At 45.8% G+C, this 70,104-nt stretch overlaps 20 non-coding genes across 20 annotated transcripts; 13 read left to right on the top strand and 7 right to left on the bottom strand.

Moving 5' to 3' along the window:
- The first annotated feature begins 19,862 nt into the window (after positions 1–19,862).
- Positions 19,863–19,936, top strand: trnat-agu (transfer RNA threonine (anticodon AGU)). The gene has a single exon. It is a non-coding gene; the product is annotated as a tRNA-Thr (tRNA).
- Positions 19,937–20,941: 1,005 nt separating this feature from the next.
- On the bottom strand, positions 20,942–21,023 carry trnal-aag (transfer RNA leucine (anticodon AAG)). Its single transcript has one exon. It is a non-coding gene; the product is annotated as a tRNA-Leu (tRNA).
- Positions 21,024–22,701: 1,678 nt separating this feature from the next.
- On the top strand, positions 22,702–22,775 carry trnat-agu (transfer RNA threonine (anticodon AGU)). Its single transcript has one exon. It is a non-coding gene; the product is annotated as a tRNA-Thr (tRNA).
- A 2,773-nt stretch (positions 22,776–25,548) lies between these two features.
- On the top strand, positions 25,549–25,622 carry trnat-agu (transfer RNA threonine (anticodon AGU)). The gene has a single exon. It is a non-coding gene; the product is annotated as a tRNA-Thr (tRNA).
- Positions 25,623–28,395: 2,773 nt separating this feature from the next.
- On the top strand, positions 28,396–28,469 carry trnat-ugu (transfer RNA threonine (anticodon UGU)). Its single transcript has one exon. It is a non-coding gene; the product is annotated as a tRNA-Thr (tRNA).
- A 2,773-nt stretch (positions 28,470–31,242) lies between these two features.
- trnat-agu (transfer RNA threonine (anticodon AGU)) lies at positions 31,243–31,316 on the top strand. The gene has a single exon. It is a non-coding gene; the product is annotated as a tRNA-Thr (tRNA).
- Positions 31,317–34,089: 2,773 nt separating this feature from the next.
- trnat-agu (transfer RNA threonine (anticodon AGU)) lies at positions 34,090–34,163 on the top strand. Its single transcript has one exon. It is a non-coding gene; the product is annotated as a tRNA-Thr (tRNA).
- A 2,773-nt stretch (positions 34,164–36,936) lies between these two features.
- trnat-ugu (transfer RNA threonine (anticodon UGU)) lies at positions 36,937–37,010 on the top strand. Its single transcript has one exon. It is a non-coding gene; the product is annotated as a tRNA-Thr (tRNA).
- A 2,773-nt stretch (positions 37,011–39,783) lies between these two features.
- trnat-agu (transfer RNA threonine (anticodon AGU)) lies at positions 39,784–39,857 on the top strand. Its single transcript has one exon. It is a non-coding gene; the product is annotated as a tRNA-Thr (tRNA).
- Positions 39,858–40,870: 1,013 nt separating this feature from the next.
- trnal-aag (transfer RNA leucine (anticodon AAG)) lies at positions 40,871–40,952 on the bottom strand. The gene has a single exon. It is a non-coding gene; the product is annotated as a tRNA-Leu (tRNA).
- Positions 40,953–42,630: 1,678 nt separating this feature from the next.
- On the top strand, positions 42,631–42,704 carry trnat-agu (transfer RNA threonine (anticodon AGU)). Its single transcript has one exon. It is a non-coding gene; the product is annotated as a tRNA-Thr (tRNA).
- Positions 42,705–43,717: 1,013 nt separating this feature from the next.
- On the bottom strand, positions 43,718–43,799 carry trnal-aag (transfer RNA leucine (anticodon AAG)). The gene has a single exon. It is a non-coding gene; the product is annotated as a tRNA-Leu (tRNA).
- Positions 43,800–45,477: 1,678 nt separating this feature from the next.
- trnat-agu (transfer RNA threonine (anticodon AGU)) lies at positions 45,478–45,551 on the top strand. Its single transcript has one exon. It is a non-coding gene; the product is annotated as a tRNA-Thr (tRNA).
- A 1,013-nt stretch (positions 45,552–46,564) lies between these two features.
- trnal-aag (transfer RNA leucine (anticodon AAG)) lies at positions 46,565–46,646 on the bottom strand. Its single transcript has one exon. It is a non-coding gene; the product is annotated as a tRNA-Leu (tRNA).
- A 2,765-nt stretch (positions 46,647–49,411) lies between these two features.
- On the bottom strand, positions 49,412–49,493 carry trnal-aag (transfer RNA leucine (anticodon AAG)). The gene has a single exon. It is a non-coding gene; the product is annotated as a tRNA-Leu (tRNA).
- Positions 49,494–51,171: 1,678 nt separating this feature from the next.
- On the top strand, positions 51,172–51,245 carry trnat-agu (transfer RNA threonine (anticodon AGU)). Its single transcript has one exon. It is a non-coding gene; the product is annotated as a tRNA-Thr (tRNA).
- A 1,013-nt stretch (positions 51,246–52,258) lies between these two features.
- trnal-aag (transfer RNA leucine (anticodon AAG)) lies at positions 52,259–52,340 on the bottom strand. The gene has a single exon. It is a non-coding gene; the product is annotated as a tRNA-Leu (tRNA).
- A 2,765-nt stretch (positions 52,341–55,105) lies between these two features.
- Positions 55,106–55,187, bottom strand: trnal-aag (transfer RNA leucine (anticodon AAG)). The gene has a single exon. It is a non-coding gene; the product is annotated as a tRNA-Leu (tRNA).
- Positions 55,188–59,712: 4,525 nt separating this feature from the next.
- Positions 59,713–59,786, top strand: trnat-agu (transfer RNA threonine (anticodon AGU)). Its single transcript has one exon. It is a non-coding gene; the product is annotated as a tRNA-Thr (tRNA).
- A 2,773-nt stretch (positions 59,787–62,559) lies between these two features.
- trnat-agu (transfer RNA threonine (anticodon AGU)) lies at positions 62,560–62,633 on the top strand. The gene has a single exon. It is a non-coding gene; the product is annotated as a tRNA-Thr (tRNA).
- Positions 62,634–70,104: the final 7,471 nt, after the last annotated feature.

Here is a 70,104-nt window from a genome sequence, read left to right as displayed (position 1 = left end):
AAAGCGGGAGAAGAGAGCCAGGGCGGATCCACCTTCGGAAGGACAGAAAAAAAAGAGTGGTAAGGGAGAACCGTTTCCTCGTCCTAGAGGAAACGGAACTTTCTTCCCTCGAGGCCCAGGAACAACCGGAGGAGGCGGCCCAGGAAATGGAAACCCTCCCCCCCGAGGCCCAAGGACGACAGGAAGTAACAACCCAGGAAACGGAACCCCCCTCCCCCGAGTCCCACGGACAACAGGAGGAGGCAGCCCAGGAAGAGGTAACCCCCTCCCCCGAGGCCCAGGGGCAACAGGAAGAGGCAGCACAGGAAGTCGGAACCCCCTCCCCCGAGGCCCAGGAACAACAGGAAGAGGCAGCCCAGGAATTGGAGCCCCCCTCCCCCGAGGCCCAGGAGCAACTGGAGGTCCCCGAAACTCCCGGAGAAAGGGAAGAAAGGAGTCTTCCCGAAGCGGTGGCGGAGAGTATCCTCGAGGAAGACGAGGATTACTTCAAAGCCGCCCTGGAGCCCGGACTGATGGTAGGGCTGGACCTGTCCAGCATGTTTACTTTTCAGTCCCCAGCGAGGGAGGGAGCCCAGCATATTCCCCCCAGGACCCGAACGAGAGGAGTTACATCTAGGCTAAACAGTGCCCAGATGTAGACTCCCAAGTTCCAACTGTAAGCACAGAGAGGAGGTTTAACTTTCACTAGTTTAATCATGACTGTGAAACTAACCTTCCTAACAACTAACGTGAGAGGGCTGAGAGACCCGGTGAAAAGACGGGGAGTCTTTCATGATCTGGCCTCAAAGTCTTTCTCAGTTTGTTTCTTACAGGAGGTCCACCTGAAGGATGAAAGCGACAAGCTGACATTCACCAGGGAATGGACGAAGGGAGAATCATGCTGGAGCGTAGGAGGGGTCCACTCTTCCGGAGTGGGAATCCTCCTCGGAAACCCAGAGATGACGCTGGTTTCCTCCTTCTCGGTGGTGCAGGGCCGGGTCCTGGTCGCAGACATCGACTGGAGGGGGCAGAAGTTGAGAGCAATTAACGTCTATGCTCCTACCGAACCCTCTATCCGGAAGGAAGTGTTTGCTGACCTGGCCAGCTGCTGCACCACCAAGAGACAGATGGTGCTCGGCGGGGACTTCAACGTCGACCGGGAGAAGGGGAGCGACGCTAGCTCGGCAGAGCTGGAGTCGCTACTCAAGCAGTTCTCCCTGGTAGATGGCTTCAGACGGTGCCACCCTAACGACGCCGGAACGACTTGGAAAAACTCCCGGGGAGTGTGCAGCCGCCTGGACTACATCTTCCTGCACACGACCTGCTCCCTGGAGTCGGCGACGGTGTCCCCGGCGTGGTATTCCGACCACGAGCGTTTGACGGTGGTGGCTAACACCAGCCTGCCGGCATTTGGTCGTGGGTACTGGAAGCTGAACCGAGAGATACTGGAGGAAGACGACTTCAGGGCACTGTTCCGGAAAGACTACGTGAGCTGGGTCGATCTGAGAGACGGCTACAGCTCCGTGGTGGAATGGTGGGAGTCGGTGAAGGACAGGACCCAAACCCTGGCGCAGACGTACTGCAGACGGAAGGCGGCCAGGGAGAGGAAGGAAGCTGCACGACTCCAGAGGCAACTCGAGGAGGAGTACAGCTCGGCTAACGGGGGAGGAGCCTTCAATTCAGCCCGGGCACGGGACCTGAAGGAGAGGCTCCGCAAACTGCACACCGAGAAAGCCAAGGCTTTCCTGGTCAATGCACAAAGGGAGCATTATGAAAATAATGAAACCTGTTCCTCCTATTTCTTCAATCAGGTCCGAGGAGCCCAGAAAAAGAGGGTGATCCACAGAGACGGGGAGACGGAGAGGAAGTGCTGGACGAGAACGACAAAGTAGAAGCGGCCGACGCTTTCTACACGGAGCTCTTTTCAGAAAAGCAGACGGAGGTGGAGGCAGGCGATGCTTTTCTGGAGGGGCTGAAGGCACGAGTACCGGAGGAGGTGAGGGAGGACTTGGAGGGTCCAATCACGGCCGAGGAGCTGAAGGCGGTGCTCTTGTCCATGGAGAATGGCAAGGTGCCGGGGCCGGACGGACTCCCCAAGGAATTCTACACCTGCTTCTGGGACACCCTGGCGCCAGATCTGGTGGAAGTGGCGCAGGAGATCTTCCGCCGGGGGAAACTCGGAGACACCATGAGGGAGGGCGTCATCTCCCTGCTCTTCAAGGGAGGAGACGCCGCCGACCTCAAAAACTGGAGGCCGATCACGATGCTCTGCGTGGACGTAAAGATCCTGTCCAAGCTCCTGACCGGCAGACTGAGAACCGCCCTCCCCAACATCATCCACAGCGACCAGACGTGCGGGGTGGAGGGGCGATCCGTCAGTTGGAACCTCCAGCTGACCAGAGACGCCATCGCCTGGGCCGAGGACCGGAACATGCCCATGATGGTGGTCAGCCTGGACCAGGAGAAAGCCTTCGACAGAGTGAACCACAGCTATCTGTTCAGGGTGCTGGAATGCTTCGGTTTCGGAGAGAGTTTCAGCCGCTGGATTCAGATTCTGTACTCTGACGTGGGCAGCAGAGTGAACGTGAACGGAAACCTGGGGGATTTCATTCCCCAGGAATCCGGAGTACGACAGGGCTGCCCCCTTTCACCCCTTCACTATGTTCTCTTCACAGAGCCCTTAGCAGAGGCGGTGAGACGGGAAACTGTCATCGACGGCCTGGAGATACCGGGAGGCGCGGGGGAAACCCTGAAGATCTCCCAGTATGCCGACGACACGACGCTGTTCCTGAGGTCGGACAGGGGGTTGAGGAGGGCCCTGCAGGTCATGGAGCAATACTCCAGAGCCTCGGGGTCAAAGCTCAACCGCCGAAAGAGCAAACTGAAGTTCTTCGGGCCCTGGAAGCACAGGACGACGGCGCCGGAGGGTCTCGAGCTCTGCACGGAGCCCCTCAGAATACTGGGGGTTTCCTTCCAGAGCCAGGACAACGAGACCAACAACTGGACCGAGAGGATCGCCAAGGTGAACGCGAAGCTGGGTCTGTGGAAAACGCGGTCGCTGTCCTACACAGGGAAAGTGATGGTGTTGAAAGCAGACGTCCTGCCAGCTTTGGTTTACCTGGCGGTGGTGTACCCGCTGCCGGCCAGACTCAGACGAGCGCTGCAAGGGATGATCTTCGGCTTCGTCTGGGGCGGCAAGTACGAGTACATCACGAGAAACCGGATGTGTCAGCCGGTCGAGGAAGGGGGTCGAGATGTCCCACATTTCCCCCTGAAACTCGACTGCATCTTTTTCTGCAACCTCTGTCGGGTGCTGCGGGAGCCCATCGGCCACAAGTACCAGTACTTTGTCAGGCTGTGGCTCTCCGTCCCGATGAGGCACTTGGTCCAGTGGTCAAACACTGGGCCCAAGGCAGAGAGGCGACCGAAGTTCTACACCCACGCTGTCAAGTGGAGCAGGAGGTACGAGGCCACGAGACAGCCAGAGCTCTGCACCAACCACAGAGCCCTGTACAAAGAGGTGAGGGGGCATCTGGTCGCCGACGAAAGGCTGCAAGTTCCCAGACAAGTCTGGGAAAGGACGCAGCCTAAAGAACTGGACAATCAACTGAAGGACCTCAACTGGATGGCCGTACACAAGAGACTGGCCACCAGAGAGGTCCTCTACAGACACTCGATCTCCAGGAACCCGCACTGCCCCCGGGACATGTGTTTCGTCGAGGAGACTCAGGAGCACGTGTTCTGGAGCTGCCCCTTCACCAAGGCGGTGTGGGGCAGAATGGACAACACCATGCAACTCCTGGGGACGGGTGCGGTGCTCAGTTACCAGTACATTCTGCTGGGGCTGGCACCTACCGGATTGGACAAGGGGACGCAGTTCCTGATGTGGCTGCTGCTGTCCCTCACAAAAAAAGGCCTGTGGGACGCGAGGAACAATCTCATCCGGCACAACATCGAGTGGGGAGCAAGAGAGCTGGAGGAGAGGATCCTGGCGGACCTCAGGAGGAGGATGAAGCGCGGCGTAGCCAAATGGGGTTTCCCCACGGTGAGGGAGCACTGGAAAGGACTATGGACCCTGTACAGGGATTAATGGTTAACAGCAAGTGATAGGGTTTGGAGGGACTCTCATAATAGCGCAAATCCGCCCACACTTGCAATGATTGATAACGGACAATCACCGCCGTTCCGCCGTTGTTTTTATTACATGGAGTGTTAATGTGTGAGATGTTTTCTTTTGAGGTGTTTTTTTCTGATTAAAGTATATTTTATAAGAAAAAAAAATTATGTATTTATTTAGTGGTTTCGTTAGTGACAAAGGCTAAACTTTCTTGGAAAAATGTATTTTATGTAAACCATGTTTGCTATTAATTCATTTAGGGCTAGAATATGTTCATTGTCTTCCAATGAAAGAAGGGTTCCTTTCGCCGTAGTCGGGAGACATTAGAAGCTTGCTGTTACACCAAGCATTAGCATGTTAAAGCGATTTCATTGAGGAGCCTAGCTTTCTTAACTAGTAAGTACTGTACTTACTGGGTTTTGGAGGGGGGAGGTGTCTTTCACTGGAAATCTTGCCCCCTTCTACTTTGAAAATACCTGTGAAACCGGTTTAATTCGTCATAGCCAGCACTCCCGCAGAGAGGGGGGGTTGTATTTGCAGTGCATCGGTATAGATGGGAAAGCCAGAGCCGACCGCTACGCTGCCCCCGTGTTATGCTCTTTGTTAATGTCTAAGCCGGAACACATCATTATATCTCATTTTGTATTTCTTTAAAAAAAAAATCGTTTGCCCAGCCTAACAGTATTGTTGTTATTGTTTTTATCCTGTAAAGCACTTTGAGGAGCCACCTTTAAAGGCGCCATATACAATAAAGTTCATTATTATTACTATTGTTAATTTGCTGGACAGAGAGGTGAACATTATTACGCAGAAGACAAAGATAGCGATTTATGTTGCATTGTGCATTGTGCTGCTGTAATACAGTTTTAAATACTTAAAAGTCTAAACAGTATCAGCTTTATTTATGTGTTTTAAATAAAGGCGATTTAAACGCGATTTAAATCAATATAAATGTTTATATTGTAATGCATAGGTGACTATTCATTGTTATTAAAATGACTTAAATTCGATCATGTTGTGATATTTAGAAATATAAATTTGTTTGGTGCGAGTGAAGTTTTATTTAATCTCTGACCCAGGGAAACTTTTTATTTTTTCAAAGAAATGTTTGTTAAAAAAAAAGTCATGGCTCCAGCTAGATTCAAACACCCAACGTGTGAGGTGGGAGTCAGGAGCCTAACCCACAGTGCCATGTAAGGAGTGTTGCAAAAGCCCTACAAACAATATCAACAGACATCATGCAGCGTGTACAATTCTTGTGTTGCGGTACATGAATATAATTATAGTGTTATTAATTTCTTTAGATACGCGATTCCATACTATATTCCCTTTTAATCAAATTCTAAAAGTATGCTTGTTGACTCCAGTATCACGTTAGTTAAAGACTTCAATGCTTAAAATGTTTAGGGAGAAATGGAATACTGGTGTGTGTTTTCTTTAAAGTACCGAGACCAGCCATATACTGTATGTTTATGTTCCAAAATGAATATCGTTTATGGCCTTCACACGCGTTAAAGTATGCTTCCATTCTTTATATGCTAAGCTACTAAGATTTCCCTTCAGTGGTAAAATTCCATATAAATATTCAATACTAAAACGTGCACAGTAAAGACATTTAAATCTTTCTATGACCGACCAACACACCACGAGTGCCCCTGTCGGTCAACCAATCACGTACCGCGGTATTTTGCGTCATCGCGCGTCACAAAGCGCGAGGCCGTAGCCAATTACCTCCGGTACGTCTCTGTGCCGCGCACTTTGAATGGCTGCATCTGTAAGACTGCTAAATAGCCAACCTGCAGCTCCTTCAGCAAATCACCTGTAATGGCTACATGGACACACAGTTTTCACTGTATTCAGCATAACTGCAATACATGTATATATTGCATACACCATGGACACATAACAGCTCTACTCATATTGAGTTTTATTCAATTTCAAAAATGTAACCTCAATTTTGTGATTTTTGTGTTTTTGTGTTTTTGTGATTCTTGTGATTCTTGTGATTTTTGTGAGCTCGCAGAAAAAGACATTTCATTGCCAGAAACTACTGCTACACGCTGTATTGTTGTGCATTTGATTAATAAACTTTGATTTGATTTGAACATAAACACAGAATCTAATGCGAGAACTTTTTCACGTCTTCGGTACCCCAGGTACCCCATCGTGCTCCCTTAGTCCCAGTAGACCTCTCGTATAAGAAGATATCTCTCATCTATCTGTGAACAGATCAGCAGGGGGTCCACAGCTGATGGGAAATTAAGTAGTGACCTGCGTCAGCATGCATGAGCTGCAAAGGAAAAAGTACAGGAAGTACAGAAAAGTTTATTCCATGCTGAAAAGAGAAAGAAACATGACGTGGACCCTTCTTCAAGTGTGACATGGAATAAACCCTTTACTTGTTCCTTTGATGTTAATTTAGACCAGATCTCCAGCAAATACCTAACAGACTACAATCCCACTGCATAAGGTGTTAAGGACAACCTATACATAGCAGCATCTAAACTGGTTGCTTTCAGAAGCTAAAGACCAGCGCAGGCTGACGTTGCACAAACACAGGGTGAAACAGGGTTTCGGCATGTTTTCTGTCTCCCCCTGGGAGGGAAGGGACAGTAAAATAGCAAGGAAAACCCAAGGGAAGAAAATGAAAAAACAGTGCTCACTGCAAAACAAAAAGTAAAAGAACATTAAAAGCATATCTGGGGAACAACAAAAACACAGAATCTAACTGCGAGAGCCTTTTCACGTTTTCGGTACTCCATCGTGCTCCTCCCGTCTAAGAAGATATCTCTCATCTATCTGTGTACAGGCCAGCTGGGGGTCCACAGCTGATGGTAATTTAAGTAAGTAGCTGTGTCAGCATGCATGGGCTGCAAAGGAACGAGTAAAGGTTTATTCCATGCTGAACAACGTTTTGGCAGTGGAGTCTTCTTTGGGTGTGGTACAGAGTAAACCTTTACTTGTTTCATTCATGTTAATTTAGACCTGATCTCCAGCAAATACCTAAGAGCACCTAAACTAAAAAGTTGCTTTCAGTAGCTAAAGAAACAGGCTACACTGCTCCAGGTAAAACTCAAACTCACAACATCAGCATGACTCCACTGTGCGCTGCTGTATAAATACCACACGCTGACTGATTGCGCCACTGAAGCTGCACGATTGACTTTGCCTGCACAAACTGACGTTGCACAAACACAGGGTGAAACAGGGTTTCGGCATGTTTTCCGTCTCTGCGTGGGAGAAAGGGACAGTAAAAGAGCAAGGAAAATACAAGGGAAGAAAATGAAAAAAATAGTGCTCACTGCAAAGGAGGGAGGAGATCTCGGGTTTTGGCATTTTGTTTCATCGCGCCCTTTGTTCCTCTCTCCAGCGTCCCCTGCCTAAAGTGACGCTTCCCTTTCTCAGCCCAAAACACAAGCGAGACACCAGCAGCAGACCTTGCAGGTTTCCGTAGTGTAGCGGTTATCACGTTTGCCTCATCTTGCACGCTTCTGTACTTCACAGAGGTCTTGAGCCACCGGTCAATGTATTTCCGGTGCCTTCATGCACTCTTGTACCAAACGCGCGTTCCTTCTGTACGCGGAGCCGATCATTTGCAATTGGGCTGTGCCGACAGACCAAGACAAGCTCTGTCGGCTCAAAAGCAGCGCAGCACCTGCGAGAACAACAGAAAGATTAGCATCCAGCGGGGGCCTCTTAGTGAGCCGAAAATCTCATCAAGAATTGGCTCCAGCAACAGGGCTGGGCGCATTGTTCCATTCTCCGACCACTCTCGGTGTAAACAAGTCCCTCCTGGTCTCTGCTTGAAATGCACTTTCCTGCGTTTGCTTTGGTGTAACTGGCTTCCCCTGCATGGGCGAATGTGAAGAAGATCCTTAGTAAGTCATTGAAGAAAACCGAGAAGAGGTCGGAGTGGCCTCTGTCGTTCATCAACGATCCAGTCAGGCAGTACTCCTCTGTAAAGCGCCGTTCGTTCACATCGATTAGCTTTTTTTTGCCTTCATTTGTGCAAGTAGTAAAAGCAGACGCCCCTATTCTGCCGTGACCCGGTTGCGGCCACAACGCAAAGTACTGACCACTATACGATCACGGCGAGTTACCGAGACACACGTGGCAGGGCGGAAAAGGCTCTGCTCTCTTCGTGTGACATAATTCGGAAAAGTCCTGACGTTGCATTTCAACTGAGCCCCAGTATACATCGACCCTTCGACACTCTGAGTGACAACTCTCTTGCGTGTTTTCTCATATTTATGTAGTTTGCTTGCATGATGCCCTGAAGAGCAGGATTCCTGGTTTTCACCCCGGCGGCCCTGGTTCGACTCCCGGTATGGGAGCGTGTCAGTTTTGCCTTCTGCTTTCCAAAAGATCAGCACGTGTACGAAGGAGCCGCATTAAAACCACTCGAACGTGCAAAACGTGCGAGAAGAGGGGGCGCTTGTTTCCAACCGAAGACTTCTCGCGTGTGAGACGAACTGATCATTGCTGCAGCTCGGAAAGCTGCAGGAGGTGGGAGGGTGACTCTGGTAGACAGGGCTGACCTTCGGCAATAGGATTTATACTCTCCAAGATGATATTTGCACTTTCTGGAGAGGCGATTTTCTCCACTTCAGTAGCCCGATTTCGTCGATTGTCTGGAGAGGGCTGTAGAATGTGGCGCCGCCTTTCCTGCTCCGTCCATGACAGGCGTGCTGGTCTCTGGATAGAGATCATGGTCCATCAGCGCACTCCAATAAAGGCACTGGAAGCAGCTGAATCGCATTGGCGAAGCTCAGCACTGGGCCGCTGGGCATGATTTCCCACCGTTTCCATAGTGTAGTGATTATCACGTTCGCCTCACACACGAAAGGTCCCCGGTTCAAAACCGGGAGAAAACAGACCGGCGCCTTTTGTCTCCACGCACACTGTTTGGGGATTCGCCTAGCGCTGTGATCGAACAGACCCACTCACCTCTTAGTGTGGCGGGATCTGCACAATGCATGTCGCAGCGCTTCCTGCTTTCACCTCAATGCGCGTCCTGATGTACCCCGGTCTCCCGCGTGACAGGTGGGGATACTCACCACTATACTAACGAGGAAGACATCGCTCTCTCCGACCCCCTGCATCGTGTCCCGACCCACCGTGCTGGAAGCCAACACGTGCTGTGATTCCTTTACAGAGCAGAAATGACAACCGAGGAGCCGAGAGAGGCGGGGAATCAAACCCCAGTCTCCCGCTTGACAGGCAGGGATACTTGCCACTATACTAATGTAGAATTTGGGCATTTAAGGGGACAATTATTAATTGTAGCCGTAAATCACGAAATTGATTCTTTTGGCAGAATCCAACCATGCGATATAACTCAAACAACGCACACACACAGGTACTAATACACGAGGATACATTTATTAATACATAAAATATGCATGTAAACCTAACAGATCTTATCGTGATGGTTTTCAGAATACAAAAGATATATATTCATTCAGTTACAAAGAGTTACATATATCAAGAGGACATACGTTCAGTATATCATTCATTTAGACCGTTTCGTAATTGAACTTGGTAACAACTTCTACATTAGATACTCAAAACAAGTACATAACTCTTAGGAATTAAATTGATATCAACTGGTTGGGATAACAATTGAATTCTTGAGCTGTAATGCATTGAAGTTGAATACTCATCCAATCTCTGGGGATTCAGATCTCCTGCGGGCTCTCTGGCTCCGTGCCAGGCTGTGCTTTGCTGCTTGCAACGGTGCGCTGCTAATGCTCACTGACCGGCTAGTTAGTGTTGGCCTTAACTAGCAAAGTTTGTGCACAGGAGAAGAGATGACTGTGGGTCCCAGCAAGTCATGAAGCGCTAGTTCTGAATAGTGATTCAGCTGTCCACAGTTCCGACCTGTTTACGAGGCTTGCTGCTGATGCTAACCTCGGGTGGATCCTTTGGTTATTCTCTGTCAACCTCCGCTCTCGACTCTTAGAACAGAGGAAAGTTCTGGCACTTGGACACACTGGCCGTTCCGTGGTTGTCCAGGCTGAGTCTCAGGATGGTCAGGAGGCGCGCTGCGAGAATGTCCTGCCCTTGGGAGCCTTCTGCTCCTGGGCTGTCCTGCCCTGGAATTCTCCTTAGAAAAGTCTTTAGAATAGTCTTGGAGCTCTGTGTTGCCTGTTTTTACCTGGAGGAACTTCAGCTCATTCATTGGCTGAAAGTTCCATGGGCATCAGAATCCCACGTGGGTTACTCGGCCCTACCAGTCCCTGATTGGTTGATCAAGGTGAGATATGAGTCACTTACTCCTGACACTTAGGAATGTAGTCCAGATGTCCATCTGGCACTCCCTAGACAGATAGGCGCCAATGGATGACCATTGATCATGATAGCCAGGCTTAGCTAAGTGCATCCCCATTTGGGAGCTGTCCCTTATCAAAAGAAAACATCTTTAAATCAGCCTGCATGAATAGCTTCTCTGTGGCTGCACCACAGAGATGAAGAGAGAGATGGGGCCTCATTTGGGAAAGCACAGCAACACTTAATTCTGTCTTATTAATAAGCATTGCCGCTACATATCCCCCTTTTTGAAGGTCACGAGGTCCTGAGGGTTGTTGCCTTCAAAACAAAACAGAGTTAAGTGATGTCCCTTGTCATTAGAACATTAACCTTAAATGTCCACATTACTCCTCGAGAATTCATACCGGAACCAGCATTGGGAACAAACAGGAAGAATAACATCTGGAGTATGTATAAACACGGTAGGAGACATCATCTCAGTCTAGGCATTACACATCAGGAAGTTCACTGTCAATATCTGATACCTCTGTAGGCAGATATTTGGGAAGAAGTAACTTCCTTTCTTTTGACATGCTACCTTTGACTCATTCATGCTACCCGGCGTACATCTTGATGTAAGAGTACAGCATTCAAAGTACACTGTCAGTCATGACCCAGCTACCCCGCAGTAGTGTTACAATAACAACAGTTCCTGCTCCCAGCCCCCCTGATAAACCACGACACCTGTGTTGGGCACCTGCCAGGGTGGGTTGGAGGTTTGTTCCATTAAAGCAAACTAACTACCTGTACCTCTTCAGGGCGTAGTGTTTCTTGGATTTCTATCCAATTCAATAGTGTGGCACCTGAAGGCATCCACGACCTCCAGTTTGGTCTTATGTTGTCTGGTTCCAGACCGTACAGTGTTAAGTTACCATGCTGTACTATGGCCTCCTCGGGAACTTGCAGGAAACTGTTGGTTAGGTAGCTGAATTGTGGTAGCTGTATCATGCCTGTCACAAGTCATAGTGACAGTTAAATGTGGTGTGCTGACCAGCCATTTACTTCCCACCTGCTCTTCATGGGGTTCATTAACCTCCCTCTGCTCGTTAGTAGCTTTACACCCTTCATTGGTGAATCATTTAGACAGAGCCAATGGATAGCTTTGGTAGCCATACCCATCTCAAGATTTGGAACCGAATTCAATCTTGGATTGCCTTCTGGGTGAGCTATGAGCGATGGGGTGGTTAATGTCACATACTCCTCTACTGAGAAGAGTGGAATCAAGTGGGTTGGGAATTGTGCCATGGCTAGACTGGCTACAGTGGCACTGAACTCCCTTAACAGGTCTTGTGTCAACATTCTGGCCTGTTGCACACAAGCATAAACCCACTGTATAACACCGGCAATCATGTCCACTGGTTGGGGGATAAGGTTTAACCCTGTTGCATAGGAAATTGCCTGTAGGGTTTTCCCTATGCTTTCCAGCTTTTGCTGCTGTTGATACAGTCTGTCACTACCCTCTGGCATCTCTGACACCTGCCTTCTTGGGGCAGTCAGGGTGAGAGTGCCAGTAGCAAACAAACCTACCAGAAATAGCAAATGCACAACAGTGGCGGCAGCAATCACTCCTCCCAAAAGTCTTTTAGGGTGGCTGATCCCTGTCATCTCCTTCTGAGTGACTGTTGCCTTTCTAAGCTGGCGCAGCATGTACATGGTGTCTTTCTCAGTATGCCATGTGGCATCTTGGGCACCAACATCCTGGAAATCTGGGGAGATCTGACGCAGCTGCTGATGCTGCTCCTCCATTTCCAGGGCATCTGCTTTTTCGATTTGTTCATGCCTGTGCTCTAGGAACCCTGCAGGGGGTGGTGCAGGGGTGGAGCATGCCTGACCCCCGGCTGAGTGGTCATCTGGAGCACCTGAGTGATCTGGGATTGTTACCCCGAGTCTCACTGTTCAGGTCCACCCTGCACACTTCCTGATTGAGGAATCCCTCTATCGGCATGTTTACAATCGTTCTCTGGGCGTGGGTGTAGGACACGTGCTCGCTCCCCCCTTCCCTCGCTAGGGGTTCAGGGAGCTGCCCCAGCACTGGGATAGCCAGTTCACAGTCTTCGAACTCGTTATCACCCACCAGGCCCATGTCAGTGCAGGCGGGGATTCTGACACCCCTCTTTGCCGTGTTCTGCACTAACAGGCGGGTGGCTTGACCATCCAGCTCCAGTCTGGCTGAACCACTGTTGGTCAGACTCAGACTGACAGACTGAGCTGGTGGCTGTAAGAAAACCGGCTCGGCTTTCATTCCCTGTCCCTTCTGGGGGACTGGGTGTGTTGGCAACCCTGCCGTTGAGGCAGGAACAATCAGGTCAGTCTCACTCACTAGCTGGTAGTTGTGAGAAATAATGTTACCTGACTGCAGGTTCCATGGGTCACAGCAGAGGGAATCGGCAGCTGGGATCAGGTGTGTCCACAGCGCAGTAATCCCAGTGTCCAGCTGGGCTCTCTGTCTAACCTGTGAATGTTGCACCGGGGGCACCTGGTGGTGGCCCTGTGACAGCTGCTCAAGCAGATCCTCACTAATAGAGGACCTCTCAGGGCTAAGGGTGAGGGCTACATCACCAACCTGCTCTCCTGCCATCTGGATCCCTTCCACCACTGCGGGGTGGTGGTCCTGACCCCTCTTGGGTGCCAGGGTGCACAGGGAAAGCTCCTTTTTATCACCAGGTGGGGAGATCTGCTCCTCTTTAGGGATGTAAAAGGGGTGTGCTTTACCTGGTGGATCAGGCGGCTGCTGGGAGCACCGCTCCTGTGACATGGAGGCTGTTGGGACCTTGGCCAGGGCACGACTTCCCTGTATATCCGGGGAACAAGAAAATATTTTTATTTCTTGTCCAGAGGGAACAGAAGGAATCTCCGCCTGGGCTTCTGTGTTCGGTGGGCACTGTGTGAGCACAGTCTGCCTCTTGGACCCCCTTTCCTTCTGTACAGAAGGCTTAGGAGCCTTAACCTGTTTCCACACTTTGCCTTTCTGGTGATCCACCAAAGGTTCCACTCTGAGTCGCATGCCCTTTTCTTTTTCAACCCGTTTGAGCTTGCCGTGTGACATCAAACACCTTTCAACCTCAGTGTCAATCAGTGTCTCACTGGGTAAGACATCTCCCATGGCAGCCTTGAGGTAAAAGCTTCCTGCTTTTCCTCTCTGTTTTGCTGCCTGCTCTGTGACTTCAGGGGTGGAGTCAGCACTCGCTTGGGAGTGGCTGACTTCATCCAGGCAGGAACCCTTCCGCTCAATCAGATAGACTGAGGGAGGGAGAGGGGGCGGGTCTCCGCCTCCTCCAGTGGAGAGTATCAGCTCATTCACGCTTCCGGCAGCCTTGAGGAGCAGTTGTCCCTGTCCTGATAAAGCTTGTTCAAGCCTGGCCAGGTGGGCGGCTACTGAATCCTTTCGTTCAGCCTTTTCTAGCTCTTTCCCTCATGTTCTCATGGCACTTAGGACGCTGGGTGCGGTCCTGTGTGCCTGCTTTGGAACGGGGCTTAGCCAGCTCAGGAGCCTGTGCTCCATCGAGCAGGAGGGAGTTAACCCTGCTGGCTCTGACGGCGAATACAGTCGCTTTAACAGCTTTTTGCTCAGAGCGACTTTGGACATCATACTCCCAGGCTTTCTGCGCGAATCTCCTAATATCAGTCATTTTCATGGTCTGTGCATCTGTATGCATTAAGATCATCTTTCTGACTGACGGGTGGAGATTCGCAATGAATAAACCCTTGAAATGTGTGTTTTAGCAACCATCGTTAAACTAGTACGAAATCACAGTTTTACCACAGAAAACCACAAGATCAAGTATGCAATCAACCCGGTAGATCGCAAAAGATCACAAAACATTCAACCACTGCTTAAAGAGCAAGGGGAACTTTTTGTCTTTCGGCTTTCAGCACACTGTATTGTCGTGTATGAAACCCGCAGCGTTTTATATGAATTATTCCGCTTGGTTGACTCATTTCAGTCTTGCCACGCCCACCCAGGGACGCCAAATTAAATGTAGTGTGCTCTCTGAAGGCACCAGTTCTGTAGGGTTTTGGCATTTACTGGTACAATTATTAATTGTAGCAGTAAATCACAAAATGATTCTTTTAATGGCTTTAGAATCCAACCATGCGATATAACTCAAACAACGCACACACACAGGTACTAATACACGAGGATACATTTATTAATACATAGAATATGCATGTAAACCTAACAGATCTTATCGAGAGGGTTAACAGAATATAAAAGGTATATATTCAATCAGTTACGAAGAGTTACATATATCAAGAGGACATACGTTCAGTATATCATTCAATTAGACCGTTTCGTAAATGAACTTGGTTATAACTTCTACATTGGATACTCAAAACAAGTACATAACTCTTAGGAATTAAATTGATATCAATTGGTTGGGATAACAATTGATTTCTCGAGCTGTAATGCATTGAAGTTGAATACTCATCCAATCTCTGGGGATTCAGATCTCCTGCGGGCTCTCTGGCTCCGTACCAGGCTGTGCTGTGCGGCTTGCGACGGTGCGCTGCTGACGCTCACTGACCGGCTAATTAGTGTTGGCTTTAACTAGCAAAGTTTGTGCACAGGAGAAAAGATGACTGTGGGTCCCAGCAAGTCAGGAAGAGGACCGGTTCGTTCCTGATGAAGCGCTAGTTTACGGGGCGGAGTGGTGGCTCTGTGGCTAAGGATTTGCGCCTGTGGCTATAAAGTTGCCCGTTCAAATCCTGCAGCCGGCAGAGGAATCCTACTCCGTTGGGCTCCTGAGCAAGGCCCTTAACCCGAACTGCTACAGGGGCGCCGTACAATGGCAGACCCTGCGCTCTGACCCCAGGCTCTCTCCCTATCTGTGTGTCTGTGTGTCTCATGGAGAACAAGCTGGGGTATGCGAAAAGATAATTCCTAATGCAAGAAATTGTAAGGGTTAATAAAGTGATGTTAGTTATGAATAATGATTCAGCTGTCCACAGTTCCGACCTGTTCACGAGGCTTACTGCTGATGCTAACCTCTGGTTACTCTCTGGCAACCTCTGCTCTAGACTCTTAGAACAAAGGGAAGTTCTGGCACTCGGACACACTGGCCGTTCCGTGGGTGTCCGGGCTGAGTCTCAGGATGGTCAGGAGGCGCGCTGCAAGAATGTCCTTCCCTTGGGAGCCTTCTGCTCCTGGGCCGTCCTGCCCTGGAATTCTCCTTTGAATTGTCCGAAAAAGTTCACAGAATTCTCGCAGGCCCTCTGTGTTGCCTGTTGTTACCTGGAGGAACTTAAGCTCGTTCATTGGCTGAAAGTTCCATGGGCATCAGAGTCCCACGTGGGTTACTCGGCCCTACCAGTCTCTGATAGGTTGATCAAGGTGAGATATGAGTCACTTACTCCTTACACTTAGGAATGCAGTCCAGATGTTTTCTGGCACTCCCTAGACAGATAGGCGCCAATGGTTGACCATTGATCATGATAGCCAGGCTTAGCTAAGTGCATCCCCCTTTGGGAGCTGTCCCTTATCAAAAGAAAATATCTTTAAATCAGCCTGCATGAATAGTTTCTCTGTGGCTGCACCACAGAGATGAACAGAGAGATGACGCCTCATTTGGGAAAGCACCGCAACACTTAATTCTGTCTTATTAACAAGCATTGCCGCTACACGGGTTTGCTTGAACCTAAAAAAATAAAAAAAGTGATCTGATCTGAAACTACCCAGCTTACAATCTCTGAGGTAGTTGTCACTAAACTCGGACGTGATGTGGCACACATGTGCCGTGTGCCTTTACTTTTGTAAAAAACTGGTATCGGGAAAAGTTTCTTAATATTTCTTTTGATTAGCATGCAAGAAAATGTGATCATTACCTATGGAATTTCCCGCCAGCGTGGAGCTTGAATTCACAACCTTGAGATTCAGTGTTCAAGAGTCACAGAAGAGGTCGGCCTGGTCTTCAGTTTGCCAACGATAAGCTCCGGCAGTGCTCCTCTGTAAAGCAGATTGTTCGGATCGGTTATGTGGGCCGGCACTTCGATACTAAGATCGTTTGCAGCACACGCATGGTTTCCCCCCTTCACGCAAAAAACATAGACGAAGGAAGCTCTCTTGTCTTGGGCTGCTGACTCCCGGATTTAAAGCGCTCTGGGTGCCAGCTAAGTCTCTAACAAGCACACTATAGAGACAGGAATTACACTTTGCTCACGTCACGCAATGGAATGGCGAGGCTACTTGTTCCAATATTATCTAGTCACACCTCATATGGTGCCGATTCCTGGTTTTCATTTAAGAAAGAGCACTGCAAACACCGTAAACAGTGCAAAACGTGTGATGAAAGAAGTCTTTTCCCCCCTTTGTCTAAAGCAGAACACAGCGGAGTCATACCGAGGGTTGTGAGATCAAGATTTCAGTGGAGCACTGTCGTCTACGTCTTTACCTACATGAGTTGGACATCCTCTTGTACACGGAAAGCAGATTGAGATCCTCTGACATGAAAAGTGCCAGATAAAAGCCATTTCTCATCCTTTCTCTTAGTGGTGGAGCTATCGCATGTAAATGAAGCAACTTGCAAGGCGAGCAGGCTCGGTGCACACCGAACGCAGATGTCTCAGAGCAGTTGAGACGTGTCCAAGTGGCCGTCAAAGGAGGGCCCTTTGCCGGCGCCGTGGCTTAGTTGGCTGAAGCGCCTGTCTAGTAAACAGGAGATCCTGGGTCCGATTCCCAGCGGTGCCTTTCTTCCTGTCTTACTGTACAGAATTTATCCTTACAGGCAAATCCCATGCCTTTTAATTCAGGTGAATGCAAGTGTTCGTTTCCTTTCTGGAACAACTTGTTTTGAAAGAAATCTATACAGCTTGCGAAAGATGAAACATAAATCTTGCTTATCAGTGAAGAAGAGGTACTCCCAGCAGGCCAGCTAATACCAGCAGTGTTTTTTTTTCACCCTAACCCAGAGAATGGAAAAAAAAGAGGCGCCTGTGGCTCTGCAGTGTAATCAGTTCGCGAGTTCGGCGTTTAGCTGAAAGAGTGGTAAATGCAGCTCGCCCCAGCCCGTCCTTATTCTTTTAAAGAGGATAAAAATTAATTTGGCCGCCATTACTACCAGCTTTAAAAGACTGCCATGGGCACGGAAAAAAACACACTACAGATGACTTTTCTGGAACCGAAGCAGAGATTCCTTTTCGAACCAACTGATAAAGCTCAGCCAGTGAATACTGTTAACAGAATGTGAAAGCATGATCAACTTTCTAACTGCAACCACAGGAAAAACAGCAAGAAGCAGGCTCCATTCCCCATTTAAATCTGTCGTGCGAGGCATGCTTCTTGAACGCATGAAGTAAATGCCACGATCGCTTTTGAACTAAGACAAAGTACTTCCAAAGGAGCGCTATGCGCAAAGATTTAACAAGCTCAACCCCCGCCAACGATTCGGTGTGAAGAAGCAGAACATTCAATTTTCACAGACAGAAGCGGCACACCAGCACAGCCAACATTAAAACGGAGGGCACACTACGATTTGCATTGACACAAAAGTGATCTGGGCAGACGTCGTTCCCTGCATAACGCAAAAAGTGGCAAAGCACTTTTGGGGTGAGAGGACGCAAGAGGGTTTTTGTTTTGTGCCTTGATGTCAAGCTGAGAAAGTATCTTTAAACACTTTGCTTAGTTTCTCGAGAGACTGCCAAAAGGCAGTTCCCTCCCTTTCGTCTGAAGTCAGCTGAAAAGGGGTCGCAACAGAAGCACCTGGCAGCAGTGGGATTCGAACCCACGCCCCCAAAGAGACTGCAGCCTTAATCCAGCACCTTAGACCGCTCGACCACACAACCCGCTGTGTGCTGTCTCTTTGTCTCATTACTTGCTCGGAGGAGGTCGGGTGGGTTTTGCTCTTGTCACCCGACTTAGTGGCGTTATGACCGTGGAACCGACTGCACCTGCTTTTTCTGAGATGCTTCCCCTCTCATGGTGAGATCTCGACTTCTTTAACACCTCTGGATAAAGATCTTCTGTGGAGCAGGTTTCAGACCTCTGCGTACAGCACCCTTGATGTCATTTTATTTTTACAGCAGCCGCATCCGGAAAGTTGTGTCTTTTACGTTTTATTTGAACAACAAAACTACATACAATACAAACAAGAGCACATATAACGTATGAAGAAAATCATCAGGGGCACATGCTATAATACAATTACACTTTATGAAAAACGATTACACAAGGTAAATAAAGATAAGGTCCGCACAGCTTGTTCTTACATTTCGAAAGAGTCCGTAAATACCCCTTTACGTCTATTTTGAACTGTTCAAACGTAGGACTCTTCCCAGACCATTTCACTTTATACCACATTCCTAAACGAGGATGCATCTCCTGTTTTAGAACTATTTTGGCCATGTGGCTTATACAACACACCCACAGTATTCAAATGGTGGACTGCAGATCTGTGCTATAGTTCAGTCGAATTCGAAGGATCCAGCAATCGTACTGGATTTGACTGGGATTCTGAAATGTCTCTTGCAAAAGTATTCGGGTTTGCTTGAACCTTTGATAAAAGAAGTGATCTGATCTGAAACTACCCAGCTTACAATCTCTGAGGTAGTTGTCACTAAACTCGGACGTGATGTGGCACACATGTGCCATGTGCCTTTACTTTTGTAAAAAACTGGTATCGGGAAAAGTTTCTTAATATTTCTTTTGATTAGCATGCAAGAAAATGTGATCATTACCTATGGAATTTCCCGCCAGCGAGGAGCTTGAATTCACAACCTTGAGATTCAGTGTTCAAGAGTCACAGAAGAGGTCGGCCTGGTCTTCAGTTTGCCAACGATAAGCTCCGGCAGTGCTCCTCTGTAAAGCAGATTGTTCGGATCGGTTATGTGGGCCGGCACTTCGATACTAAGATCGTTTGGAGCACACGCATGGTTTCCCCCCTTCACGCAAAAAACATAGACGAAGGAAGCTCTCTTGTCTTGGGCTGCTGACTCCCGGATTTAAAGCGCTCTGGGTGCCAGCTAAGTCTCTAACAAGCACACTATAAAGACAGGAATTACACTTTGCTCACGTCACGCATGGAATGGCGAGGCTACTTGTTCCAATATTATCTAGTCACACCTCATATGGTGCCGATTCCTGGATTTCATTTAAGAAAGAGCACTGCAAACACCGTAAACAGTGCAAAACGTGTGATGAAAGAAGTCTTTTCCCCCCTTTGTCTAAAGCAGAACACAGCGGAGTCATGCCGAGGGTTGTGAGATCAAGATTTCAGTGGAGCACTGTCGTCTACGTCTTTAGCTACATGAGTTGGACATCCTCTTGTACACGGAAAGCAGATTGAGATCCTCTGACATGAAAAGTGCCAGATAAAAGCCATTTCTCATCCTTTCTCTTAGTGGTGGAGCTATCGCATGTAAATGAAGCAACTTGCAAGGCGAGCAGGCTCGGTGCACACCGAACGCAGATGTCTCAGAGCAGTTGAGACGTGTCCAAGTGGCCGTCAAAGGACGGCACTTTGCCGGCGCCGTGGCTTAGTTGGCTAAAGCGCCTGTCTAGTAAACAGGAGATCCTGGGTCCGATTCCCAGCGGTGCCTGTCTTACTGTACAGAATTTATCCTTACGGGCAAATCCCATGCCTTTTAATTCAGGCGAATGCAAGTGTTCGTTTCCTTTCTGGAACAACTTGTTTTGAAAGAAATCTATACAGCTTGCGAAAGATGAAACACAAATCTTGCTTATCAGTGAAGAAGAGGTACTCCCAGCAGGCCAGCTAATACCAGCAGTGTTTTTTTTTCACCCTAACCCAGAGAATGGAGAAAAGCGAGGCGCCTGTGGCTCTGCAGTGTAATCAGTTCGCGAGTTCGGCGTTTAGCTGAAAGAGTGGTAAATGCAGCTCGCCCCAGCCCGTCCTTATTCTTTTAAAGAGGATAAAAAATTAACTTCGCCGCCATTACTACCAGCTTTAAAAGACTGCCATGGGCACGGAAAAAAACACACTACAGATGACTTTTCTGGAACCGAAGCAGAGATTCCTTTTCGAACCAACTGATAAAGCTCAGCCAGTGAATACTGTTAACAGAATGTGAAAGCACGATCAACTTTCTAACTGCAACCACAGGAAAAACAGCAAGAAGCAGGCTCCATTCCCCATTTAAATCTGTCGTGCGAGGCATGCTTCTTGAACGCATGAAGTAAATGCCACGATCGCTTTTGAACTTGGACAAAGTACTTCCAAAGGAGCGCTATGCGCAAAGATTTAACAAGCTCAACCCCCGCCAACGATTCGGTGTGAAGAAGCAGAACATTCAATTTTCACAGACAGAAGCGGCACACCAGCACAGCCAACATTAAAACGGAGGGCACACTACGATTTGCATTGACACAAAAGTGATCTGGGCAGACGTCGTTCCCTGCATAACGCAAAAAGTGGCAAAGCGCTTTTGGGGTGAGAGGACGCAAGAGGGTTTTTGTTTTGTGCCTTGATGTCAAGCTGAGAAAGTATCTTTAAACACTTTGCTTAGTTTCTCGAGAGACTGCCAAAAGGCAGTTCCCTCCCTTTCGTCTGAAGTCAGCTGAAAAGGGGTCGCAACAGAAGCGCCTGGTAGCAGTGGGATTCGAACCCACGCCCCCAAAGAGACTGGAGCCTTAATCCAGCGCCTTAGACCGCTCGGCCACGCTCCCCGCTGTGTGCTGTCTCTTTGTCTCATTACTTGCACGGAGGAGGTCAGGTGGGTTTTGCTCTTGTCACCCGACTTAGTGGCGTTATGACCGTGGAACCGACTGCACCTGCTTTTTCTGAGATGCTTCCCCTCTCATGGTGAGATCTCGACTTCTTTAACACCTCTGGATAAAGATCTTCTGTGGAGCAGGTTTCAGACCTCTGCGTACAGCACCCTTGATGTCATTTTATTTTTACAGCAGCCGCATCCGGAAAGTTGTGTCTTTTACGTTTTATTTGAACAACAAAACTACATACAATACAAACAAGAGCACATATAACGTATGAAGAAAATCATCAGGGGCACATGCTATAATACAATTACACTTTATGAAAAACGATTACACAAGGTAAATAAAGATAAGGTCCGCACAGCTTGTTCTTACATTTCGAAAGAGTCCGTAAATACTCCTTTACGTCTATTTTGAACTGTTCAAACGTAGGACTCTTCCCAGACCATTTCACTTTATACCACATTCCTAAACGAGGATGCATCTCCTGTTTTAGAACTATTTTGGCCATGTGGCTTATACAACACACCCACAGTATTCAAATGGTGGACTGCAGATCTGTGCTATAGTTCAGTCGAATTCGAAGGATCCAGCAATCGTACTGGATTTGACTGGGATTCTGAAATGTCTCTTGCAAAAGTATTCGGGTTTGCTTGAACCTTTGATAAAAAAAGTGATCTGATCTGAAACTACCCAGCTTACAATCTCTGAGGTAGTTGTCACTAAACTCGGACGTGATGTGGCACACATGTGCCGTGTGCCTTTACTTTTGTAAAAAACTGGTATCGGGAAAAGTTTCTTAATATTTCTTTTGATTAGCATGCAAGAAAATGGGATCATTACCTATGGAATTTCCCGCCAGCGTGGAGCTTGAATTCACAACCTTGAGATTCAGTGTTCAAGAGTCACAGAAGAGGTCGGCCTGGTCTTCAGTTTGCCAACGATAAGCTCCGGCAGTGCTCCTCTGTAAAGCAGATTGTTCGGATCGGTTATGTGGGACGGCACTTCGATACTAAGATCGTTTGCAGCACACGCATTGTTTCCCCCCTTCACGCAAAAAACATAGACGAAGGAAGCTCTCTTGTCTTGGGCTGCTGACTCCCGGATTTAAAGCGCTCTGGGTGCCAGCTAAGTCTCTAACAAGCACACTATAAAGACAGGAATTACACTTTGCTCACGTCACGCATGGAATGGCGAGGCTACTTGTTCCAATATTATCTAGTCACACCTCATATGGTGCCGATTCCTGGATTTCATTTAAGAAAGAGCACTGCAAACACCGTAAACAGTGCAAAACGTGTGATGAAAGAAGTCTTTTCCCCCCTTTGTCTAAAGCAGAACACAGCGGAGTCATGCCGAGAGTTGTGAGATCAAGATTTCAGTGGAGCACTGTCGTCTACGTCTTTAGCTACATGAGTTGGACATCCTCTTGTACACGGAAAGCAGATTGAGATCCTCTGACATGAAAAGTGCCAGATAAAAGCCATTTCTCATCCTTTCTCTTAGTGGTGGAGCTATCGCATGTAAATGAAGCAACTTGCAAGGCGAGCAGGCTCGGTGCACACCGAACGCAGATGTCTCAGAGCAGTTGAGACGTGTCCAAGTGGCCGTCAAAGGACAGCACTTTGCCGGCGCCGTGGCTTAGTTGGCTAAAGCGCCTGTCTAGTAAACAGGAGATCCTGGGTCCGATTCCCAGCGGTGCCTTTCTTCCTGTCTTACTGTACAGAATTTATCCTTACGGGCAAATCCCATGCCTTTTAATTCAGGCGAATGCAAGTGTTCGTTTCCTTTCTGGAACAACTTGTTTTGAAAGAAATCTATACAGCTTGCGAAAGATGAAACACAAATCTTGCTTATCAGTGAAGAAGAGGTACTCCCAGCAGGCCAGCTAATACCAGCAGTGTTTTTTTTTCACCCTAACCCAGAGAATGGAGAAAAGCGAGGCGCCTGTGGCTCTGCAGTGTAATCAGTTCGCGAGTTCGGCGTTTAGCTGAAAGAGTGGTAAATGCAGCTCGCCCCAGCCCGTCCTTATTCTTTTAAAGAGGATAAAAAATTAACTTCGCCGCCATTACTACCAGCTTTAAAAGACTGCCATGGGCACGGAAAAAAACACACTACAGATGACTTTTCTGGAACCGAAGCAGAGATTCCTTTTCGAACCAACTGATAAAGCTCAGCCAGTGAATACTGTTAACAGAATGTGAAAGCACGATCAACTTTCTAACTGCAACCACAGGAAAAACAGCAAGAAGCAGGCTCCATTCCCCATTTAAATCTGTCGTGCGAGGCATGCTTCTTGAACGCATGAAGTAAATGCCACGATCGCTTTTGAACTTGGACAAAGTACTTCCAAAGGAGCGCTATGCGCAAAGATTTAACAAGCTCAACCCCCGCCAACGATTCGGTGTGAAGAAGCAGAACATTCAATTTTCACAGACAGAAGCGGCACACCAGCACAGCCAACATTAAAACGGAGGGCACACTACGATTTGCATTGACACAAAAGTGATCTGGGCAGACGTCGTTCCCTGCATAACGCAAAAAGTGGCAAAGCGCTTTTGGGGTGAGAGGACGCAAGAGGGTTTTTGTTTTGTGCCTTGATGTCAAGCTGAGAAAGTATCTTTAAACACTTTGCTTAGTTTCTCGAGAGACTGCCAAAAGGCAGTTCCCTCCCTTTCGTCTGAAGTCAGCTGAAAAGGGGTCGCAACAGAAGCGCCTGGCAGCAGTGGGATTCAAACCCACGCCCCCAAGGAGATTGGAGCCTTAATCCAGCACCTTAGACCGCTCGGCCACGCTACCCGCTGTGTGCTGTCTCTTTGTCTCATTACTTGCTCGGAGGAGGTCGGGTGGGTTTTGCTCTTGTCACCCGACTTAGTGGCGTTATGACCGTGGAACCGACTGCACCTGCTTTTTCTGAGATGCTTCCCCTCTCATGGTGAGATCTCGACTTCTTTAACACCTCTGGATAAAGATCTTCTGTGGAGCAGGTTTCAGACCTCTGCGTACAGCACCCTTGATGTCATTTTATTTTTACAGCAGCCGCATCCGGAAAGTTGTGTCTTTTACGTTTTATTTGAACAACAAAACTACATACAATACAAACAAGAGCACATATAACGTATGAAGAAAATCATCAGGGGCACATGCTATAATACAATTACACTTTATGAAAAACGATTACACAAGGTAAATAAAGATAAGGTCCGCACAGCTTGTTCTTACATTTCGAAAGAGTCCGTAAATACTCCTTTACGTCTATTTTGAACTGTTCAAACGTAGGACTCTTCCCAGACCATTTCACTTTATACCACATTCCTAAACGAGGATGCATCTCCTGTTTTAGAACTATTTTGGCCATGTGGCTTATACAACACACCCACAGTATTCAAATGGTGGACTGCAGATCTGTGCTATAGTTCAGTCGAATTCGAAGGATCCAGCAATCGTACTGGATTTCACTGGGATTCTGAAATGTCTCTTGCAAAAGTATTCGGGTTTGCTTGAACCTTTGATAAAAAAAGTGATCTGATCTGAAACTACCCAGCTTACAATCTCTGAGGTAGTTGTCACTAAACTCGGACGTGATGTGGCACACATGTGCCGTGTGCCTTTACTTTTGTAAAAAACTGGTATCGGGAAAAGTTTCTTAATATTTCTTTTGATTAGCATGCAAGAAAATGGGATCATTACCTATGGAATTTCCCGCCAGCGTGGAGCTTGAATTCACAACCTTGAGATTCAGTGTTCAAGAGTCACAGAAGAGGTCGGCCTGGTCTTCAGTTTGCCAACGATAAGCTCCGGCAGTGCTCCTCTGTAAAGCAGATTGTTCGGATCGGTTATGTGGGACGGCACTTCGATACTAAGATCGTTTGCAGCACACGCATTGTTTCCCCCCTTCACGCAAAAAACATAGACGAAGGAAGCTCTCTTGTCTTGGGCTGCTGACTCCCGGATTTAAAGCGCTCTGGGTGCCAGCTAAGTCTCTAACAAGCACACTATAAAGACAGGAATTACACTTTGCTCACGTCACGCATGGAATGGCGAGGCTACTTGTTCCAATATTATCTAGTCACACCTCATATGGTGCCGATTCCTGGATTTCATTTAAGAAAGAGCACTGCAAACACCGTAAACAGTGCAAAACGTGTGATGAAAGAAGTCTTTTCCCCCCTTTGTCTAAAGCAGAACACAGCGGAGTCATGCCGAGGGTTGTGAGATCAAGATTTCAGTGGAGCACTGTCGTCTACGTCTTTAGCTACATGAGTTGGACATCCTCTTGTACACGGAAAGCAGATTGAGATCCTCTGACATGAAAAGTGCCAGATAAAAGCCATTTCTCATCCTTTCTCTTAGTGGTGGAGCTATCGCATGTAAATGAAGCAACTTGCAAGGCGAGCAGGCTCGGTGCACACCGAACGCAGATGTCTCAGAGCAGTTGAGACGTGTCCAAGTGGCCGTCAAAGGACAGCACTTTGCCGGCGCCGTGGCTTAGTTGGCTAAAGCGCCTGTCTAGTAAACAGGAGATCCTGGGTCCGATTCCCAGCGGTGCCTTTCTTCCTGTCTTACTGTACAGAATTTATCCTTACGGGCAAATCCCATGCCTTTTAATTCAGGCGAATGCAAGTGTTCGTTTCCTTTCTGGAACAACTTGTTTTGAAAGAAATCTATACAGCTTGCGAAAGATGAAACACAAATCTTGCTTATCAGTGAAGAAGAGGTACTCCCAGCAGGCCAGCTAATACCAGCAGTGTTTTTTTTTCACCCTAACCCAGAGAATGGAGAAAAGCGAGGCGCCTGTGGCTCTGCAGTGTAATCAGTTCGCGAGTTCGGCGTTTAGCTGAAAGAGTGGTAAATGCAGTTCGCCCCAGCCCGTCCTTATTCTTTTAAAGAGGATAAAAAATTAACTTCGCCGCCATTACTACCAGCTTTAAAAGACTGCCATGGGCACGGAAAAAAACACACTACAGATGACTTTTCTGGAACCGAAGCAGAGATTCCTTTTCGAACCAACTGATAAAGCTCAGCCAGTGAATACTGTTAACAGAATGTGAAAGCACGATCAACTTTCTAACTGCAACCACAGGAAAAACAGCAAGAAGCAGGCTCCATTCCCCATTTAAATCTGTCGTGCGAGGCATGCTTCTTGAACGCATGAAGTAAATGCCACGATCGCTTTTGAACTTGGACAAAGTACTTCCAAAGGAGCGCTATGCGCAAAGATTTAACAAGCTCAACCCCCGCCAACGATTCGGTGTGAAGAAGCAGAACATTCAATTTTCACAGACAGAAGCGGCACACCAGCACAGCCAACATTAAAACGGAGGGCACACTACGATTTGCATTGACACAAAAGTGATCTGGGCAGACGTCGTTCCCTGCATAACGCAAAAAGTGGCAAAGCGCTTTTGGGGTGAGAGGACGCAAGAGGGTTTTTGTTTTGTGCCTTGATGTCAAGCTGAGAAAGTATCTTTAAACACTTTGCTTAGTTTCTCGAGAGACTGCCAAAAGGCAGTTCCCTCCCTTTCGTCTGAAGTCAGCTGAAAAGGGGTCGCAACAGAAGCACCTGGCAGCAGTGGGATTCAAACCCACGCCCCCAAGGAGATTGGAGCCTTAATCCAGCACCTTAGACCGCTCGGCCACGCTACCCGCTGTGTGCTGTCTCTTTGTCTCATTACTTGCTCGGAGGAGGTCGGGTGGGTTTTGCTCTTGTCACCCGACTTAGTGGCGTTATGACCGTGGAACCGACTGCACCTGCTTTTTCTGAGATGCTTCCCCTCTCATGGTGAGATCTCGACTTCTTTAACACCTCTGGATAAAGATCTTCTGTGGAGCAGGTTTCAGACCTCTGCGTACAGCACCCTTGATGTCATTTTATTTTTACAGCAGCCGCATCCGGAAAGTTGTGTCTTTTACGTTTTATTTGAACAACAAAACTACATACAATACAAACAAGAGCACATATAACGTATGAAGAAAATCATCAGGGGCACATGCTATAATACAATTACACTTTATGAAAAACGATTACACAAGGTAAATAAAGATAAGGTCCGCACAGCTTGTTCTTACATTTCGAAAGAGTCCGTAAATACTCCTTTACGTCTATTTTGAACTGTTCAAACGTAGGACTCTTCCCAGACCATTTCACTTTATACCACATTCCTAAACGAGGATGCATCTCCTGTTTTAGAACTATTTTGGCCATGTGGCTTATACAACACACCCACAGTATTCAAATGGTGGACTGCAGATCTGTGCTATAGTTCAGTCGAATTCGAAGGATCCAGCAATCGTACTGGATTTCACTGGGATTCTGAAATGTCTCTTGCAAAAGTATTCGGGTTTGCTTGAACCTTTGATAAAAAAAGTGATCTGATCTGAAACTACCCAGCTTACAATCTCTGAGGTAGTTGTCACTAAACTCGGACGTGATGTGGCACACATGTGCCGTGTGCCTTTACTTTTGTAAAAAACTGGTATCGGGAAAAGTTTCTTAATATTTCTTTTGATTAGCATGCAAGAAAATGGGATCATTACCTATGGAATTTCCCGCCAGCGTGGAGCTTGAATTCACAACCTTGAGATTCAGTGTTCAAGAGTCACAGAAGAGGTCGGCCTGGTCTTCAGTTTGCCAACGATAAGCTCCGGCAGTGCTCCTCTGTAAAGCAGATTGTTCGGATCGGTTATGTGGGACGGCACTTCGATACTAAGATCGTTTGCAGCACACGCATTGTTTCCCCCCTTCACGCAAAAAACATAGACGAAGGAAGCTCTCTTGTCTTGGGCTGCTGACTCCCGGATTTAAAGCGCTCTGGGTGCCAGCTAAGTCTCTAACAAGCACACTATAAAGACAGGAATTACACTTTGCTCACGTCACGCATGGAATGGCGAGGCTACTTGTTCCAATATTATCTAGTCACACCTCATATGGTGCCGATTCCTGGATTTCATTTAAGAAAGAGCACTGCAAACACCGTAAACAGTGCAAAACGTGTGATGAAAGAAGTCTTTTCCCCCCTTTGTCTAAAGCAGAACACAGCGGAGTCATGCCGAGAGTTGTGAGATCAAGATTTCAGTGGAGCACTGTCGTCTACGTCTTTAGCTACATGAGTTGGACATCCTCTTGTACACGGAAAGCAGATTGAGATCCTCTGACATGAAAAGTGCCAGATAAAAGCCATTTCTCATTCTTTCTCTTAGTGGTGGAGCTATCGCATGTAAATGAAGCAACTTGCAAGGCGAGCAGGCTCGGTGCACACCGAACGCAGATGTCTCAGAGCAGTTGAGACGTGTCCAAGTGGCCGTCAAAGGACGGCACTTTGCCGGCGCCGTGGCTTAGTTGGCTAAAGCGCCTGTCTTGTAAACAGGAGATCCTGGGTCTGATTCCCAGCGGTGCCTTTCTTCCTGTCTTACTGTACAGAATTTATCCTTACGGGCAAATCCCATGCCTTTTAATTCAGGCGAATGCAAGTGTTCGTTTCCTTTCTGGAACAACTTGTTTTGAAAGAAATCTATACAGCTTGCGAAAGATGAAACACAAATCTTGCTTATCAGTGAAGAAGAGGTACTCCCAGCAGGCCAGCTAATACCAGCAGTGTTTTTTTTTCACCCTAACCCAGAGAATGGAGAAAAGCGAGGCGCCTGTGGCTCTGCAGTGTAATCAGTTCGCGAGTTCGGCGTTTAGCTGAAAGAGTGGTAAATGCAGCTCGCCCCAGCCCGTCCTTATTCTTTTAAAGAGGATAAAAAATTAACTTCGCCGCCATTACTACCAGCTTTAAAAGACTGCCATGGGCACGGAAAAAAACACACTACAGATGACTTTTCTGGAACCGAAGCAGAGATTCCTTTTCGAACCAACTGATAAAGCTCAGCCAGTGAATACTGTTAACAGAATGTGAAAGCACGATCAACTTTCTAACTGCAACCACAGGAAAAACAGCAAGAAGCAGGCTCCATTCCCCATTTAAATCTGTCGTGCGAGGCATGCTTCTTTAACGCATGAAGTAAATGCCACGATCGCTTTTGAACTTGGACAAAGTACTTCCAAAGGAGCGCTATGCGCAAAGATTTAACAAGCTCAACCCCCGCCAACGATTCGGTGTGAAGAAGCAGAACATTCAATTTTCACAGACAGAAGCGGCACACCAGCACAGCCAACATTAAAACGGAGGGCACACTACGATTTGCATTGACACAAAAGTGATCTGGGCAGACGTCGTTCCCTGCATAACGCAAAAAGTGGCAAAGCGCTTTTGGGGTGAGAGGACGCAAGAGGGTTTTTGTTTTGTGCCTTGATGTCAAGCTGAGAAAGTATCTTTAAACACTTTGCTTAGTTTCTCGAGAGACTGCCAAAAGGCAGTTCCCTCCCTTTCGTCTGAAGTCAGCTGAAAAGGGGTCACAACAGAAGCACCTGACAGCAGTGGGATTCGAACCCACGCCCCCAAGGAGATTGGAGCCTTAATCCAGCACCTTAGACCGCTCGGCCACGCTACCCGCTGTGTGCTGTCTCTTTGTCTCATTACTTGCTCGGAGGAGGTCGGGTGGGTTTTGCTCTTGTCACCCGACTTAGTGGCGTTATGACCGTGGAACCGACTGCACCTGCTTTTTCTGAGATGCTTCCCCTCTCATGGTGAGATCTCGACTTCTTTAACACCTCTGGATAAAGATCTTCTGTGGAGCAGGTTTCAGACCTCTGCGTACAGCACCCTTGATGTCATTTTATTTTTACAGCAGCCGCATCCGGAAAGTTGTGTCTTTTACGTTTTATTTGAACAACAAAACTACATACAATACAAACAAGAGCACATATAACGTATGAAGAAAATCATCAGGGGCACATGCTATAATACAATTACACTTTATGAAAAACGATTACACAAGGTAAATAAAGATAAGGTCCGCACAGCTTGTTCTTACATTTCGAAAGAGTCCGTAAATACTCCTTTACGTCTATTTTGAACTGTTCAAACGTAGGACTCTTCCCAGACCATTTCACTTTATACCACATTCCTAAACGAGGATGCATCTCCTGTTTTAGAACTATTTTGGCCATGTGGCTTATACAACACACCCACAGTATTCAAATGGTGGACTGCAGATCTGTGCTATAGTTCAGTCGAATTCGAAGGATCCAGCAATCGTACTGGATTTGACTGGGATTCTGAAATGTCTCTTGCAAAAGTATTCGGGTTTGCTTGAACCTTTGATAAAAAAAGTGATCTGATCTGAAACTACCCAGCTTACAATCTCTGAGGTAGTTGTCACTAAACTCGGACGTGATGTGGCACACATGTGCCGTGTGCCTTTACTTTTGTAAAAAACTGGTATCGGGAAAAGTTTCTTAATATTTCTTTTGATTAGCATGCAAGAAAATGGGATCATTACCTATGGAATTTCCCGCCAGCGTGGAGCTTGAATTCACAACCTTGAGATTCAGTGTTCAAGAGTCACAGAAGAGGTCGGCCTGGTCTTCAGTTTGCCAACGATAAGCTCCGGCAGTGCTCCTCTGTAAAGCAGATTGTTCGGATCGGTTATGTGGGACGGCACTTCGATACTAAGATCGTTTGCAGCACACGCATTGTTTCCCCCCTTCACGCAAAAAACATAGACGAAGGAAGCTCTCTTGTCTTGGGCTGCTGACTCCCGGATTTAAAGCGCTCTGGGTGCCAGCTAAGTCTCTAACAAGCACACTATAAAGACAGGAATTACACTTTGCTCACGTCACGCATGGAATGGCGAGGCTACTTGTTCCAATATTATCTAGTCACACCTCATATGGTGCCGATTCCTGGATTTCATTTAAGAAAGAGCACTGCAAACACCGTAAACAGTGCAAAACGTGTGATGAAAGAAGTCTTTTCCCCCCTTTGTCTAAAGCAGAACACAGCGGAGTCATGCCGAGAGTTGTGAGATCAAGATTTCAGTGGAGCACTGTCGTCTACGTCTTTAGCTACATGAGTTGGACATCCTCTTGTACACGGAAAGCAGATTGAGATCCTCTGACATGAAAAGTGCCAGATAAAAGCCATTTCTCATCCTTTCTCTTAGTGGTGGAGCTATCGCATGTAAATGAAGCAACTTGCAAGGCGAGCAGGCTCGGTGCACACCGAACGCAGATGTCTCAGAGCAGTTGAGACGTGTCCAAGTGGCCGTCAAAGGACAGCACTTTGCCGGCGCCGTGGCTTAGTTGGCTAAAGCGCCTGTCTAGTAAACAGGAGATCCTGGGTCCGATTCCCAGCGGTGCCTTTCTTCCTGTCTTACTGTACAGAATTTATCCTTACGGGCAAATCCCATGCCTTTTAATTCAGGCGAATGCAAGTGTTCGTTTCCTTTCTGGAACAACTTGTTTTGAAAGAAATCTATACAGCTTGCGAAAGATGAAACACAAATCTTGCTTATCAGTGAAGAAGAGGTACTCCCAGCAGGCCAGCTAATACCAGCAGTGTTTTTTTTTCACCCTAACCCAGAGAATGGAGAAAAGCGAGGCGCCTGTGGCTCTGCAGTGTAATCAGTTCGCGAGTTCGGCGTTTAGCTGAAAGAGTGGTAAATGCAGCTCGCCCCAGCCCGTCCTTATTCTTTTAAAGAGGATAAAAAATTAACTTCGCCGCCATTACTACCAGCTTTAAAAGACTGCCATGGGCACGGAAAAAAACACACTACAGATGACTTTTCTGGAACCGAAGCAGAGATTCCTTTTCGAACCAACTGATAAAGCTCAGCCAGTGAATACTGTTAACAGAATGTGAAAGCACGATCAACTTTCTAACTGCAACCACAGGAAAAACAGCAAGAAGCAGGCTCCATTCCCCATTTAAATCTGTCGTGCGAGGCATGCTTCTTGAACGCATGAAGTAAATGCCACGATCGCTTTTGAACTTGGACAAAGTACTTCCAAAGGAGCGCTATGCGCAAAGATTTAACAAGCTCAACCCCCGCCAACGATTCGGTGTGAAGAAGCAGAACATTCAATTTTCACAGACAGAAGCGGCACACCAGCACAGCCAACATTAAAACGGAGGGCACACTACGATTTGCATTGACACAAAAGTGATCTGGGCAGACGTCGTTCCCTGCATAACGCAAAAAGTGGCAAAGCGCTTTTGGGGTGAGAGGACGCAAGAGGGTTTTTGTTTTGTGCCTTGATGTCAAGCTGAGAAAGTATCTTTAAACACTTTGCTTAGTTTCTCGAGAGACTGCCAAAAGGCAGTTCCCTCCCTTTCGTCTGAAGTCAGCTGAAAAGGGGTCGCAACAGAAGCGCCTGGCAGCAGTGGGATTCAAACCCACGCCCCCAAGGAGATTGGAGCCTTAATCCAGCACCTTAGACCGCTCGGCCACGCTACCCGCTGTGTGCTGTCTCTTTGTCTCATTACTTGCTCGGAGGAGGTCGGGTGGGTTTTGCTCTTGTCACCCGACTTAGTGGCGTTATGACCGTGGAACCGACTGCACCTGCTTTTTCTGAGATGCTTCCCCTCTCATGGTGAGATCTCGACTTCTTTAACACCTCTGGATAAAGATCTTCTGTGGAGCAGGTTTCAGACCTCTGCGTACAGCACCCTTGATGTCATTTTATTTTTACAGCAGCCGCATCCGGAAAGTTGTGTCTTTTACGTTTTATTTGAACAACAAAACTACATACAATACAAACAAGAGCACATATAACGTATGAAGAAAATCATCAGGGGCACATGCTATAATACAATTACACTTTATGAAAAACGATTACACAAGGTAAATAAAGATAAGGTCCGCACAGCTTGTTCTTACATTTCGAAAGAGTCCGTAAATACTCCTTTACGTCTATTTTGAACTGTTCAAACGTAGGACTCTTCCCAGACCATTTCACTTTATACCACATTCCTAAACGAGGATGCATCTCCTGTTTTAGAACTATTTTGGCCATGTGGCTTATACAACACACCCACAGTATTCAAATGGTGGACTGCAGATCTGTGCTATAGTTCAGTCGAATTCGAAGGATCCAGCAATCGTACTGGATTTCACTGGGATTCTGAAATGTCTCTTGCAAAAGTATTCGGGTTTGCTTGAACCTTTGATAAAAAAAGTGATCTGATCTGAAACTACCCAGCTTACAATCTCTGAGGTAGTTGTCACTAAACTCGGACGTGATGTGGCACACATGTGCCGTGTGCCTTTACTTTTGTAAAAAACTGGTATCGGGAAAAGTTTCTTAATATTTCTTTTGATTAGCATGCAAGAAAATGGGATCATTACCTATGGAATTTCCCGCCAGCGTGGAGCTTGAATTCACAACCTTGAGATTCAGTGTTCAAGAGTCACAGAAGAGGTCGGCCTGGTCTTCAGTTTGCCAACGATAAGCTCCGGCAGTGCTCCTCTGTAAAGCAGATTGTTCGGATCGGTTATGTGGGACGGCACTTCGATACTAAGATCGTTTGCAGCACACGCATTGTTTCCCCCCTTCACGCAAAAAACATAGACGAAGGAAGCTCTCTTGTCTTGGGCTGCTGACTCCCGGATTTAAAGCGCTCTGGGTGCCAGCTAAGTCTCTAACAAGCACACTATAAAGACAGGAATTACACTTTGCTCACGTCACGCATGGAATGGCGAGGCTACTTGTTCCAATATTATCTAGTCACACCTCATATGGTGCCGATTCCTGGATTTCATTTAAGAAAGAGCACTGCAAACACCGTAAACAGTGCAAAACGTGTGATGAAAGAAGTCTTTTCCCCCCTTTGTCTAAAGCAGAACACAGCGGAGTCATGCCGAGGGTTGTGAGATCAAGATTTCAGTGGAGCACTGTCGTCTACGTCTTTAGCTACATGAGTTGGACATCCTCTTGTACACGGAAAGCAGATTGAGATCCTCTGACATGAAAAGTGCCAGATAAAAGCCATTTCTCATCCTTTCTCTTAGTGGTGGAGCTATCGCATGTAAATGAAGCAACTTGCAAGGCGAGCAGGCTCGGTGCACACCGAACGCAGATGTCTCAGAGCAGTTGAGACGTGTCCAAGTGGCCGTCAAAGGACAGCACTTTGCCGGCGCCGTGGCTTAGTTGGCTAAAGCGCCTGTCTAGTAAACAGGAGATCCTGGGTCCGATTCCCAGCGGTGCCTTTCTTCCTGTCTTACTGTACAGAATTTATCCTTACGGGCAAATCCCATGCCTTTTAATTCAGGCGAATGCAAGTGTTCGTTTCCTTTCTGGAACAACTTGTTTTGAAAGAAATCTATACAGCTTGCGAAAGATGAAACACAAATCTTGCTTATCAGTGAAGAAGAGGTACTCCCAGCAGGCCAGCTAATACCAGCAGTGTTTTTTTTTCACCCTAACCCAGAGAATGGAGAAAAGCGAGGCGCCTGTGGCTCTGCAGTGTAATCAGTTCGCGAGTTCGGCGTTTAGCTGAAAGAGTGGTAAATGCAGTTCGCCCCAGCCCGTCCTTATTCTTTTAAAGAGGATAAAAAATTAACTTCGCCGCCATTACTACCAGCTTTAAAAGACTGCCATGGGCACGGAAAAAAACACACTACAGATGACTTTTCTGGAACCGAAGCAGAGATTCCTTTTCGAACCAACTGATAAAGCTCAGCCAGTGAATACTGTTAACAGAATGTGAAAGCACGATCAACTTTCTAACTGCAACCACAGGAAAAACAGCAAGAAGCAGGCTCCATTCCCCATTTAAATCTGTCGTGCGAGGCATGCTTCTTGAACGCATGAAGTAAATGCCACGATCGCTTTTGAACTTGGACAAAGTACTTCCAAAGGAGCGCTATGCGCAAAGATTTAACAAGCTCAACCCCCGCCAACGATTCGGTGTGAAGAAGCAGAACATTCAATTTTCACAGACAGAAGCGGCACACCAGCACAGCCAACATTAAAACGGAGGGCACACTACGATTTGCATTGACACAAAAGTGATCTGGGCAGACGTCGTTCCCTGCATAACGCAAAAAGTGGCAAAGCGCTTTTGGGGTGAGAGGACGCAAGAGGGTTTTTGTTTTGTGCCTTGATGTCAAGCTGAGAAAGTATCTTTAAACACTTTGCTTAGTTTCTCGAGAGACTGCCAAAAGGCAGTTCCCTCCCTTTCGTCTGAAGTCAGCTGAAAAGGGGTCGCAACAGAAGCGCCTGGCAGCAGTGGGATTCAAACCCACGCCCCCAAGGAGATTGGAGCCTTAATCCAGCACCTTAGACCGCTCGGCCACGCTACCCGCTGTGTGCTGTCTCTTTGTCTCATTACTTGCTCGGAGGAGGTCGGGTGGGTTTTGCTCTTGTCACCCGACTTAGTGGCGTTATGACCGTGGAACCGACTGCACCTGCTTTTTCTGAGATGCTTCCCCTCTCATGGTGAGATCTCGACTTCTTTAACACCTCTGGATAAAGATCTTCTGTGGAGCAGGTTTCAGACCTCTGCGTACAGCACCCTTGATGTCATTTTATTTTTACAGCAGCCGCATCCGGAAAGTTGTGTCTTTTACGTTTTATTTGAACAACAAAACTACATACAATACAAACAAGAGCACATATAACGTATGAAGAAAATCATCAGGGGCACATGCTATAATACAATTACACTTTATGAAAAACGATTACACAAGGTAAATAAAGATAAGGTCCGCACAGCTTGTTCTTACATTTCGAAAGAGTCCGTAAATACTCCTTTACGTCTATTTTGAACTGTTCAAACGTAGGACTCTTCCCAGACCATTTCACTTTATACCACATTCCTAAACGAGGATGCATCTCCTGTTTTAGAACTATTTTGGCCATGTGGCTTATACAACACACCCACAGTATTCAAATGGTGGACTGCAGATCTGTGCTATAGTTCAGTCGAATTCGAAGGATCCAGCAATCGTACTGGATTTCACTGGGATTCTGAAATGTCTCTTGCAAAAGTATTCGGGTTTGCTTGAACCTTTGATAAAAAAAGTGATCTGATCTGAAACTACCCAGCTTACAATCTCTGAGGTAGTTGTCACTAAACTCGGACGTGATGTGGCACACATGTGCCGTGTGCCTTTACTTTTGTAAAAAACTGGTATCGGGAAAAGTTTCTTAATATTTCTTTTGATTAGCATGCAAGAAAATGGGATCATTACCTATGGAATTTCCCGCCAGCGTGGAGCTTGAATTCACAACCTTGAGATTCAGTGTTCAAGAGTCACAGAAGAGGTCGGCCTGGTCTTCAGTTTGCCAACGATAAGCTCCGGCAGTGCTCCTCTGTAAAGCAGATTGTTCGGATCGGTTATGTGGGACGGCACTTCGATACTAAGATCGTTTGCAGCACACGCATTGTTTACCCCCTTCACGCAAAAAACATAGACGAAGGAAGCTCTCTTGTCTTGGGCTGCTGACTCCCGGATTTAAAGCGCTCTGGGTGCCAGCTAAGTCTCTAACAAGCACACTATAAAGACAGGAATTACACTTTGCTCACGTCACGCATGGAATGGCGAGGCTACTTGTTCCAATATTATCTAGTCACACCTCATATGGTGCCGATTCCTGGATTTCATTTAAGAAAGAGCACTGCAAACACCGTAAACAGTGCAAAACGTGTGATGAAAGAAGTCTTTTCCCCCCTTTGTCTAAAGCAGAACACAGCGGAGTCATGCCGAGAGTTGTGAGATCAAGATTTCAGTGGAGCACTGTCGTCTACGTCTTTAGCTACATGAGTTGGACATCCTCTTGTACACGGAAAGCAGATTGAGATCCTCTGACATGAAAAGTGCCAGATAAAAGCCATTTCTCATTCTTTCTCTTAGTGGTGGAGCTATCGCATGTAAATGAAGCAACTTGCAAGGCGAGCAGGCTCGGTGCACACCGAACGCAGATGTCTCAGAGCAGTTGAGACGTGTCCAAGTGGCCGTCAAAGGACGGCACTTTGCCGGCGCCGTGGCTTAGTTGGCTAAAGCGCCTGTCTTGTAAACAGGAGATCCTGGGTCTGATTCCCAGCGGTGCCTTTCTTCCTGTCTTACTGTACAGAATTTATCCTTACGGGCAAATCCCATGCCTTTTAATTCAGGCGAATGCAAGTGTTCGTTTCCTTTCTGGAACAACTTGTTTTGAAAGAAATCTATACAGCTTGCGAAAGATGAAACACAAATCTTGCTTATCAGTGAAGAAGAGGTACTCCCAGCAGGCCAGCTAATACCAGCAGTGTTTTTTTTTCACCCTAACCCAGAGAATGGAGAAAAGCGAGGCGCCTGTGGCTCTGCAGTGTAATCAGTTCGCGAGTTCGGCGTTTAGCTGAAAGAGTGGTAAATGCAGCTCGCCCCAGCCCGTCCTTATTCTTTTAAAGAGGATAAAAAATTAACTTCGCCGCCATTACTACCAGCTTTAAAAGACTGCCATGGGCACGGAAAAAAACACACTACAGATGACTTTTCTGGAACCGAAGCAGAGATTCCTTTTCGAACCAACTGATAAAGCTCAGCCAGTGAATACTGTTAACAGAATGTGAAAGCACGATCAACTTTCTAACTGCAACCACAGGAAAAACAGCAAGAAGCAGGCTCCATTCCCCATTTAAATCTGTCGTGCGAGGCATGCTTCTTTAACGCATGAAGTAAATGCCACGATCGCTTTTGAACTTGGACAAAGTACTTCCAAAGGAGCGCTATGCGCAAAGATTTAACAAGCTCAACCCCCGCCAACGATTCGGTGTGAAGAAGCAGAACATTCAATTTTCACAGACAGAAGCGGCACACCAGCACAGCCAACATTAAAACGGAGGGCACACTACGATTTGCATTGACACAAAAGTGATCTGGGCAGACGTCGTTCCCTGCATAACGCAAAAAGTGGCAAAGCGCTTTTGGGGTGAGAGGACGCAAGAGGGTTTTTGTTTTGTGCCTTGATGTCAAGCTGAGAAAGTATCTTTAAACACTTTGCTTAGTTTCTCGAGAGACTGCCAAAAGGCAGTTCCCTCCCTTTCGTCTGAAGTCAGCTGAAAAGGGGTCACAACAGAAGCACCTGACAGCAGTGGGATTCGAACCCACGCCCCCAAGGAGATTGGAGCCTTAATCCAGCACCTTAGACCGCTCGGCCACGCTACCCGCTGTGTGCTGTCTCTTTGTCTCATTACTTGCTCGGAGGAGGTCGGGTGGGTTTTGCTCTTGTCACCCGACTTAGTGGCGTTATGACCGTGGAACCGACTGCACCTGCTTTTTCTGAGATGCTTCCCCTCTCATGGTGAGATCTCGACTTCTTTAACACCTCTGGATAAAGATCTTCTGTGGAGCAGGTTTCAGACCTCTGCGTACAGCACCCTTGATGTCATTTTATTTTTACAGCAGCCGCATCCGGAAAGTTGTGTCTTTTACGTTTTATTTGAACAACAAAACTACATACAATACAAACAAGAGCACATATAACGTATGAAGAAAATCATCAGGGGCACATGCTATAATACAATTACGCTTTATGAAAAACGATTACACAAGGTAAATAAAGATAAGGTCCGCACAGCTTGTTCTTACATTTCGAAAGAGTCCGTAAATACCCCTTTACGTCTATTTTGAACTGTTCAAACGTAGGACTCTTCCCAGACCATTTCACTTTATACCACATTCCTAAACGAGGAGGCATCTCCTGTTTTAGAACTATTTTGGCCATGTGGCTTATACAACACACCCACAGTATTCAAATGGTGGACTGCAGATCTGTGCTATAGTTCAGTCGAATTCGAAGGATCCAGCAATCGTACTGGATTTGACTGGGATTCTGAAATGTCTCTTGCAAAAGTATTCGGGTTTGCTTGAACCTTTGGTAAAAAAAGTGATCTGATCTGAAACTACCCAGCTTACAATCTCTGAGGTAGTTGTCACTAAACTCGGACGTGATGTGGCACACATGTGCCGTGTGCCTTTACTTTTGTAAAAAACTGGTATCGGGAAAAGTTTCTTAATATTTCTTTTGATTAGCATGCAAGAAAATGGGATCATTACCTATGGAATTTCCCGCCAGCGTGGAGCTTGAATTCTCAACCTTGAGATTCAGTGTTCAAGAGTCACAGAAGAGGTCGGCCTGGTCTTCAGTTTGCCAACGATAAGCTCCGGCAGTGCTCCTCTGTAAAGCAGATTGTTCGGATCGGTTATGTGGGACGGCACTTCGATACTAAGATCGTTTGCAGCACACGCATTGTTTACCCCCTTCACGCAAAAAACATAGACGAAGGAAGCTCTCTTGTCTTGGGCTGCTGACTCCCGGATTTAAAGCGCTCTGGGTGCCAGCTAAGTCTCTAACAAGCACACTATAAAGACAGGAATTACACTTTGCTCACGTCACGCATGGAATGGCGAGGCTACTTGTTCCAATATTATCTAGTCACACCTCATATGGTGCCGATTCCTGGATTTCATTTAAGAAAGAGCACTGCAAACACCGTAAACAGTGCAAAACGTGTGATGAAAGAAGTCTTTTCCCCCCTTTGTCTAAAGCAGAACACAGCGGAGTCATGCCGAGGGTTGTGAGATCAAGATTTCAGTGGAGCACTGTCGTCTACGTCTTTAGCTACATGAGTTGGACATCCTCTTGTACACGGAAAGCAGATTGAGATCCTCTGACATGAAAAGTGCCAGATAAAAGCCATTTCTCATCCTTTCTCTTAGTGGTGGAGCTATCGCATGTAAATGAAGCAACTTGCAAGGCGAGCAGGCTCGGTGCACACCGAACGCAGATGTCTCAGAGCAGTTGAGACGTGTCCAAGTGGCCGTCAAAGGACAGCACTTTGCCGGCGCCGTGGCTTAGTTGGCTAAAGCGCCTGTCTAGTAAACAGGAGATCCTGGGTCCGATTCCCAGCGGTGCCTTTCTTCCTGTCTTACTGTACAGAATTTATCCTTACGGGCAAATCCCATGCCTTTTAATTCAGGCGAATGCAAGTGTTCGTTTCCTTTCTGGAACAACTTGTTTTGAAAGAAATCTATACAGCTTGCGAAAGATGAAACACAAATCTTGCTTATCAGTGAAGAAGAGGTACTCCCAGCAGGCCAGCTAATACCAGCAGTGTTTTTTTTTCACCCTAACCCAGAGAATGGAGAAAAGCGAGGCGCCTGTGGCTCTGCAGTGTAATCAGTTCGCGAGTTCGGCGTTTAGCTGAAAGAGTGGTAAATGCAGCTCGCCCCAGCCCGTCCTTATTCTCTTAAAGAGGATAAAAAATTAACTTCGCCGCCATTACTACCAGCTTTAAAAGACTGCCATGGGCACGGAAAAAAACACACTACAGATGACTTTTCTGGAACCGAAGCAGAGATTCCTTTTCGAACCAACTGATAAAGCTCAGCCAGTGAATACTGTTAACAGAATGTGAAAGCACGATCAACTTTCTAACTGCAACCACAGGAAAAACAGCAAGAAGCAGGCTCCATTCCCCATTTAAATCTGTCGTGCGAGGCATGCTTCTTGAACGCATGAAGTAAATGCCACGATCGCTTTTGAACTTGGACAAAGTACTTCCAAAGGAGCGCTATGCGCAAAGATTTAACAAGCTCAACCCCCGCCAACGATTCGGTGTGAAGAAGCAGAACATTCAATTTTCACAGACAGAAGCGGCACACCAGCACAGCCAACATTAAAACGGAGGGCACACTACGATTTGCATTGACACAAAAGTGATCTGGGCAAACGTCGTTCCCTGCATAACGCAAAAAGTGGCAAAGCGCTTTTGGGGTGAGAGGACGCAAGAGGGTTTTTGTTTTGTGCCTTGATGTCAAGCTGAGAAAGTATCTTTAAACACTTTGCTTAGTTTCTCGAGAGACTGCCAAAAGGCAGTTCCCTCCCTTTCGTCTGAAGTCAGCTGAAAAGGGGTCACAACAGAAGCACCTGGCAGCAGTGGGATTCGAACCCACGCCCCCAAAGAGACTGGAGCCTTAATCCAGCGCCTTAGACCGCTCGGCCACGCTACCCGCTGTGTGCTGTCTCTTTGTCTCATTACTTGCTCGGAGGAGGTCGGGTGGGTTTTGCTCTTGTCACCCGACTTAGTGGCGTTATGACCGTGGAACCGACTGCACCTGCTTTTTCTGAGATGCTTCCCCTCTCATGGTGAGATCTCGACTTCTTTAACACCTCTGGATAAAGATCTTCTGTGGAGCAGGTTTCAGACCTCTGCGTACAGCACCCTTGATGTCATTTTATTTTTACAGCAGCCGCATCCGGAAAGTTGTGTCTTTTACGTTTTATTTGAACAACAAAACTACATACAATACAAACAAGAGCACATATAACGTATGAAGAAAATCATCAGGGGCACATGCTATAATACAATTACACTTTATGAAAAACGATTACACAAGGTAAATAAAGATAAGGTCCGCACAGCTTGTTCTTACATTTCGAAAGAGTCCGTAAATACCCCTTTACGTCTATTTTGAACTGTTCAAACGTAGGACTCTTCCCAGACCATTTCACTTTATACCACATTCCTAAACGAGGATGCATCTCCTGTTTTAGAACTATTTTGGCCATGTGGCTTATACAACACACCCACAGTATTCAAATGGTGGACAGCAGATCTGTGCTATAGTTCAGTCGAATTCGAAGGATCCAGCAATCGTACTGGATTTGACTGGGATTCTGAAATGTCTCTTGCAAAAGTATTCGGGTTTGCTTGAACCTTTGGTAAAAAAAGTGATCTGATCTGAAACTACCCAGCTTACAATCTCTGAGGTAGTTGTCACTAAACTCGGACGTGATGTGGCACACATGTGCCGTGTGCCTTTACTTTTGTAAAAAACTGGTATCGGGAAAAGTTTCTTAATATTTCTTTTGATTAGCATGCAAGAAAATGGGATCATTACCTATGGAATTTCCCGCCAGCGTGGAGCTTGAATTCTCAACCTTGAGATTCAGTGTTCAAGAGTCACAGAAGAGGTCGGCCTGGTCTTCAGTTTGCCAACAATAAGCTCCGGCAGTGCTCCTCTGTAAAGCAGATTGTTCGGATCGGTTATGTGGGACGGCACTTTGATACTAAGATCGTTTGCAGCACACGCATTGTTTCCCCCCTTCACGCAAAAAACATAGACGAAGGAAGCTCTCTTGTCTTGGGCTGCTGACTCCCGGATTTAAAGCGCTCTGGGTGCCAGCTAAGTCTCTAACAAGCACACTATAAAGACAGGAATTACACTTTGCTCACGTCACGCATGGAATGGCGAGGCTACTTGTTCCAATATTATCTAGTCACACCTCATATGGTGCCGATTCCTGGATTTCATTTAAGAAAGAGCACTGCAAACACCGTAAACAGTGCAAAACGTGTGATGAAAGAAGTCTTTTCCCCCCTTTGTCTAAAGCAGAACACAGCGGAGTCATGCCGAGGGTTGTGAGATCAAGATTTCAGTGGAGCACTGTCGTCTACGTCTTTAGCTACATGAGTTGGACATCCTCTTGTACACGGAAAGCAGATTGAGATCCTCTGACATGAAAAGTGCCAGATAAAAGCCATTTCTCATCCTTTCTCTTAGTGGTGGAGCTATCGCATGTAAATGAAGCAACTTGCAAGGCGAGCAGGCTCGGTGCACACCGAACGCAGATGTCTCAGAGCAGTTGAGACGTGTCCAAGTGGCCGTCAAAGGACAGCACTTTGCCGGCGCCGTGGCTTAGTTGGCTAAAGCGCCTGTCTAGTAAACAGGAGATCCTGGGTCCGATTCCCAGCGGTGCCTTTCTTCCTGTCTTACTGTACAGAATTTATCCTTACGGGCAAATCCCATGCCTTTTAATTCAGGCGAATGCAAGTGTTCGTTTCCTTTCTGGAACAACTTGTTTTGAAAGAAATCTATACAGCTTGCTAAAGATGAAACACAAATCTTGCTTATCAGTGAAGAAGAGGTACTCCCAGCAGGCCAGCTAATACCAGCAGTGTTTTTTTTTCACCCTAACCCAGAGAATGGAGAAAAGCGAGGCGCCTGTGGCTCTGCAGTGTAATCAGTTCGCGAGTTCGGCGTTTAGCTGAAAGAGTGGTAAATGCAGCTTGCCCCAGCCCGTCCTTATTCTTTTAAAGAGGATAAAAAATTAACTTCGCCGCCATTACTACCAGCTTTAAAAGGCTGCCATGGGCACGGAAAAAAACACACTACAGATGACTTTTCTGGAACCGAAGCAGAGATTCCTTTTCGAACCAACTGATAAAGCTCAGCCAGTGAATACTGTTAACAGAATGTGAAAGCACGATCAACTTTCTAACTGCAACCACAGGAAAAACAGCAAGAAGCAGGCTCCATTCCCCATTTAAATCTGTCGTGCGAGGCATGCTTCTTGAACGCATGAAGTAAATGCCACGATCGCTTTTGAACTTGGACAAAGTACTTCCAAAGGAGCGCTATGCGCAAAGATTTAACAAGCTCAACCCCCGCCAACGATTCGGTGTGAAGAAGCAGAACATTCAATTTTCACAGACAGAAGCGGCACACCAGCACAGCCAACATTAAAACGGAGGGCACACTACGATTTGCATTGACACAAAAGTGATCTGGGCAGACGTCGTTCCCTGCATAACGCAAAAAGTGGCAAAGCGCTTTTGGGGTGAGAGGACGCAAGAGGGTTTTTGTTTTGTGCCTTGATGTCAAGCTGAGAAAGTATCTTTAAACACTTTGCTTAGTTTCTCGAGAGACTGCCAAAAGGCAGTTCCCTCCCTTTCGTCTGAAGTCAGCTGAAAAGGGGTCGCAACAGAAGCGCCTGGTAGCAGTGGGATTCGAACCCACGCCCCCAAAGAGACTGGAGCCTTAATCCAGCACCTTAGACCGCTCGGCCACGCTACCCGCTGTGTGCTGTCTCTTTGTCTCATTACTTGCTCGGAGGAGGTCGGGTGGGTTTTGCTCTTGTCACCCGACTTAGTGGCGTTATGACCGTGGAACCGACTGCACCTGCTTTTTCTGAGATGCTTCCCCTCTCATGGTGAGATCTCGACTTCTTTAACACCTCTGGATAAAGATCTTCTGTGGAGCAGGTTTCAGACCTCTGCGTACAGCACCCTTGATGTCATTTTATTTTTACAGCAGCCGCATCCGGAAAGTTGTGTCTTTTACGTTTTATTTGAACAACAAAACTACATACAATACAAACAAGAGCACATATAACGTATGAAGAAAATCATCAGGGGCACATGCTATAATACAATTACACTTTATGAAAAACGATTACACAAGGTAAATAAAGATAAGGTCCGCACAGCTTGTTCTTACATTTCGAAAGAGTCCGTAAATACCCCTTTACGTCTATTTTGAACTGTTCAAACGTAGGACTCTTCCCAGACCATTTCACTTTATACCACATTCCTAAACGAGGATGCATCTCCTGTTTTAGAACTATTTTGGCCATGTGGCTTATACAACACACCCACAGTATTCAAATGGTGGACTGCAGATCTGTGCTATAGTTCAGTCGAATTCGAAGGATCCAGCAATCGTACTGGATTTCACTGGGATTCTGAAATGTCTCTTGCAAAAGTATTCGGGTTTGCTTGAACCTTTGATAAAAAAAGTGATCTGATCTGAAACTACCCAGCTTACAATCTCTGAGGTAGTTGTCACTAAACTCGGACGTGATGTGGCACACATGTGCCGTGTGCCTTTACTTTTGTAAAAAACTGGTATCGGGAAAAGTTTCTTAATATTTCTTTTGATTAGCATGCAAGAAAATGGGATCATTACCTATGGAATTTCCCGCCAGCGTGGAGCTTGAATTCACAACCTTGAGATTCAGTGTTCAAGAGTCACAGAAGAGGTCGGCCTGGTCTTCAGTTTGCCAACGATAAGCTCCGGCAGTGCTCCTCTGTAAAGCAGATTGTTCGGATCGGTTATGTGGGACGGCACTTCGATACTAAGATCGTTTGCAGCACACGCATTGTTTCCCCCCTTCACGCAAAAAACATAGACGAAGGAAGCTCTCTTGTCTTGGGCTGCTGACTCCCGGATTTAAAGCGCTCTGGGTGCCAGCTAAGTCTCTAACAAGCACACTATAAAGACAGGAATTACACTTTGCTCACGTCACGCATGGAATGGCGAGGCTACTTGTTCCAATATTATCTAGTCACACCTCATATGGTGCCGATTCCTGGATTTCATTTAAGAAAGAGCACTGCAAACACCGTAAACAGTGCAAAACGTGTGATGAAAGAAGTCTTTTCCCCCCTTTGTCTAAAGCAGAACACAGCGGAGTCATGCCGAGGGTTGTGAGATCAAGATTTCAGTGGAGCACTGTCGTCTACGTCTTTAGCAACATGAGTTGGACATCCTCTTGTACACGGAAAGCAGATTGAGATCCTCTGACATGAAAAGTGCCAGATAAAAGCCATTTCTCATCCTTTCTCTTAGTGGTGGAGCTATCGCATGTAAATGAAGCAACTTGCAAGGCGAGCAGGCTCGGTGCACACCGAACGCAGATGTCTCAGAGCAGTTGGGACGTGTCCAAGTGGCCGTCAAAGGACAGCACTTTGCCGGCGCCGTGGCTTAGTTGGCTAAAGCGCCTGTCTAGTAAACAGGAGATCCTGGGTCCGATTCCCAGCGGTGCCTTTCTTCCTGTCTTACTGTACAGAATTTATCCTTACGGGCAAATCCCATGCCTTTTAATTCAGGCGAATGCAAGTGTTCGTTTCCTTTCTGGAACAACTTGTTTTGAAAGAAATCTATACAGCTTGCGAAAGATGAAACACAAATCTTGCTTATCAGTGAAGAAGAGGTACTCCCAGCAGGCCAGCTAATACCAGCAGTGTTTTTTTTTCACCCTAACCCAGAGAATGGAGAAAAGCGAGGCGCCTGTGGCTCTGCAGTGTAATCAGTTCGCGAGTTCGGCGTTTAGCTGAAAGAGTGGTAAATGCAGCTCGCCCCAGCCCGTCCTTATTCTTTTAAAGAGGATAAAAAATTAACTTCGCCGCCATTACTACCAGCTTTAAAAGGCTGCCATGGGCACGGAAAAAAACACACTACAGATGACTTTTCTGGAACCGAAGCAGAGATTCCTTTTCGAACCAACTGATAAAGCTCAGCCAGTGAATACTGTTAACAGAATGTGAAAGCACGATCAACTTTCTAACTGCAACCACAGGAAAAACAGCAAGAAGCAGGCTCCATTCCCCATTTAAATCTGTCGTGCGAGGCATGCTTCTTGAACGCATGAAGTAAATGCCACGATCGCTTTTGAACTTGGACAAAGTACTTCCAAAGGAGCGCTATGCGCAAAGATTTAACAAGCTCAACCCCCGCCAACGATTCGGTGTGAAGAAGCAGAACATTCAATTTTCACAGACAGAAGCGGCACACCAGCACAGCCAACATTAAAACGGAGGGCACACTACGATTTGCATTGACACAAAAGTGATCTGGGCAGACGTCGTTCCCTGCATAACGCAAAAAGTGGCAAAGCGCTTTTGGGGTGAGAGGACGCAAGAGGGTTTTTGTTTTGTGCCTTGATGTCAAGCTGAGAAAGTATCTTTAAACACTTTGCTTAGTTTCTCGAGAGACTGCCAAAAGGCAGTTCCCTCCCTTTCGTCTGAAGTCAGCTGAAAAGGGGTCGCAACAGAAGCGCCTGGTAGCAGTGGGATTCGAACCCACGCCCCCAAAGAGACTGGAGCCTTAATCCAGCACCTTAGACCGCTCGGCCACGCTACCCGCTGTGTGCTGTCTCTTTGTCTCATTACTTGCTCGGAGGAGGTCGGGTGGGTTTTGCTCTTGTCACCCGACTTAGTGGCGTTATGACCGTGGAACCGACTGCACCTGCTTTTTCTGAGATGCTTCCCCTCTCATGGTGAGATCTCGACTTCTTTAACACCTCTGGATAAAGATCTTCTGTGGAGCAGGTTTCAGACCTCTGCGTACAGCACCCTTGATGTCATTTTATTTTTACAGCAGCCGCATCCGGAAAGTTGTGTCTTTTACGTTTTATTTGAACAACAAAACTACATACAATACAAACAAGAGCACATATAACGTATGAAGAAAATCATCAGGGGCACATGCTATAATACAATTACACTTTATGAAAAACGATTACACAAGGTAAATAAAGATAAGGTCCGCACAGCTTGTTCTTACATTTCGAAAGAGTCCGTAAATACCCCTTTACGTCTATTTTGAACTGTTCAAACGTAGGACTCTTCCCAGACCATTTCACTTTATACCACATTCCTAAACGAGGATGCATCTCCTGTTTTAGAACTATTTTGGCCATGTGGCTTATACAACACACCCACAGTATTCAAATGGTGGACAGCAGATCTGTGCTATAGTTCAGTCGAATTCGAAGGATCCAGCAATCGTACTGGATTTGACTGGGATTCTGAAATGTCTCTTGCAAAAGTATTCGGGTTTGCTTGAACCTTTGGTAAAAAAAGTGATCTGATCTGAAACTACCCAGCTTACAATCTCTGAGGTAGTTGTCACTAAACTCGGACGTGATGTGGCACACATGTGCCGTGTGCCTTTACTTTTGTAAAAAACTGGTATCGGGAAAAGTTTCTTAATATTTCTTTTGATTAGCATGCAAGAAAATGGGATCATTACCTATGGAATTTCCCGCCAGCGTGGAGCTTGAATTCTCAACCTTGAGATTCAGTGTTCAAGAGTCACAGAAGAGGTCGGCCTGGTCTTCAGTTTGCCAACGATAAGCTCCGGCAGTGCTCCTCTGTAAAGCAGATTGTTCGGATCGGTTATGTGGGACGGCACTTCGATACTAAGATCGTTTGCAGCACACGCATTGTTTCCCCCCTTCACGCAAAAAACATAGACGAAGGAAGCTCTCTTGTCTTGGGCTGCTGACTCCCGGATTTAAAGCGCTCTGGGTGCCAGCTAAGTCTCTAACAAGCACACTATAAAGACAGGAATTACACTTTGCTCACGTCACGCATGGAATGGCGAGGCTACTTGTTCCAATATTATCTAGTCACACCTCATATGGTGCCGATTCCTGGATTTCATTTAAGAAAGAGCACTGCAAACACCGTAAACAGTGCAAAACGTGTGATGAAAGAAGTCTTTTCCCCCCTTTGTCTAAAGCAGAACACAGCGGAGTCATGCCGAGGGTTGTGAGATCAAGATTTCAGTGGAGCACTGTCGTCTACGTCTTTAGCTACATGAGTTGGACATCCTCTTGTACACGGAAAGCAGATTGAGATCCTCTGACATGAAAAGTGCCAGATAAAAGCCATTTCTCATCCTTTCTCTTAGTGGTGGAGCTATCGCATGTAAATGAAGCAACTTGCAAGGCGAGCAGGCTCGGTGCACACCGAACGCAGATGTCTCAGAGCAGTTGAGACGTGTCCAAGTGGCCGTCAAAGGACAGCACTTTGCCAGCGCCGTGGCTTAGTTGGCTAAAGCGCCTGTCTAGTAAACAGGAGATCCTGGGTCCGATTCCCAGCGGTGCCTTTCTTCCTGTCTTACTGTACAGAATTTATCCTTACGGGCAAATCCCATGCCTTTTAATTCAGGCGAATGCAAGTGTTCGTTTCCTTTCTGGAACAACTTGTTTTGAAAGAAATCTATACAGCTTGCGAAAGATGAAACACAAATCTTGCTTATCAGTGAAGAAGAGGTACTCCCAGCAGGCCAGCTAATACCAGCAGTGTTTTTTTTTCACCCTAACCCAGAGAATGGAGAAAAGCGAGGCGCCTGTGGCTCTGCAGTGTAATCAGTTCGCGAGTTCGGCGTTTAGCTGAAAGAGTGGTAAATGCAGCTCGCCCCAGCCCGTCCTTATTCTTTTAAAGAGGATAAAAAATTAACTTCGCCGCCATTACTACCAGCTTTAAAAGGCTGCCATGGGCACGGAAAAAAACACACTACAGATGACTTTTCTGGAACCGAAGCAGAGATTCCTTTTCGAACCAACTGATAAAGCTCAGCCAGTGAATACTGTTAACAGAATGTGAAAGCACGATCAACTTTCTAACTGCAACCACAGGAAAAACAGCAAGAAGCAGGCTCCATTCCCCATTTAAATCTGTCGTGCGAGGCATGCTTCTTGAACGCATGAAGTAAATGCCACGATCGCTTTTGAACTTGGACAAAGTACTTCCAAAGGAGCGCTATGCGCAAAGATTTAACAAGCTCAACCCCCGCCAACGATTCGGTGTGAAGAAGCAGAACATTCAATTTTCACAGACAGAAGCGGCACACCAGCACAGCCAACATTAAAACGGAGGGCACACTACGATTTGCATTGACACAAAAGTGATCTGGGCAGACGTCGTTCCCTGCATAACGCAAAAAGTGGCAAAGCGCTTTTGGGGTGAGAGGACGCAAGAGGGTTTTTGTTTTGTGCCTTGATGTCAAGCTGAGAAAGTATCTTTAAACACTTTGCTTAGTTTCTCGAGAGACTGCCAAAAGGCAGTTCCCTCCCTTTCGTCTGAAGTCAGCTGAAAAGGGGTCGCAACAGAAGCGCCTGGTAGCAGTGGGATTCGAACCCACGCCCCCAAACAGACTGGAGCCTTAATCCAGCACCTTAGACCGCTCGGCCACGCTACCCGCTGTGTGCTGTCTCTTTGTCTCATTACTTGCTCGGAGGAGGTCGGGTGGGTTTTGCTCTTGTCACCCGACTTAGTGGCGTTATGACCGTGGAACCGACTGCACCTGCTTTTTCTGAGATGCTTCCCCTCTCATGGTGAGATCTCGACTTCTTTAACACCTCTGGATAAAGATCTTCTGTGGAGCAGGTTTCAGACCTCTGCGTACAGCACCCTTGATGTCATTTTATTTTTACAGCAGCCGCATCCGGAAAGTTGTGTCTTTTACGTTTTATTTGAACAACAAAACTACATACAATACAAACAAGAGCACATATAACGTATGAAGAAAATCATCAGGGGCACATGCTATAATACAATTACACTTTATGAAAAACGATTACACAAGGTAAATAAAGATAAGGTCCGCACAGCTTGTTCTTACATTTCGAAAGAGTCCGTAAATACCCCTTTACGTCTATTTTGAACTGTTCAAACGTAGGACTCTTCCCAGACCATTTCACTTTATACCACATTCCTAAACGAGGATGCATCTCCTGTTTTAGAACTATTTTGGCCATGTGGCTTATACAACACACCCACAGTATTCAAATGGTGGACAGCAGATCTGTGCTATAGTTCAGTCGAATTCGAAGGATCCAGCAATCGTACTGGATTTGACTGGGATTCTGAAATGTCTCTTGCAAAAGTATTCGGGTTTGCTTGAACCTTTGGTAAAAAAAGTGATCTGATCTGAAACTACCCAGCTTACAATCTCTGAGGTAGTTGTCACTAAACTCGGACGTGATGTGGCACACATGTGCCGTGTGCCTTTACTTTTGTAAAAAACTGGTATCGGGAAAAGTTTCTTAATATTTCTTTTGATTAGCATGCAAGAAAATGGGATCATTACCTATGGAATTTCCCGCCAGCGTGGAGCTTGAATTCTCAACCTTGAGATTCAGTGTTCAAGAGTCACAGAAGAGGTCGGCCTGGTCTTCAGTTTGCCAACGATAAGCTCCGGCAGTGCTCCTCTGTAAAGCAGATTGTTCGGATCGGTTATGTGGGACGGCACTTCGATACTAAGATCGTTTGCAGCACACGCATTGTTTCCCCCCTTCACGCAAAAAACATAGACGAAGGAAGCTCTCTTGTCTTGGGCTGCTGACTCCCGGATTTAAAGCGCTCTGGGTGCCAGCTAAGTCTCTAACAAGCACACTATAAAGACAGGAATTACACTTTGCTCACGTCACGCATGGAATGGCGAGGCTACTTGTTCCAATATTATCTAGTCACACCTCATATGGTGCCGATTCCTGGATTTCATTTAAGAAAGAGCACTGCAAACACCGTAAACAGTGCAAAACGTGTGATGAAAGAAGTCTTTTCCCCCCTTTGTCTAAAGCAGAACACAGCGGAGTCATGCCGAGGGTTGTGAGATCAAGATTTCAGTGGAGCACTGTCGTCTACGTCTTTAGCTACATGAGTTGGACATCCTCTTGTACACGGAAAGCAGATTGAGATCCTCTGACATGAAAAGTGCCAGATAAAAGCCATTTCTCATCCTTTCTCTTAGTGGTGGAGCTATCGCATGTAAATGAAGCAACTTGCAAGGCGAGCAGGCTCGGAGCACACCGAACGCAGATGTCTCAGAGCAGTTGAGACGTGTCCAAGTGGCCGTCAAAGGACAGCACTTTGCCGGCGCCGTGGCTTAGTTGGCTAAAGCGCCTGTCTAGTAAACAGGAGATCCTGGGTCCGATTCCCAGCGGTGCCTTTCTTCCTGTCTTACTGTACAGAATTTATCCTTACGGGCAAATCCCATGCCTTTTAATTCAGGCGAATGCAAGTGTTCGTTTCCTTTCTGGAACAACTTGTTTTGAAAGAAATCTATACAGCTTGCGAAAGATGAAACACAAATCTTGCTTATCAGTGAAGAAGAGGTACTCCCAGCAGGCCAGCTAATACCAGCAGTGTTTTTTTTTCACCCTAACCCAGAGAATGGAGAAAAGCGAGGCGCCTGTGGCTCTGCAGTGTAATCAGTTCGCGAGTTCGGCGTTTAGCTGAAAGAGTGGTAAATGCAGCTCGCCCCAGCCCGTCCTTATTCTTTTAAAGAGGATAAAAAATTAACTTCGCCGCCATTACTACCAGCTTTAAAAGGCTGCCATGGGCACGGAAAAAAACACACTACAGATGACTTTTCTGGAACCGAAGCAGAGATTCCTTTTCGAACCAACTGATAAAGCTCAGCCAGTGAATACTGTTAACAGAATGTGAAAGCACGATCAACTTTCTAACTGCAACCACAGGAAAAACAGCAAGAAGCAGGCTCCATTCCCCATTTAAATCTGTCGTGCGAGGCATGCTTCTTGAACGCATGAAGTAAATGCCACGATCGCTTTTGAACTTGGACAAAGTACTTCCAAAGGAGCGCTATGCGCAAAGATTTAACAAGCTCAACCCCCGCCAACGATTCGGTGTGAAGAAGCAGAACATTCAATTTTCACAGACAGAAGCGGCACACCAGCACAGCCAACATTAAAACGGAGGGCACACTACGATTTGCATTGACACAAAAGTGATCTGGGCAGACGTCGTTCCCTGCATAACGCAAAAAGTGGCAAAGCGCTTTTGGGGTGAGAGGACGCAAGAGGGTTTTTGTTTTGTGCCTTGATGTCAAGCTGAGAAAGTATCTTTAAACACTTTGCTTAGTTTCTCGAGAGACTGCCAAAAGGCAGTTCCCTCCCTTTCGTCTGAAGTCAGCTGAAAAGGGGTCGCAACAGAAGCGCCTGGTAGCAGTGGGATTCGAACCCACGCCCCCAAAGAGACTGGAGCCTTAATCCAGCACCTTAGACCGCTCGGCCACGCTACCCGCTGTGTGCTGTCTCTTTGTCTCATTACTTGCTCGGAGGAGGTCGGGTGGGTTTTGCTCTTGTCACCCGACTTAGTGGCGTTATGACCGTGGAACCGACTGCACCTGCTTTTTCTGAGATGCTTCCCCTCTCATGGTGAGATCTCGACTTCTTTAACACCTCTGGATAAAGATCTTCTGTGGAGCAGGTTTCAGACCTCTGCGTACAGCACCCTTGATGTCATTTTATTTTTACAGCAGCCGCATCCGGAAAGTTGTGTCTTTTACGTTTTATTTGAACAACAAAACTACATACAATACAAACAAGAGCACATATAACGTATGAAGAAAATCATCAGGGGCACATGCTATAATACAATTACACTTTATGAAAAACGATTACACAAGGTAAATAAAGATAAGGTCCGCACAGCTTGTTCTTACATTTCGAAAGAGTCCGTAAATACCCCTTTACGTCTATTTTGAACTGTTCAAACGTAGGACTCTTCCCAGACCATTTCACTTTATACCACATTCCTAAACGAGGATGCATCTCCTGTTTTAGAACTATTTTGGCCATGTGGCTTATACAACACACCCACAGTATTCAAATGGTGGACTGCAGATCTGTGCTATAGTTCAGTCGAATTCGAAGGATCCAGCAATCGTACTGGATTTCACTGGGATTCTGAAATGTCTCTTGCAAAAGTATTCGGGTTTGCTTGAACCTTTGATAAAAAAAGTGATCTGATCTGAAACTACCCAGCTTACAATCTCTGAGGTAGTTGTCACTAAACTCGGACGTGATGTGGCACACATGTGCCGTGTGCCTTTACTTTTGTAAAAAACTGGTATCGGGAAAAGTTTCTTAATATTTCTTTTGATTAGCATGCAAGAAAATGGGATCATTACCTATGGAATTTCCCGCCAGCGTGGAGCTTGAATTCACAACCTTGAGATTCAGTGTTCAAGAGTCACAGAAGAGGTCGGCCTGGTCTTCAGTTTGCCAACGATAAGCTCCGGCAGTGCTCCTCTGTAAAGCAGATTGTTCGGATCGGTTATGTGGGACGGCACTTCGATACTAAGATCGTTTGCAGCACACGCATTGTTTCCCCCCTTCACGCAAAAAACATAGACGAAGGAAGCTCTCTTGTCTTGGGCTGCTGACTCCCGGATTTAAAGCGCTCTGGGTGCCAGCTAAGTCTCTAACAAGCACACTATAAAGACAGGAATTACACTTTGCTCACGTCACGCATGGAATGGCGAGGCTACTTGTTCCAATATTATCTAGTCACACCTCATATGGTGCCGATTCCTGGATTTCATTTAAGAAAGAGCACTGCAAACACCGTAAACAGTGCAAAACGTGTGATGAAAGAAGTCTTTTCCCCCCTTTGTCTAAAGCAGAACACAGCGGAGTCATGCCGAGGGTTGTGAGATCAAGATTTCAGTGGAGCACTGTCGTCTACGTCTTTAGCTACATGAGTTGGACATCCTCTTGTACACGGAAAGCAGATTGAGATCCTCTGACATGAAAAGTGCCAGATAAAAGCCATTTCTCATCCTTTCTCTTAGTGGTGGAGCTATCGCATGTAAATGAAGCAACTTGCAAGGCGAGCAGGCTCGGTGCACACCGAACGCAGATGTCTCAGAGCAGTTGGGACGTGTCCAAGTGGCCGTCAAAGGACAGCACTTTGCCGGCGCCGTGGCTTAGTTGGCTAAAGCGCCTGCCTAGTAAACAGGAGATCCTGGGTCCGATTCCCAGCGGTGCCTTTCTTCCTGTCTTACTGTACAGAATTTATCCTTACGGGCAAATCCCATGCCTTTTAATTCAGGCGAATGCAAGTGTTCGTTTCCTTTCTGGAACAACTTGTTTTGAAAGAAATCTATACAGCTTGCGAAAGATGAAACACAAATCTTGCTTATCAGTGAAGAAGAGGTACTCCCAGCAGGCCAGCTAATACCAGCAGTGTTTTTTTTTCACCCTAACCCAGAGAATGGAGAAAAGCGAGGCGCCTGTGGCTCTGCAGTGTAATCAGTTCGCGAGTTCGGCGTTTAGCTGAAAGAGTGGTAAATGCAGCTCGCCCCAGCCCGTCCTTATTCTTTTAAAGAGGATAAAAAATTAACTTCGCTGCCATTACTACCAGCTTTAAAAGGCTGCCATGGGCACGGAAAAAAACACACTACAGATGACTTTTCTGGAACCGAAGCAGAGATTCCTTTTCGAACCAACTGATAAAGCTCAGCCAGTGAATACTGTTAACAGAATGTGAAAGCACGATCAACTTTCTAACTGCAACCACAGGAAAAACAGCAAGAAGCAGGCTCCATTCCCCATTTAAATCTGTCGTGCGAGGCATGCTTCTTGAACGCATGAAGTAAATGCCACGATCGCTTTTGAACTTGGACAAAGTACTTCCAAAGGAGCGCTATGCGCAAAGATTTAACAAGCTCAACCCCCGCCAACGATTCGGTGTGAAGAAGCAGAACATTCAATTTTCACAGACAGAAGCGGCACACCAGCACAGCCAACATTAAAACGGAGGGCACACTACGATTTGCATTGACACAAAAGTGATCTGGGCAGACGTCGTTCCCTGCATAACGCAAAAAGTGGCAAAGCGCTTTTGGGGTGAGAGGACGCAAGAGGGTTTTTGTTTTGTGCCTTGATGTCAAGCTGAGAAAGTATCTTTAAACACTTTGCTTAGTTTCTCGAGAGACTGCCAAAAGGCAGTTCCCTCCCTTTCGTCTGAAGTCAGCTGAAAAGGGGTCGCAACAGAAGCGCCTGGTAGCAGTGGGATTCGAACCCACGCCCCCAAAGAGACTGGAGCCTTAATCCAGCACCTTAGACCGCTCGGCCACGCTACCCGCTGTGTGCTGTCTCTTTGTCTCATTACTTGCTCGGAGGAGGTCGGGTGGGTTTTGCTCTTGTCACCCGACTTAGTGGCGTTATGACCGTGGAACCGACTGCACCTGCTTTTTCTGAGATGCTTCCCCTCTCATGGTGAGATCTCGACTTCTTTAACACCTCTGGATAAAGATCTTCTGTGGAGCAGGTTTCAGACCTCTGCGTACAGCACCCTTGATGTCATTTTATTTTTACAGCAGCCGCATCCGGAAAGTTGTGTCTTTTACGTTTTATTTGAACAACAAAACTACATACAATACAAACAAGAGCACATATAACGTATGAAGAAAATCATCAGGGGCACATGCTATAATACAATTACACTTTATGAAAAACGATTACACAAGGTAAATAAAGATAAGGTCCGCACAGCTTGTTCTTACATTTCGAAAGAGTCCGTAAATACCCCTTTACGTCTATTTTGAACTGTTCAAACGTAGGACTCTTCCCAGACCATTTCACTTTATACCACATTCCTAAACGAGGATGCATCTCCTGTTTTAGAACTATTTTGGCCATGTGGCTTATACAACACACCCACAGTATTCAAATGGTGGACTGCAGATCTGTGCTATAGTTCAGTCGAATTCGAAGGATCCAGCAATCGTACTGGATTTGACTGGGATTCTGAAATGTCTCTTGCAAAAGTATTCGGGTTTGCTTGAACCTTTGATAAAAAAAGTGATCTGATCTGAAACTACCCAGCTTACAATCTCTGAGGTAGTTGTCACTAAACTCGGACGTGATGTGGCACACATGTGCCGTGTGCCTTTACTTTTGTAAAAAACTGGTATCGGGAAAAGTTTCTTAATATTTCTTTTGATTAGCATGCAAGAAAATGGGATCATTACCTATGGAATTTCCCGCCAGCGTGGAGCTTGAATTCACAACCTTGAGATTCAGTGTTCAAGAGTCACAGAAGAGGTCGGCCTGGTCTTCAGTTTGCCAACGATAAGCTCCGGCAGTGCTCCTCTGTAAAGCAGATTGTTCGGATCGGTTATGTGGGACGGCACTTCGATACTAAGATCGTTTGCAGCACACGCATTGTTTCCCCCCTTCACGCAAAAAACATAGACGAAGGAAGCTCTCTTGTCTTGGGCTGCTGACTCCCGGATTTAAAGCGCTCTGGGTGCCAGCTAAGTCTCTGACAAGCACACTATAAAGACAGGAATTACACTTTGCTCACGTCACGCATGGAATGGCGAGGCTACTTGTTCCAATATTATCTAGTCACACCTCATATGGTGCCGATTCCTGGATTTCATTTAAGAAAGAGCACTGCAAACACCGTAAACAGTGCAAAACGTGTGATGAAAGAAGTCTTTTCCCCCCTTTGTCTAAAGCAGAACACAGCGGAGTCATGCCGAGGGTTGTGAGATCAAGATTTCAGTGGAGCACTGTCGTCTACGTCTTTAGCTACATGAGTTGGACATCCTCTTGTACACGGAAAGCAGATTGAGATCCTCTGACATGAAAAGTGCCAGATAAAAGCCATTTCTCATCCTTTCTCTTAGTGGTGGAGCTATCGCATGTAAATGAAGCAACTTGCAAGGCGAGCAGGCTCGGTGCACACCGAACGCAGATGTCTCAGAGCAGTTGAGACGTGTCCAAGTGGCCGTCAAAGGACGGAACTTTGCCGGCGCCGTGGCTTAGTTGGCTAAAGTGCCTGTCTAGTAAACAGGAGATCCTGGGTCCGATTCCCAGCGGTGCCTTTCTTCCTGTCTTACTGTACAGAATTTATCCTTACGGGCAAATCCCATGCCTTTTAATTCAGGTGAATGCAAGTGTTTGTTTCCTTTCTGGAACAACTTGTTTTGAAAGAAATCTATACAGCTTGCGAAAGATGAAACACAAATCTTGCTTATCAGTGAAGAAGAGGTACTCCCAGCAGGCCAGCTAATACCAGCAGTGTTTTTTTTTCACCCTAACCCAGAGAATGGAGAAAAGCGAGGCGCCTGTGGCTCTGCAGTGTAATCAGTTCGCGAGTTCGGCGTTTAGCTGAAAGAGTGGTAAATGCAGCTCGCCCCAGCCCGTCCTTATTCTTTTAAAGAGGATAAAAAATTAACTTCGCTGCCATTACTACCAGCTTTAAAAGACTGCCATGGGCACGGAAAAAAACACACTACAGATGACTTTTCTGGAACCGAAGCAGAGATTCCTTTTCGAACCAACTGATAAAGCTCAGCCAGTGAATACTGTTAACAGAATGTGAAAGCACGATCAACTTTCTAACTGCAACCACAGGAAAAACAGCAAGAAGCAGGCTCCATTCCCCATTTAAATCTGTCGTGCGAGGCATGCTTCTTGAACGCATGAAGTAAATGCCACGATCGCTTTTGAACTTGGACAAAGTACTTCCAAAGGAGCGCTATGCGCAAAGATTTAACAAGCTCAACCCCCGCCAACGATTCGGTGTGAAGAAGCAGAACATTCAATTTTCACAGACAGAAGCGGCACACCAGCACAGCCAACATTAAAACGGAGGGCACACTACGATTTGCATTGACACAAAAGTGATCTGGGCAGACGTCGTTCCCTGCATAACGCAAAAAGTGGCAAAGCGCTTTTGGGGTGAGAGGACGCAAGAGGGTTTTTGTTTTGTGCCTTGATGTCAAGCTGAGAAAGTATCTTTAAACACTTTGCTTAGTTTCTCGAGAGACTGCCAAAAGGCAGTTCCCTCCCTTTCGTCTGAAGTCAGCTGAAAAGGGGTCGCAACAGAAGCACCTGGCAGCAGTGGGATTCGAACCCACGCCCCCAAGGAGATTGGAGCCTTAATCCAGCGCCTTAGACCGCTGGGCCACGCTACCCGCTGTGCGCTGTCTCTTTGTCTCATTACTTGCTCGGAGGAGGTCGGGTGGGTTTTGCTCTTGTCACCCGACTTAGTGGCGTTATGACCGTGGAACCGACTGCACCTGCTTTTTCTGAGATGCTTCCCCTCTCATGGTGAGATCTCGACTTCTTTAACACCTCTGGATAAAGATCTTCTGTGGAGCAGGTTTCAGACCTCTGCGTACAGCACCCTTGATGTCATTTTATTTTTACAGCAGCCACATCCGGAAAGTTGTGTCTTTTACGTTTTATTTGAACAACAAAACTACATACAATACAAACAAGAGCACATATAACGTATGAAGAAAATCATCAGGGGCACATGCTATAATACAATTACACTTTATGAAAAACGATTACACAAGGTAAATAAAGATAAGGTCCGCACAGCTTGTTCTTACATTTCGAAAGAGTCCGTAAATACCCCTTTACGTCTATTTTGAACTGTTCAAACGTAGGACTCTTCCCAGACCATTTCACTTTATACCACATTCCTAAACGAGGATGCATCTCCTGTTTTAGAACTATTTTGGCCATGTGGCTTATACAACACACCCACAGTATTCAAATGGTGGACTGCAGATCTGTGCTATAGTTCAGTCGAATTCGAAGGATCCAGCAATCGTACTGGATTTGACTGGGATTCTGAAATGTCTCTTGCAAAAGTATTCGGGTTTGCTTGAACCTTTGATAAAAAAAGTGATCTGATCTGAAACTACCCAGCTTACAATCTCTGAGGTAGTTGTCACTAAACTCGGACGTGATGTGGCACACATGTGCCGTGTGCCTTTACTTTTGTAAAAAACTGGTATCGGGAAAAGTTTCTTAATATTTCTTTTGATTAGCATGCAAGAAAATGGGATCATTACCTATGGAATTTCCCGCCAGCGTGGAGCTTGAATTCACAACCTTGAGATTCAGTGTTCAAGAGTCACAGAAGAGGTCGGCCTGGTCTTCAGTTTGCCAACGATAAGCTCCGGCAGTGCTCCTCTGTAAAGCAGATTGTTCGGATCGGTTATGTGGGACGGCACTTCGATACTAAGATCGTTTGCAGCACACGCATTGTTTCCCCCCTTCACGCAAAAAACATAGACGAAGGAAGCTCTCTTGTCTTGGGCTGCTGACTCCCGGATTTAAAGCGCTCTGGGTGCCAGCTAAGTCTCTGACAAGCACACTATAAAGACAGGAATTACACTTTGCTCACGTCACGCATGGAATGGCGAGGCTACTTGTTCCAATATTATCTAGTCACACCTCATATGGTGCCGATTCCTGGATTTCATTTAAGAAAGAGCACTGCAAACACCGTAAACAGTGCAAAACGTGTGATGAAAGAAGTCTTTTCCCCCCTTTGTCTAAAGCAGAACACAGCGGAGTCATGCCGAGGGTTGTGAGATCAAGATTTCAGTGGAGCACTGTCGTCTACGTCTTTAGCTACATGAGTTGGACATCCTCTTGTACACGGAAAGCAGATTGAGATCCTCTGACATGAAAAGTGCCAGATAAAAGCCATTTCTCATCCTTTCTCTTAGTGGTGGAGCTATCGCATGTAAATGAAGCAACTTGCAAGGCGAGCAGGCTCGGTGCACACCGAACGCAGATGTCTCAGAGCAGTTGAGACGTGTCCAAGTGGCCGTCAAAGGACGGAACTTTGCCGGCGCCGTGGCTTAGTTGGCTAAAGCGCCTGTCTAGTAAACAGGAGATCCTGGGTCCGATTCCCAGCGGTGCCTTTCTTCCTGTCTTACTGTACAGAATTTATCCTTATGGGCAAATCCCATGCCTTTTAATTCAGGTGAATGCAAGTGTTTGTTTCCTTTCTGGAACAACTTGTTTTGAAAGAAATCTATACAGCTTGCGAAAGATGAAACACAAATCTTGCTTATCAGTGAAGAAGAGGTACTCCCAGCAGGCCAGCTAATACCAGCAGTGTTTTTTTTTCACCCTAACCCAGAGAATGGAGAAAAGCGAGGCGCCTGTGGCTCTGCAGTGTAATCAGTTCGCGAGTTCGGCGTTTAGCTGAAAGAGTGGTAAATGCAGCTCGCCCCAGCCCGTCCTTATTCTTTTAAAGAGGATAAAAAATTAACTTCGCTGCCATTACTACCAGCTTTAAAAGACTGCCATGGGCACGGAAAAAAACACACTACAGATGACTTTTCTGGAACCGAAGCAGAGATTCCTTTTCGAACCAACTGATAAAGCTCAGCCAGTGAATACTGTTAACAGAATGTGAAAGCACGATCAACTTTCTAACTGCAACCACAGGAAAAACAGCAAGAAGCAGGCTCCATTCCCCATTTAAATCTGTCGTGCGAGGCATGCTTCTTGAACGCATGAAGTAAATGCCACGATCGCTTTTGAACTTGGACAAAGTACTTCCAAAGGAGCGCTATGCGCAAAGATTTAACAAGCTCAACCCCCGCCAACGATTCGGTGTGAAGAAGCAGAACATTCAATTTTCACAGACAGAAGCGGCACACCAGCACAGCCAACATTAAAACGGAGGGCACACTACGATTTGCATTGACACAAAAGTGATCTGGGCAGACGTCGTTCCCTGCATAACGCAAAAAGTGGCAAAGCGCTTTTGGGGTGAGAGGACGCAAGAGGGTTTTTGTTTTGTGCCTTGATGTCAAGCTGAGAAAGTATCTTTAAACACTTTGCTTAGTTTCTCGAGAGACTGCCAAAAGGCAGTTCCCTCCCTTTCGTCTGAAGTCAGCTGAAAAGGGGTCGCAACAGAAGCACCTGGCAGCAGTGGGATTCGAACCCACGCCCCCAAGGAGATTGGAGCCTTAATCCAGCGCCTTAGACCGCTGGGCCACGCTACCCGCTGTGCGCTGTCTCTTTGTCTCATTACTTGCTCGGAGGAGGTCGGGTGGGTTTTGCTCTTGTCACCCGACTTAGTGGCGTTATGACCGTGGAACCGACTGCACCTGCTTTTTCTGAGATGCTTCCCCTCTCATGGTGAGATCTCGACTTCTTTAACACCTCTGGATAAAGATCTTCTGTGGAGCAGGTTTCAGACCTCTGCGTACAGCACCCTTGATGTCATTTTATTTTTACAGCAGCCACATCCGGAAAGTTGTGTCTTTTACGTTTTATTTGAACAACAAAACTACATACAATACAAACAAGAGCACATATAACGTATGAAGAAAATCATCAGGGGCACATGCTATAATACAATTACACTTTATGAAAAACGATTACACAAGGTAAATAAAGATAAGGTCCGCACAGCTTGTTCTTACATTTCGAAAGAGTCCGTAAATACCCCTTTACGTCTATTTTGAACTGTTCAAACGTAGGACTCTTCCCAGACCATTTCACTTTATACCACATTCCTAAACGAGGATGCATCTCCTGTTTTAGAACTATTTTGGCCATGTGGCTTATACAACACACCCACAGTATTCAAATGGTGGACTGCAGATCTGTGCTATAGTTCAGTCGAATTCGAAGGATCCAGCAATCGTACTGGATTTCACTGGGATTCTGAAATGTCTCTTGCAAAAGTATTCGGGTTTGCTTGAACCTTTGATAAAAAAAGTGATCTGATCTGAAACTACCCAGCTTACAATCTCTGAGGTAGTTGTCACTAAACTCGGACGTGATGTGGCACACATGTGCCGTGTGCCTTTACTTTTGTAAAAAACTGGTATCGGGAAAAGTTTCTTAATATTTCTTTTGATTAGCATGCAAGAAAATGGGATCATTACCTATGGAATTTCCCGCCAGCGTGGAGCTTGAATTCACAACCTTGAGATTCAGTGTTCAAGAGTCACAGAAGAGGTCGGCCTGGTCTTCAGTTTGCCAACGATAAGCTCCGGCAGTGCTCCTCTGTAAAGCAGATTGTTCGGATCGGTTATGTGGGACGGCACTTCGATACTAAGATCGTTTGCAGCACACGCATTGTTTCCCCCCTTCACGCAAAAAACATAGACGAAGGAAGCTCTCTTGTCTTGGGCTGCTGACTCCCGGATTTAAAGCGCTCTGGGTGCCAGCTAAGTCTCTAACAAGCACACTATAAAGACAGGAATTACACTTTGCTCACGTCACGCATGGAATGGCGAGGCTACTTGTTCCAATATTATCTAGTCACACCTCATATGGTGCCGATTCCTGGATTTCATTTAAGAAAGAGCACTGCAAACACCGTAAACAGTGCAAAACGTGTGATGAAAGAAGTCTTTTCCCCCCTTTGTCTAAAGCAGAACACAGCGGAGTCATGCCGAGGGTTGTGAGATCAAGATTTCAGTGGAGCACTGTCGTCTACGTCTTTAGCTACATGAGTTGGACATCCTCTTGTACACGGAAAGCAGATTGAGATCCTCTGACATGAAAAGTGCCAGATAAAAGCCATTTCTCATCCTTTCTCTTAGTGGTGGAGCTATCGCATGTAAATGAAGCAACTTGCAAGGCGAGCAGGCTCGGTGCACACCGAACGCAGATGTCTCAGAGCAGTTGAGACGTGTCCAAGTGGCCGTCAAAGGACAGCACTTTGCCGGCGCCGTGGCTTAGTTGGCTAAAGCGCCTGTCTAGTAAACAGGAGATCCTGGGTCCGATTCCCAGCGGTGCCTTTCTTCCTGTCTTACTGTACAGAATTTATCCTTACGGGCAAATCCCATGCCTTTTAATTCAGGCGAATGCAAGTGTTCGTTTCCTTTCTGGAACAACTTGTTTTGAAAGAAATCTATACAGCTTGCGAAAGATGAAACACAAATCTTGCTTATCAGTGAAGAAGAGGTACTCCCAGCAGGCCAGCTAATACCAGCAGTGTTTTTTTTTCACCCTAACCCAGAGAATGGAGAAAAGCGAGGCGCCTGTGGCTCTGCAGTGTAATCAGTTCGCGAGTTCGGCGTTTAGCTGAAAGAGTGGTAAATGCAGCTCGCCCCAGCCCGTCCTTATTCTTTTAAAGAGGATAAAAAATTAACTTCGCCGCCATTACTACCAGCTTTAAAAGACTGCCATGGGCACGGAAAAAAACACACTACAGATGACTTTTCTGGAACCGAAGCAGAGATTCCTTTTCGAACCAACTGATAAAGCTCAGCCAGTGAATACTGTTAACAGAATGTGAAAGCACGATCAACTTTCGAACTGCAACCACAGGAAAAACAGCAAGAAGCAGGCTCCATTCCCCATTTAAATCTGTCGTGCGAGGCATGCTTCTTGAACGCATGAAGTAAATGCCACGATCGCTTTTGAACTTGGACAAAGTACTTCCAAAGGAGCGCTATGCGCAAAGATTTAACAAGCTCAACCCCCGCCAACGATTCGGTGTGAAGAAGCAGAACATTCAATTTTCACAGACAGAAGCGGCACACCAGCACAGCCAACATTAAAACGGAGGGCACACTACGATTTGCATTGACACAAAAGTGATCTGGGCAGACGTCGTTCCCTGCATAACGCAAAAAGTGGCAAAGCGCTTTTGGGGTGAGAGGACGCAAGAGGGTTTTTGTTTTGTGCCTTGATGTCAAGCTGAGAAAGTATCTTTAAACACTTTGCTTAGTTTCTCGAGAGACTGCCAAAAGGCAGTTCCCTCCCTTTCGTCTGAAGTCAGCTGAAAAGGGGTCGCAACAGAAGCACCTGGCAGCAGTGGGATTCGAACCCACGCCCCCAAGGAGATTGGAGCCTTAATCCAGCGCCTTAGACCGCTGGGCCACGCTACGCGCTGTGTGCTGTCTCTTTGTCTCATTACTTGCTCGGAGGAGGTCGGGTGGGTTTTGCTCTTGTCGCCCGACTTAGTGGCGTTATGACCGTGGAACCGACTGCACCTGCTTTTTCTGAGATGCTTCCCCTCTCATGGCGAGATCTCGACTTCTTTAACACCTCTGGATAAAGATCTGTGGAGCAGATTTCAGACCTCTGCGTACAGCACCCTTAATGTCATTTTATTTTTACAGCAACCGCATCCGGAAAGTTGTGTCTTTTACGTTTTATTTGAACAACAAAACTACATACAATACAAACAAGAGCACATATAACGTATCAAGAAAATCATCAGGGGCACATGCTATAATACAATTACACTTTATGAAAAACGATTACACAAGGTAAATAAAGATAAGGTCCGCACAGCTTGTTCTTACATTTCGAAAGAGTCCATAAATACCCCTTTACGTCTATTTTGAACTGTTCAAATGTAGGACTCTTCCCAGACCATTTCAGTTTATACCACATTCCTAAACGAGGATGCATCTCCTGTTTTAGAACTATTTTGGCCGTGTGGCTTATACAACACATCCACAGTATTCTAATGGTGGACTGCAGATCTGTGCTATAGTTCAGTCGAATTCGAAGGATCCAGCAATCGTACTGGATTTGACTGCGATTCTGAAATGTCTCTTGCAAAGGTATTCGGGTTTGCTTGAACCTTTAAAAAAATCTGAAACTACCCAGCTTACAATCTCTGAGGTAGTTGTCACTAAACTCGGACGTGATGTGCCACACATGTGCCGTGTGCCTTTACTTTTGTAAAAAACTGGTATAGGGAAAATTAAAGTCGAAACCCAAAACAGTTATATACTTAAGAGTAAATGCCTCCTAATAGCTAGCAAGCGCTCCTAGTTAGAAAAGTTGTTTGTCTCCCTGCCTGTCACGCGGGAAACTGGGGTTTGATTACCGACGGGGAGACAGCTAGTTTTTTATGATCAGATTCCAATCTTTAATGCTGTGTGTGAGAGTTTACGTAACTTTCCTTTTCTCACATTTTCTGATGACTATTCCGAAGGAGCGCCCTGTCAACTCCTAATACTTTTAAAAAATTCTACCTGCATGTTTGATTATTTTTGTTTTATTTAGAAAAAGTTCAATATTGATCATAACTAAAGAAAATAATTATCAGAAACAAAAACAAAATGTTGAAGATGCGACTCAATCTTGAATCAGAGCTGGGTGACACGGGCTTCTGTTCTGATATGGTTGTACGAGAAACAGGAGAAATCTTTTCTCTCCTATGGAGCATGAGCTGAATCAGGAAAGAGACATTTCATGTGTTTGTGCATATGTCAACGCATGACCTACATCGTAAAACTAAAACTAAATTAAAAACTAACATTAGATTTCAGAGACATTCATTTATATACAAACAAGAGATAGACAAAGCAATAATTCTACATTAACTTGTCCTGCACTGATCAGACTAATTGAAATGGTCTGATTCAGAGCCTGTGCAGCTCGTGCTAATACAACATTTTCCTTTGATTTCCTTTGAGGCGGAGTTGTCTTTAAAATCTGGATTAAATAAAAAGGAGTGACGTCAGTGTAAAACAGCTTTCCTTCTTGGGGAACAACGGTTGTGTTCCATATTTCTAATTATTTTGGTTTCAAGATAGCAATTTAGTATGAAACATAAAAGCCAGCTGGATAAAGCTGTTACACGTCATTTACAATGGTCTTTCAACTAATAGCCCGTGCAGGGATCAAACCCCAGCTGTTGGTACGAGTTGCGTAAGGCTCTGCAACATGCAGATGAGAAACTAACCTCTGCTTCTTCATTATATACACAGTGAGCTATATATGCGGGCTTACTGCCCCCTACGGGCACTGTATTTGATTGCGGTACAAGACTGGCCGTGGAGAAATGAAGTGAAGAGGGTGTGTTCATTAAAAGGCTCATAGCATCCCTGGATGGTCTCAAACCACCACCCTTTTGGTTAACAACCGAGCCACAAAGACTCATGTACAGCTTAACACTTCTCGGTCTCGGTGTAAGTGATACACTCCGTAAAATTTCTGGAGAATCATTTGTTTTTAAAGGAAAATCGCCAACAGCGGCCGAGATCTATTGGAGTTTTTTCATTCTATACTGCAATTTCTGAAGGGTACCCTGTGAAAATACGAATTTTGACGAGAAGGGACGGACATATAAGGTCAGTAGGCTTGGGGAATTGGACCTTATGGTGAAGGCTGCGGGCTCGGCATCAGCAGAACCTGATCAATATCGGTTGACTCCGATATACTTTGACAACTTAACTTCTGGATTTAGAGACATTTACCTTAGTGTCGGTATACTAAGATGTTTTGGTAACGAGGAAGGAGGGACAAAGCAAATTGGCAGAATGTGTGCTATTTTGTTGACTACAAGTCCTCACATGCCGGAGGGTCAATATTAAAAAAAAACGTAACAGTATAATCTCTTGTACTTCACAATTTAATAGTGTCTGTTACATTGTGTCTCACACCTCAGTGTCAGAATTGTGAGACGAGTTTGTAATCAGGAGGGAGGGCCATAGCAATTCAGCAGAAATTGCATTCACCTTTTCCCAATGCATTCTCACATGCCATTTTCTCACATGCCATGCTCAGAGGGTCATATTTTTAAAATGGTATCATAAAATGTCCTGAAGTTCAGGATTTTGACAGTCTGTTATATTGTGTCTCACACCTTGATGTCAGAAATATGAGACGATTTTAAAATCAGGAGGGAGGGCCCTAGCAATATAGCAAACATTGCATTTACCATTTGACAATGTATTCTCTCATGCCATGTTCAGAGGGTCGTATTTAAAAAACGGTACAGTACAATGTCCTGAAGTTCAGGATTTTGATAGTCTTTTCCATTGTCTCTCACACATCTGTGTCAGAATTTTTAGACATTTTTATAACCAGGAGGTAGGTTCGATCACCCTCTGCTCATCCTCAGTTAACCATATAGTCTCATATGCCATGTTCTAAATGTCCCATTTAAAACTGCTATATTAAAATTTCTTGTAAAATGCAAGAGTTTGAGACTTTTTATGATCAGAAGGCAAGGTCGTGGAAAATATGCAGAAAGTGCCAGTGAATTTATGTTTTGCCTTTGTCTTATTTACTCGTGGTATAACATGCCAGTTTGTTTTATTGTGAGTTGTGTTTCTGAAATGTGTTTCATACAAAAATGCAATTTGGACAGTCTCTACTTACATATTCCCCTTTACTGAGGAAATGTACAGTAAGACATCCGGATAAGTATTTTTAAAAATGACTGTAGAGAGCCATCTACAGGCGAACGACGACATAACATCACAGCAGCAGCATTTAAGATGGAACGAAAAACGCAAAGCAGCAGCTGGCGAATAAGAAGCCAACTTCAGCCTCGTTAATGCAATAGCATTAGGTGAGGTGGAAAAATATTTCTTGCTCTGAATCTTAACATTTTTATAGGAGGTGTTCTAGGACTTCTTGCCTCAGAAAAAAAAAACTGCCAGTACATCAGTTATTTCTACTCCATCAATAGCAGCAGTGTTATCAGTACTGAGCCCTAAATGTAGGTCCTATCATGATATAAAAAGTCGAAAGTATCGACTGCATTCAACTGATAAAATGTATCTTCTATGAGAGTTATATCTTTATCCAAAATACATCGGAAACAAATTTGCACGTTTTTTGGGGGGGATCCTGAAGACTGAGACTCAAAACTTTTTTTTTCCTTCTTTCCAGGAGGAAGGATTATTCAGATGCAAACATTGTCCCAAAATCAATGTACTCTCCATTGATATTCAAATCCTCAAATTCTTCATCTGAACGTCGATATTGAAATATGATATCGTACAAATTGTGGTTTTCTTTTTAAAGCAAATTTTGTGCTTTAAATTAAATAAATTGTATTTATTATGAATGTGCCGGAAATTTTTCAGTACTTTAGAGGGTTCTGCCATTTTAGATGTTATGCTGTTCCTGTCTGATTTATCAAATGTGTCATTTAAATCACCAGTCATTTCTATATCAGTCTGAAGGCCTTGCAGTAAAGATTGCAATTCATCCAAAAATGCCAAGTTTCCCACTGGTGATACATACAAGGAAATGAATGTATATTTTCCCCCCAACTCAACAAATTTAAGATCAAATACCTCCCTCATCTGCAGGTGGAGATAATAATGTCAGAATAAATACAGGTTTAAAAGTCAGGAGCATTGATAGTCCTATTTTAAAATGACACTAAAATGCTCACAATATATTAAAAAGCTCTGTAAAATGCAAAAATAATAAAAAAATATTAAAACAAGGTAAAAAGAAATAATACACAGTTATAAAGCTCAGGAATTATCAATGTGAAGTTACAATGGGTTGATTGTGTTTCATGTGATTTAAAAAATAAAATGTTTGCAAAAAATCCACTTACAATATGCTAAAAATGGCAAGAATACTTAACCTTTTACTACCAGTGACATATTTAGCCAATGTCCGCCTGGAATTTCCTTCCCCTTAAACATTTGTTATATCTCTGCAGCAGAACATAGCAGGAGCCTGGTTCAGGTCTTAAATTGAAGCTACCCCCTTGGCTTTGAGTGTGAATAGTCAAATTTCTTATATTTCTTAATGTGTCCACTCAGCAGACAAACATATGAAAAAAAAACAAAAAAAACAGCTGGCGAACATTTTTTTTTGGTCTTCAGAGGTCAGAGTTTTCAACTATATGCATGTCAAGGGCCTGGGAATGATTTGAAAACCTTGTTCTAGGCGGCTACTAGCTTGGATAAAAATGTGGGACAAATTGATCAATTAGAAAAAATTCTACATCATGTTTTGTGAAGACTGGACCTGGAATGAAATTTCACGCCTATAATAAAAAATCATAAAAATATTGAAAATAATAAGAATAAAAACCATTGCAATTGCTATAAAAACCTTAAGACACTGCTAGAGAGCCTTTACCTGCTGTTATGCAATGAAAAAAAACCTCAGAGTTGCCTTCTGGTGTGAAAAAAAGGAGCACTGATAAGAAACTGATAAAAAACTGATTGATTATCTCTTCTGAGTCAATGATTGACAGCTAAAAATGCAGCCTGAAGCTTCTAGAGGAAGTCTCACCCCCTAAGGGTGGCTGAAAATACAAAGAATGACAGCGGTTTTTACCAATCAAATCGCCTTATTTCTGGCGCTCGTTCTTCAAACATTTACTACGTAATCAGTAACGTTTACTAGTCTCTAGCTCTTGAGATAAACTAGTCTGGGTTATTTTGGATATATATCATGCTCCAGAATAAGGTAAAAACATGGGATATATATATATATATGCTGGTTTTTGCTTTTGCGGTTTTGTTGGTAAAAATGTATGATATTGACATGCTGGGCTGGCCAGGTGGCCGGGTGTTTTTATTGGGATTCTGCTAGTTCATTAATTTATTGGTTTATTGCATAATAGTGTCATGTCTGTGGAAACAAACTTTATGATTTTGTTGTGGTGATATTTGAGAATACGTGCATGTGAGAAAATTTGTGGAGCGGTTTCAAACAAACGTTGTTTATCTCGCGTTTATCTTAAAAATAAAAAGTGTCATCTGGGGAGACAGGAGTGGTCCTCGGTGACCGCGATCCGGACTAAGTTAACACGTGTGTAATTTAAAAAAAAAACAAGTTAAAAATAATTGCTAAATGGGTTTAACATTCAGGAATGTAATTGGTCAGATGCTTACGATAAGTGATGCTGGTGTTTCGTGTGATTTAGCGAATTCAAAAAAATATTCATTTTAAAAACGGCAAGAGCTCGTATGAAAAAAAAGTTCGTAAGTATCTTTGTTACAACAGCCGCGCCAGAACTATTCAGATACTGTACATCAGAAAAGTACCTGAACTTGACTGGTTTATATTCAGTTATGTGCATTGGGAACGAAAGGGAGACTTAGATGGATTTTATTAGGGTTTTAGGAATCAGAAAATTTATTTTTACACGTTTATGCCTACGAGCAGAAATAACTTCCTGCTTTCAGCGCTTTTTTTGTTTCTGCTTGTAACCTCGAACAGAGAAACCCAGTACTGACTCACAGAAACACCCCGGAGTTTCTGTGTTTCTGGGATTTAAGAGGGATGTATGCAGCGGTGTTACGAGTCTGGAAGGAGGAGACGCGCATTCCGCACGGGGAGCGTAGAGCAATGAGCCGCACCTGCTGCGCGCTGAGTCCTGTCCTATATAACCGCTGAGCATGGACACACAGAGTCTCCAGCCAGTGTTGGAGATTTATGATTTCAATGTTTTTTTTCCTTTTGAGCAGAAGCTGGGTTTCTTCCTCTAGTTAAAGTTATTGGAGTTGTGGTTACTGTGCTAGACCGTCGGGAATAGCGCTT

The sequence above is a fragment of the Atractosteus spatula genome, chromosome 10, assembly GCF_055471065.1.
Source record: "Atractosteus spatula isolate fAtrSpa1 chromosome 10, fAtrSpa1.hap1, whole genome shotgun sequence".
Classification (NCBI taxonomy): Eukaryota; Metazoa; Chordata; class Actinopteri; order Semionotiformes; family Lepisosteidae; genus Atractosteus; species Atractosteus spatula.
The sequence above is the reverse complement of the archived record's forward strand: the minus strand, read 5'-3'. Positions and strand labels throughout refer to the sequence as shown.